The sequence below is a fragment of the Chenopodium album genome, chromosome 1 (assembly GCF_948465745.1).
Source record: "Chenopodium album chromosome 1, dcCheAlbu1.1, whole genome shotgun sequence".
NCBI lineage: Eukaryota > Viridiplantae > Streptophyta > Magnoliopsida > Caryophyllales > Amaranthaceae > Chenopodium > Chenopodium album.
The window spans coordinates 3,147,820-3,219,908 of NC_137834.1; the positions used below are offsets into that span (position 1 = coordinate 3,147,820).

A 72,089-nucleotide genomic window follows, 5' to 3' on the forward strand; every position below is an offset into this window, starting at 1 on the left:
CTCTATGATGATCCCAAATGTGTAAATTTAAAGCCGTGGGGCATTGTTATATCTGTATATGGCTTCCGGATCTTATTTCCGATTTTCTTAAGAAAAATGAGAGAACACGGTTACTGAATTAAAGAATGCAATGAAAGCTAGCACCTAAAATAGTTTGTAACTTAATGAAATGTGTACGCATATTTAAATAAACCGTGTTTTATACTGGGTCATAGCTGTCATTATTGCCGTGATATTAGAGGTGATCTTTGTATGGCCGGTCTGATCCAGGCCAGGCTGCACTGCCCATTTCAGCCTGATGCTTCAGGGTGATAAGGCCTGGTTTTTGGTCTTGGCTCGGGTCATGATCAACTCTAATTTTATTCAAGCTGCACATTCTTCGGTTGCTCTGTAACTTGGATCATGTAATAATCATTGTTGTATTAGCAGAGCTCGTCTGCCTGACATTGTTGGCCTGTCTCTGTGATCACAGTGCACAGCTTATCAGAGGCTTAAATTTAGATCTCTATTGATACGAATAAATACGATACGATTACATTGCTGCAAACAAGGGACAATTATTGTCATGCATGATTCCCATGTCTATGAGAAAATCGGCTTTAACGTCGGTTAACTCAAGGGAGTAAGGAATAACTCGAGGGAGTAAGTTTACTAAATAACCTTTGATAGCTCACTTGAAAGTACATTATTATCCCTATGATAAACTTGTACATTATTTTCTCAATTCCTTATAATTTTTGTACATGGTATAAGAAAGATGACAACCTTGAGACCTTGAAATAACATTGTACATTTGTCCTTCATATAACGAGACTATGAAAAATTCACATCATGGTAATAATCTTGAGAAAAGAATTGAATAACTGACATTAACAATGATCACATACATTGGCAAAACATGTACATCGTATAATTTAAAGCTAATTACTCTTGATAAATACGGAGTATTGTATGTAGTTGTCACGTGCAATAGTGCATGATACATACTTGTATTGATAAATAAGCACACTCAAAACAACCAAACTTACAATTAGAACACCCAAAAAATGTAAATGAATAATACAATAGTAACAAGATATTATAATTAATTAATTAAGCTTAAGGCTTAATAACTAGCCAGTGTAGATATGAACACCAATAGCAATAAGGAAGATAGTAATGAGGCCAAAGTAGATTATGGTATGAATAAGTATGGAAACGCCGCTTGTTTGCAAGTTAGCAAACTCAACCATCCTTCCCTTCCCCGGAATTTGACATAGCAACCCCGGCGAGAGCAACACGAATAGCACCAACGCGATCACAACCGGCCCCCAATCCGCCATTCTGATCACACAATGTACGTACTCTCTCTTAGCTTGCTCTAGTAGGAATGTACGTACTAGAGTTACCAAATTAAACTTCTCTAGTGTTTTTATATTAGTAGTTGCTAGTAACTAGCGTGTTTGGCATGCTTAGCATATGTGGTAGCAAAGAAAGGAATGTGACCAATTAAAGATGTCTTAGTCATCAAGTCTTTAATAGATTCCATATTGTTAATTACAATGTTGCATTATTATTATTATTATGGTATACAGATAATTGTTCAATAATGTAACTTTGTTTTTATGTTTTTTTTGTCTTTTGTTTGTTTGTTAGTAATAACTAATAAGTCTTCAAGACCTTTGAGAGGGAGATATTGAAACTATAGAAAGGCTGGGTACTAAAGTACTCCGTATAATTGTAGAGAAAATATATGTAGAAATTATATATGGATCACAAATTTAAATTTGTCCTCACCTATTTGTAATTTATAATGCTTTGTATATTATTCGAAAGTTATATAAAAAAAAAATAGTGTTAAATTTGTAGCCTCAAAGATAGGAAATACGAGTAATATAGACCCATTAGTCACTTTGTCAAAAAAGTAAATGCACTAGTAAAATATCTATAAGAAAATTGGTTTTTTTTTTTTTTTTTTTTGAACGGGAAGAAAATTGGTTTTAATTTCTTGGTGTTGGCACTAGGTGAAAAAAGGCATTTGGCAGCGGTTCAAACCCGGTCTAAGGCACCGGTTTGAACCGCTGCCTATGTGAGGGGTGCCAAAAAGGGGGCCAAAAAGGCACCGGTTCAAACCGGTGCCAAAAATCGAAATTGGCACCGGTTAACCGGCGCCAAAAAGGCCCACAAAAAAATATTTCAAAGTTTTTGGCACCGGTTAACCGGTGCCAAAAACCCCCCAATAATCAATTTTTTTTTTTTTAAATTAAATAAACTAGAATTAAATGAGAATACCAAATATGAATCGAACATCACAATCAATATAATTCAATCTATTCAATATATATATATGATCAAAAAAATTACAGTATAGATCAATAAAAAAATTACAGTATATAAATAAAAAAAAAAAAAAATTACAACATATAAATAAATAAATAAAATTACAATATAAATCACAAAAAAAAAAAAAATTACAACTTCACAATATACTTGTATCTTGATTCTTCAATTTAAGATCTAAATCCATATACCTGCACCAATTAAAACAACCAAAATGAATCGATTAACATGATTTAGCTGCGAAAAAAATAAAATATAAAAACCCCAGAAAATCGGAAAAAAAAAAAAGAAAAGAAAATCAGTTTAAAACCTAGAAAAAAAACCCAGAACATCAAAATCAAAAAATAAAAATATATAAAAAAAACTCAGAAAAAAAAAACCGATTAAAATAAAAATTAAAATCGAAAATCAGAAGAAAAAAAAACCCAGAGAATAAAAAAATTTCGAGAGATAAAACCCAGAAATTAAAAAAAATCAAATTAAAATAAGTTTAAAAATCGATTAACCAAACCAGAAAATTGAAAATCACTTAAAAAAACAAATTAAAATCGATAAAAATAACAAATAAATCGATTAAAATAAAACAAAATTCGAAAATCAATTAAAAACCCAGAAAATAAAAAATAAATCGAATTAAAATCAAGAAATAATACCCTAACCTTGCTCATGCATGTGTTCGTGGTGGATTAAACCAAAAAAAATTCGAAGAAATCCATAAAAAATTTCGAAGACACTCATAAAATCAATTAAACCCAAAATTAACTTCGAACAAACCCAAATCAACTTGTATTAACCCAAAATAATCAATTTCGAACAAATCCATAAAAAAAAACACCCAAAAACGCATGCATTAACCCAAAATCGATTATTGTAGCCGAAAATTAACCCAGAAATCAAAAACAAAATCAAAAACGAAAAAAAAACAATCGAAATCGAAAAAAAAAAAAACCCAGAAATAGAAAAAAAAAATCAAGATCGAAATAAAAAAAATTAACCCAGAATAACCCACAAATCGAAAACACCCAGAAATCAAAATAGTTGAAATCGAAAGAAAAATTGAAATTGTAAGAAAAATCAAAAGCCCAGAAAAAAATTGAAATCTTAAACAAAAAAAAAAAAAAAAAAACCGAGAAATCGATAAAAAAAAAATGCAATCAAATTTGATGGAAAGAAGGGTATGAAAGAGAACGAGAAAGGGATTGAAAGAAGGGATTGAAAGAGAACGAGAAAGAGATTGAAAGAGGAGATGAAAGAGAAAGGGATGAGAGAGAAAGGATGAGCGGCGAACATAGAGAGTGTTTTGTGAGTGAATTAGCTTTAGGGTTTGAGACTTACCTTATATATAAATGGAATAAAAAAAAGCCGGTTTTTTTTTTAAAAAAGGAATGGCACCGGTTCAAACCGGTGCCTTTTTTATTTTTGGCACCGGTTCAGGCTGAACCGGTGCCTTTTCTCTTTTGGTAAAAACCCGCCCAATTCTAGACCGGTTTTGGGCACCGGTTTAGGCTGAACCGGTGCCATATGGGGGGTGCCTAATGCTTTTTTTCTACTAGTGTGGTTGTATATATATATTTTTTTTTTAAGTAAGGAAAATTTCCTTGTAAGTAAATAAGGGATTCAACTTGTTTGGGGTGAGAATCGAACCCCTCTTGTAGGGGTGGAAGGAGGGCCTCCAACCATTAGACCAACCTTGATTCTCAATGTTGATTGTAATTGCATAATTAATATATATGACTAAGGATGTACGAAGTATTTTGCAAACGAATACAATACCATATGTACTTGGAGTCCTGCATTTTTATCTAAATGGCAATATCCATATAGTTTAGTTTATGTTCAGAAATTATACTGCTAAAACTTAATGATGAGAGTTAAATAATGATTAGACGTTTAAAGACACCTTTTAATAGATTAAGCTGATTGATAATACTTCACGTTATCATTATCATATGGACTCTCAAAATTTGATTGGTAATTATATATGTACATAATCTAACTCAATGAGTTTAAACTAATAGTTGTAGCATTAAAGCATTTAGCATCAAGTTTAATATGCATTTAATTCTTGAGGTTTGATTAATCGCCTTTGTTATCCATTTCATTAAAATATGCATTGGTAGTGGGTCATATCTTCGAGTAATAGTTCAAATTCGTGGGTCTTTTCTACCATTGGGTACTTGGCTAGTTGGCTATGAGAGGGAAATTAAAGCCAACAAGATTATAATGACTATAAATTGACGTAATAAAAAGCCAATAATAAACGTGTACAAATTTAAAATAACTAGAAATCAATGACAAGTAGCCCTTTAATTAACCTGATCAATAACAAAAGAGACACACGCATACAGTGTCGTCTCTAAACCACAACTCTATTACATGCTCTTAAAATCTCGTATATTTTTCCAACATACTATAATAACATGTAAAAAGAGCGGGTTTTTCGATTTAAAATAGAAATCAACACAACAAGATCACTCGACCGACCTCCCAAAACAGAAAACAAAATAAAGATAGGAACAATATGGGTTGAATGGCTTCAATGTTGATCAATTAACCCCAATACATGTGAATTCCAAGGGCAATCAAGAAGATACAAATAAGGCCAAAGTATAGAAGAGCATGGATCAAAATAGCTGCCCCACCAGTACGGAAGCTCCCAAACTCAATGCACCTTTTGCCACCTGGCACTTGGAACAACAACCCTGGTGAAAGAAGAACAAACAATATTGTTGCAATGAACACTGGACCCCAATCATGACCATGTTTGTGCCCCATTTTTTTTTTTTTTTTTTTTTTTTTTTTTTTTTTTTTGGGTGCTAAATTAATACTTTAATTAATTTTTTTGGGTTTAATTTGCTGATAAAATTGGTGTTTGTAAATTGTGGGGTGATTATGAATTGTGGAATGAAGGGGTTTAAGTAATGGTAGAGAACTTTGTTAAGAAGTAAAGAAGATTACAAATTTAGCAATGAGGAGATTTTATGAAGCAAGTTATGTTTGATTCACTGTTGCCGCCCCACTTGCCAAACCTGTCAAATTGCATGCATGAAATTATAACAATTAAGCTACCATTGCAAAGAATGGAAGATCCTAAATTGTCTCAACCTCCAACTTTTTTTTTAAAATGCTATCCACCTATTGTAGGTGGGTGAACTTTATGGTTTATGAAAAGCATTGTCTTTTTTTTTTTTTTTTTTTTTTTTTTGAGGAATGTCTATTTTATTTTTATGCAATATGAGAAAATGAGGAATTGAAGGGAAATCGTGGAAAAAAAAAGGGGCTCATTTTTTAAGGTCACGTGAGAGGTCAACATCGGAGAAAAAAATTAATTATTGTTAGATTTCGATCTCAAGGTCTCTCCAAACAGCAAAATAAACTTTTAAGATCCTTTTAGACCACTTTAAACATATAAGATCCTTCCCGACAAACTAGTGAACATATATATATATATATATATATATATATATATATATATATATATATATATATATATATATATATATATATATATATATATATATATCCCTTTCAGACAAATTTTTCTTACAAAATTTTTTTTAATAAAAGAACTAAATTTTCGTTAATTTGTAACTCTCGATCCTAGGTTGTGTAATCACTAACTAATGCATATATACAGATCAATTACATTATCATAAAGTCAAATAATTAGTCCTTAAACAAATTCACAATAGATATGGAGGGACTTGAATTACATTTGTAAGACATAAATGCAACTCTCTATGACTTGTCAAATTATTACAATATATTCCATATAATTAAATTTCTAAAAACAATAAAGTGTATTAATGACTTTATGAGGGTTTGAACCTAAGACCAAGAGAGCAAAATAACCCTCACAAAACAAGCTCAACCACCAAACCAAACTTATCTTTGAGGTACCAAAGGAGAGGTGATCATTTGCGGGCTTGGGGCGGGTAGCGGGCTGGGTTTATGCTTATTTTTTTGTCCAACGAGCTTCATGTATCAAACTCGAACCCTTTTATGCGGGCTTGATACTTTGTCCTTGCCCGCTTACTAAACGGGTCGGGCTTGCCCGCGGGCTAACGGGCCTTAAATTTTTGTTTTATTTTGGAAATTTTGTGTAGAACTACCCTAAAGATAGGGTCATTTGTGAACAACTACCCTTTTTTTTTATTTGTTTAGAATTACCCACAAGTTTGAAAACGTTTGGGTAGCACTACCCATTAACATTTTCCGTTCAATGAAGACGTCATCGGAGCCCACTTTTTAAACTTTTGCCACCCAATTAGCTCTCCCAATTTGTATAAAGGTTTTAATTTACCTCAATTAACCTAATTAGGGTTTTAATTAGAATTCATTTTAAGGTTCATGAGTTAAGTATTCTTTGGGGATTTTGATTTATAAGGTTTGGGGGTTTAATTGAATTGGGGTTTTTGCTTATTTTAGCATTAATTGGCCATTGTAATTGAAAAAAGTGAAAAATTGGGCCAAAATAACGTTTTAATTGGACGAAAAACGTTAGGGGTAGTACTACGACTACTACCTAAACTTTTTCAAAACTTGCGGGTAGTTCTAAACAAATAAAAAAAAATGGGTAGTTGTTCACAAATGACCCTATCTTTAAAGTAGTTCTACACAAAATTTCCTTTTATTTTTTATAACACTAATTAATCTATTTATTATTTACAGGTGCTAAAATTATTTTGGTAGAGTTGTCTTAAAATTTTTTATTCACAAATAATGATAATAGAAATTAAAAACACACAAAATATGTCATAATATAAAATTAAAATAAATAATTATAACCAATAAAAGCTTATAGTTTATTATAGTCTCTCTGTATTGATTATTTTATTTTCTTAAATACACAAAGTATTATTTTTATTATTAAATATAACACTAACTAAATAAAAATTATTAAAATAGTATTATTGTTATTATAAACGGGTCGGGCGGGCTAGCCCACGACACATATTTTCTTGTCCATACCCGCCCATTTACATTAACGGGTCGGGCGGGACGACACATATTTTCTTATCCATACCCGCCCATTTACATTAACGGGTCGGGCTTAGCCCGCCCAAATATCCAATTTTTTTCAAAAAGGTTGTCCAAGCCCGCCTTTTTTGCGGGCCGGGTTGGGTGGGCTTAGCGGGCCGTCTTGCCCATGAACAGCTCTACTCCACACATTGGTAAGCCAAATTAATAGGTAAGAGAACTCATAATCTCTTCTTTATTTTGACGACTTTAACTAGTCAATTAAGTTTCAATCTTACGACTAGTAATCCTTGATACCTTTCATTGCTAAAATCGTAACTCCGTTGATGAACCCCTCATACCGTCAAATATCATCACCATCACCACTGCTGCGTTAACACATCGTCCCTCTTGAAATTATTCCAAACTCAACAAATTATAATGCCCATTAATGAGTATTGATCATGGAACTCTCGACCCACACAAACTTCTCGCAAGATTTGATAATTCATCTTGTCGCCATTAAACCAAGCATGTTATTATACTTTGTAGAGATTAAATAAAAGGAGGTGGAAAACAAGTGTTATCCTTGTGAATTAAGGGTAGCAGAGTATCATATAGGGTGATAACGTGTTCTTTTAGTTTTCACTACAAGAAAACAAGCAAATTACGACGGACTGGTTCCGACGGACCCGAATTTCCGTCGCAAAAAGTGAAATTTCCGACGGATTTCCGACGAATATAAATTCCGTCAAAAATTTCCGACGAATATAAATTCCGTCGAAAATTTCCGACGAATTCAATATTTCCGTCGTAAATCCGTCGGAAATTGTAAATTCCGACGGATTTTTTCGTCGGAATTTACAATTTTCGACGGAATTATAATCCGTTGGAAAGTTCCGACGGAATTATAGTCCATTGGAATTATCCGTCGAAATTTACAATTTCCGACGGAATTTTCCGTCGGAAAATAATTAAAAAAATTATAATTAAATTCCCAAACCTAAAGCATCCCCTTACCCCTTTGTTATTTCCGCCTCTCTTTCTCTCTCTAAAGTTTTTGCTCTCTCCTTCTCTCTCTGCCCTCCTTCGTTCTCCCTTTCTCAGTCCTCCGTTCTCCTTCGTTCTCCCCTCTTCTCTTCTCCTTCTCTTTCCTTTCTTCTTCTCTTCACCGCCCTTTCTCTCTCCTTCGTTTCTTTTCTCTTTACCTACATCAAACATCGACAACAACAACGATACAACACCGACCGACAACAACAACCGCAACAACACACCACCACCAACATCAATCGCAACAGATTCGCAACACCAACAACCGGGCCGCATCAATATCAAACCCAACAACCACCGTCTTTTTTGGTAGATCTTGTTTTAATTTAGGATAGATTCGTAGATCTAGTTAATTTTATATGTTATTGTAATGATAAATTGTAAATTTAAATAGATAATTGTATATTTATATATTTGATTTAATTTTTGTTGATTAAACATCGTTTTATTTTATGAAATTTTGATTAAATATGTAGATCTACTGGTTTTGTGTGTTATTTCTTGCTTTAGTCGCGTAATTTTTTTTTTTTTGGGTTAATTTACGGTTTTTTGGGCTAATTTTTGGTTGTGGTGGTGTATGGTGGTGGGATAGGGTCGGTGGTGGTGTGTGGTTGTGGTTGGGTCCGGATGGGGGGAAGACTGGTGGTGTGGGGTGGGGGTGTGTGGTTGTGGTTGGGTCTGGATGGGGGGGGGGACTGGTGGTGTGGGGTGGTGGTCTGGGGTGGTGGGTGGCTTTTTTTTTTGTTTTTTTGAAAGATTTTTCCGACGGAATTTCCGTCGAAAAATTCCGGCGAATTATATTCCGTCGAAATTTTCCGATGGATTTTCTCTGGCCTGAAAATCCCTGCCGACAGATTAACTTCCGACGGAATAGTGTTTCCGACGGAAATTCCATCGGAAAAGCTGGTTTTCCTACAACATGTATTCCGACGGCCCGTTACGACGGAAATTCCGTCGGAAACCCCATTTCCGACGGAATTTAGGGTGTTTCCGACGGAAAAATTCCGTCGTTATTTGCATGTTTTCTAGTAGTGTCTGTTTTCTTTAAAGAAGATAATTTCTTTCATATATCTATATGTAGGCAAGTTGGAGGCATGTATAGTATTACTAACTTAGTTTATCATCGGTTTATTTGCAGACGGAGGCTACTAGGTGAACGTTTCGGAGGTTAATTACCTTGAGTTTTACGCACGATCAAGGTAATTTTCAATGTCCATCATCTTTAGAATCCCGTTAGGAAATTGTTTTGAAATATTATGTGCCAAATACGTGCTTATGTAATTATATGTGATCGATAGCTCTATGTCAGGTAGGATGACTATAATCTGATAATATTGAAATTGAAATATTGTTACTTGGGATTAAATTGATTTGTGCAATACTCGTGTGCAATGTGATCGGACAATGTAATCTAATAAAACGTACAGTGAAATTTAAGTTAAGAAGGGAAATGAAACCCGAAAGGGTGAAGAACAGGTTGCCCACTAGTGGTTATGGTTTAAATTATTGTATATTGCTGTTAGTCTTCCTCCTAATCACTAGGTATTAGTGAGGGGTGTGCACACTAGGGACATTCTGTTTATTTTATGGCCATTAGGGTTACGCGTGACCCTCTGTAAAGTAGGTGGTGACAAGGACAAGTCCCGGCATACCGGCGTTCTCTTTCCCTTTCTTAAATAACGTAATAATATGTTAAGTGACAATTTGAACTTGGTTGATTATTATTATGTTTATGAGACTATATAATATGTTTTCGAACTAAAATTATTTATTTTACGGAATGGAGTTGGAATTACTCAGTTTATCTGTTTTTTAGGAGTTTTCTCTCTTTTCTTGTTTCTGATATATTTTGCAGGTTGGTAAGAGGGTACTCGGTTACGTGTGAGGAAACGTTAGAATAATCAAAAGACATTTTTCCGAACTTAATTGTTTTCTTTCAACTATTGGTTTAAAAATAATTGCAGTTTTGATGTAATGACTAATTTATTTTGCCACCAATTAGACCACTTTGTTTATTAATTATTATTTCGTTTTTGCTTTGCATTTATTTTCTAAGGAAAATAACTGTAGCACTAACACTCTCAAAGTTCGATGGTTGGGTTTTGAAAGTTAAAAGGGTTACTCTTATTGTTTTAAAAGACTCGAGTTTTGGGGGTGTTACAAATATAGTGGGTTAATGATGTTAAAAATGTGAGGGTAAATAAGTAAAAGTGTAGTATTAAAGTTGCCAAATAAGGAAACAGGTCAAGTAAAAAGAAACTTCCCAAAAAGGAATACAGGTTAAGTAATAAAGAACAGAGGAAGTATATAGTATTTTTATTATAGGTTTTTTTTTTAAAAAAAAGGAAAATTGCTAAAAATAATCCCAACTTTTACATATTCGCTTTAAATAATCCCAACTTTGGATTATTATTAAATAATATGAACTTTTGGGTGTATTCGCTTTCTATGGTCCCTAACTCGGTAACCAACTTGTTATAATATGTAAAGTGACACGTGTCACCATGTGTGTCACCATGTGATTAGTTAATAAAATTTATATAAAAAAGAAAAACTTACAAAAATTGAAAAAGAAAAACTTAAAAAAAAAATCTCAACCTCCACTCACGAACAACCACCTTCCTCACCACCATCGCGCCGGCCAAAACCCTCTTCCCACCCACGCGCCAGCCATAACTTACTCCCCCCGTCCCCCGCACCAGTTAGCTAATCTTCCCGGCACCGCTTCCCCCAAAACCGCCAATCCCGAAGCCACTTCATCTCTTTCAATTCTCAACATCGTCATCCACCCTTTTTCTCTCTCCTTAACTTTCCGCCTTTTCATATTCGATATTCAGTCTTGTAATGGTCTCTGCCTTTGTTCTTTGGGGGTTCTTGATTTTGTTTGTAATCTGACTTTGAATTAGAAAGTTTGCCTATTGAAGGAATTGAGGAGGGTGATTGTTCGTTTTTGAGGTTTAGTTTAGGGTTTGATCCTACTAGGTTTCCGAAGCAGAAATGCCCTCGCCCGGGAGGCTGCAGCCGCTTCAAAAAAATAGCAAAAAGGAACGCGACCCCCCAACCCCACGAACATTATTATCAGATTGTGGAGAACTCATATTCGATTGATGTGTATTCTTCTGGAAAACGGAAATGGAGAAGGGGTTTGGTTGGGGATGGCAATTCAATCCGAATTTGATCCAAGCCCGATCCGATCCGAAGAAAAAAGTCCGATCCAAATCCGAATTAGTAAAATCCGAATCTGATTTAAAAAGTCTGAATCCGAATGGAGACGGATCAGACTCGGATCTTGCTTGAGGTCCGATGGACTCAACCCAAGTCCGAGTCCGACCCGCTATATATGGAACAATAATACGGGGTAGGTTTTATAGTGCAAGTTTTATGTGGGTCATTTAAAGAGGCAAAAGCCCAAAACCCTTTTTCTAGATTCTTCCGCCACTTTCATTTCTCTGCTACTCTAACTCTCTTCTCGTATGCTATTTCTCTCTCCTCAAAGTTCCTCTTCTCTTAAAAATCCACCATTGTAAACCCTAACATTATTTTTTAATCTCAGCAATCAATCTCTCTCATCTCCTATCATCTTGAAGACCTCAAATTTGGTTCTAATGTGTAGCTAACTAGCTATGCTTGTATTGGTTCAAATCTACAAGATTCCTTCACAAAGTGTTCTTATTAATTTGTAGATCTAGTTTGCAACTTATTCATAAGGATGAAATTTGAGGGAAACGTAAGTATTATGCTAGTTTGAATTAATAATGTTTAACTTAGTTTATATTTCTACATTTTAGTTTGTAGTTTTTACAATTTAAAATTTTAAAAATATCAATTCAATCTATATACTTGTATTTAATTCTGTTGAAATTTTAATTGCAATTATACATGAAGGTAGAGTTTTCAATGATTTGGATGTATAAAAAAAAGTGAAAGCTTTGTTAAAAACAGCAGCTGATATCTTTTGAGAAAAACTTTCAATAGCAAAGGCCAAAGGCAATGTTCATTCCTCCAAGGCTATGCCCAACAGGCCAACAAGAATGACCTTCTCATCGACAGACAACGATGCCATAAAATCTAACAAAGGCTTGTTGTACTCCTCAAAGGTATGAACGTCTTCAATTTGTTTCGTGTTGGCGCCAGAAGCTGCCATATCTAGTGCAGTCGCTTTGTGCCCAGCATTTTCAAGCAGGGGTATGAGCTTGTACCAGCACCATGCTCCCTGACAACACCCATGAACTAAAACGAAGTGTTGTTTCTCCTCATTTTTAGCCTCCATTAATAACAACACCGAAATAAATATATTCTGTAATCTATTTTTACTAATAAATCCTTGATACTAAGTTTAACGTTTGATGGATTGATTAATTACATATTTCGATTTCTGATTTTGCTGTGTCCACATAAAATATTACTGTGTATGAGGAAACACAAGGGTTCCACCAATTTTGGCCTTTACAATCAAGCCTATCGCGGCTGGTGTTAAGACATCATACGGAGTAAACTCGATTGTTCCTAGAATCCAAGGTACACCAACAGGCTTTTCTGGACTGTATGAGCATGTTAAACACCCGACATGTGCAGTTTGATAATCGCTGCTTGTTCTTAATCAAAATCTGCTATTTCATTAAGACTTTTACCCCAAGATTGCATAACAGCTTAAACATGGCTTATATTTCTAATAGATCAACCCACAATTACAATCATTTATAAATAATCACATAAATGTAAATTATAATTGCTTGAAAACCCTATGGGTGCAGGGCTGGGATATAATCGAACTATGTACTTGAAATGTGAAGTTGTTGCTCAATATATCAGCGATCTCTAGCAAACAAAGGCATAGTTCTTGAGGTTTTGACAACATTACCATATGATCAGCTTTCGGTATGAATTTCACTTGATGTGGTGGACTATTTTCAATAATCCAGTTTTGAAAATCCGTCTTCATTAATTCATCCTCTTCAGAAATAACAAATACTCGTTTCACTCTTCCAAATCTTTCTTCCGAAAATAATGAATCCTTCGCTAAGTCCTCACTGAATGTACCATCTAGCTTAACCATTTTTTTGGCCAATTCTATATCCTGCATTCATTTTAACCTTACAATTAGCCATAAACGTCGTACATATTTTAGACATGATGAGGTGAGAATTAAAATGGATCCAGGGTACCATAGTTTGATACTTCAAAATAATAGAAAACACATATAAGTACGATAGTATATGTATGGCACTTGGCTATTACTTCAAGTTTGTGGGATTAATTACCTCAGGCTGGCAATTTTGGTAGAGTTTAGTGCTCAAAATCTTAGGACCAAAAACTAGATGAGTGGCTGCTTTTTCTGGACCATTATCAAACCTGAATGTCGTGTCCAAAAACCCCTCCAAAGGTGTTCTCTTGAACGTCTGTTGAATGATAAAACAGATCAGATTAGTACGAGCACAGTAGAATCGTACATTTGCATCAATTGTTTGACTCCAAATCAAGAGATAGTTTCCTTCAGTAACTTGAACTTTAGGCTGGCAACTATACTGTAGTATAATTGCCATACACCTGCAAATGAGCACCACATTCAGATACATAGTGAAGAATATTGACGGCGTACCTCTTGAACGAGAGTAAGAGGAGGAGAGGAGCAATTAGGCATATAAGCAGACAGAAAAACAGCAACAAGGATCTTCTCTGGGAATTTCTCCATAGCCATAGAGATTGCGATTCCACCAAAGCTATTTCCCACAAGCACAACCTTCTTATCACAGCCACCATCGTCATGTGGATCAATGGACCTCATGACATCCATCAAAGGCTCCACGTAGTCATCAATGGTTTCAATCTCACTTAGCGGCCGAGCATGGACACCACATCCACCAAGGTCAACGGCTGTAACCTGGTGGCCCGCTTGCCTTAATAGAGGGATTAGCTTGTACCAGCACCAGGCTCCATGGCAGGTCCCATGCACTAGTACAAAGTGCTTCATTTTTCTTTATTCCCTTTTTTATTAGCTTGATTGATTTTGTTTTATAACAATATATATGGCTGATTATAAATTACTTAAATAGGTTACTTTTTTGTTTTCTTAATTATAAATACCAATTTATAGTACTAGTACTTTCTCAGATGATGAGGATGGTTATTATTTGAATACGCGTAGAAAGCTACAGAAAATAAACGTGGAGAATAACAGTATTAACTCTACAGAAAAAAGATAAGACGATGATGTGAAAGAGAGCGTGTGTTGACCAATCCTTCTTTGTCTGGCTGGCCATTATCAGTTATTATCACTGTATAAGCAAACTTTAGAATGTAACCACTTCACAATAACTTCCGGTGAGATCGGAATGAAGATAATTTGGTGCGATTCTTACAATGTAACGTACTTCAACATAATCATAGATGTTGTTTGGTTGGAGGTAAAATATAGGAACAATTCTATTTCCTAAGAAATGAAATTTAGTGATTATAGAGTCATAAGAGCAAGGAAAACTTTAACCACTTAAGCTATCCCTATGGACTGTTTTGTGACTCAAAATCATCAAATTGGGGAAAATGAATATTCCAAAAGAAGTTTCAATTCACGTGAAACATACATGAAAAATCACTTGCGGTTACCGAGTCCCCACCTTGGTAAGTCACATTTTCCATGATTATTGTGGGGCCTACTTGCATTTTTCACACTAATAATTTAGTCTCTTTCTCCCCAAATTTATAACAAGTAACTTAAATAAAAATAATGAAGCTAACAAATAAAACAAGGAGAATCAATTCATAGGAATTTTAAGTTCATATATTATCAACCAAACAAACTAAAAATTTATAGGAAATGGGCAAGGGATTACTTCCCATGAAATAAAGTATCCTTATATCCTATGGGAATTCGTTTCCCATGTCAACCAAACAATACCCATGTTAATATGAAACTATCCTACCCTGAAGTCCTAAATTGTCTTATCAAAATCAAATTATTAAAGTACATTGCCAAGATTCGAGCAATGACAAACTTCTCATGAGGTGAAGAAAAGGAGAAAGGAAGATTTTGATACAGGTTTATAAGAAAAATAAATTTTGTTAATAATTTTTTATTTATTTTATTTTTTTTTTGAGGAAAAGATGTAGAGCACTAAAGACATGAATCCAGGTCACCTTTTACGACCCTGTTCCAGATTGACCACATTAAAATCTTTCTGATGAACTGATTTACCATTGAACTGTCAGCTAAGCATGGTTGGATGGCCTGTTTGGAGCATCCTTTTGATCATATCCATCCCAAACGTAGTGTCTGATGAGCTGAATGAAATAGAATTACATTAGTACAGTCTATTAGTCATGATATTGGTGACCTGTGAACATGAATAACAAGAATCGGAAAGAGCTGAATACAGAGATGATGAGATTTACTGTACTGCTCTACGCATACAGTCAACTAGTTAAGAATTATGTTTTTCAGACTTGGTTGATTGTGTCAAACATGGATATGCATGAAAGTGTTAGACTTGAATTCATGTTTTAATTGTATACAAGAATACAACTCATCCAATCAATTGCAATTTTCACACTAGCATCCAAAGACAACTTTGGCAGGGAAAAAAATAAATATGAACACATTTAAGCTCTTCTGGAGAAAACCCGTAATCAGCTTCGAACCATTTACAACGTACTACTTCAAATTATAAAGTTAATGCAGGAACCCCCCAAAAAAAAAGAACATAAAAGGCAAGGAATAGAAAAACAGCTAGGTTAGTGTTGAAACAAATCCTCAAGAGCAGAAAACACCAAGTGGACTCTCATTGAGAAATTGAACATGAAAACATGAGAGTAACCAGAAAGGGTATAGATGCCACACCTTGGGATAGTAATCTCATAGATAGGGAAATGAGATTCCTTCACGACTTGGAATGGGAGGAATATGATCCTTTTTCTCATTTACAAATTTTATTATTTGAAAGAGAACGGAGAACCTCCCGAAGTGACACTTCAATTGCAGCCCTACGAGCACTTCTCTCCTCGGATGCACCCTCTAAAATCATTCATAACAGGTTAAAAACAGGGGATATCTATCTTCTTTTCCAGTTCCACATCTCCACATTGGACCTACAAAAATATAATTATGTGATTCAACTGCTTGAGTAACATTAGTGAACTTTGCAGTAAACACGCTGTATTCATGTGTCCAAAAGATTTCAATGGATGAGTTTGCAGCAACTGTTTAACAAAGGAAGAATTAAACTAAATATAGCAGCATAGTAGTATTGAAGAGTGACTGCCACAGAAGATATGGAATCTACAGCTAAACACATCTACTTTCTATCCATCATATACTAATACTTAATACTTGAAGAGACAACTCACGTATGTAATGTCAAAAAGTTCCAAATCGACATCTTTTGGCCGCACAAGGCCTAGAGCCCTATGGAACATAACTGTATGTAGTATACCTGCATATAATTTCAATGAATGATTAGGTCATAAGTTGGTATGAAAAAGAAATTGACTCACGAGATGGTAAAAGTAAAACACATTCTAAGTTTTCACGATATAAATTAAATTACCTTGAACCAATTACCATTACACTAGTATAAAAGTTCATTGAAAAAAAAAAAAGATGATTGGATAAAATCCACATTTCTGATCATCTTCGAGTAAACTTATTAGCAATATAGCAATATACCAACTAAAATTCAAGATACTCAGACTAGTTGTGTCAAGGTGTACAATGCAATTTAAAAGTGACAATTAACATCGTAACCTTAGTCAATCATTCGAAAATCCATTGCCAGTTTCTTTAATTTTTTTCGAGGTGCTCGAAAATAAAGTCAATTGAAGTGTTGGAATTACAAGAGCAGTCAGGTTCAAATTTTACGACTTTGAGATAACTAGGGCAAATCAAATTTCAACAAGAATAATCCAACAAATAAGGTTTGGAGTATACTACTTCGTATACTTTAACTACAATTCAGCAAAAAAGCTATGAAATTAACAACTGTAGAAATCAAAACCTATCTAATCCAAAATTATTTGACAATTTGCTAATTGATTGCAATTACAGGTTAATATAATCATCTGCAAACCATAAATATCGTAACAAAAGCCAATTACAGAGAAAAAAGGGGTAATCTTACATCGCAAAACTTCTCTAATTTCGAAATGCTCTACTTCCTGCAACAAAATTGTGAAAAATATTAAAAAAAATTCAAATAAAAAAATAAAAAAATTCAAATACTAGTACAATCGACAATTGAAAAGGTAATCAGAAAAAAATTAAGGATGCAAACCAATTCGGCAAACTTCGCAATTCATTTGGACCTAGAAATTGGAATTGAAATCCGATTGAAATGAGGTATACTTGGATGGTAGAGCAATTTAGATTGGTTTGGGAGAGGGAAGAGAGAGAAAGAGGTAAAGAGGGCAAATCAATTGTAATTTCATAATTTGTACTCCATAAAAGATTGTTGACAAAGGAGAACAAGTGATGATTGGAAGTTTAATGATAATTATTAATAACCATTATTAAACTACTTAAAAACTAGAGTGTACCAAATGCACGGGATATATAAGAAAAAATATATTTAAAATATGGAAAGTTGATCTAGATGTTATAACTTATACTTGAGCTGCAATGGTCGGTTTTGGACTGGTCGACTCTGTTGAACCCTGTTTAGCTTTGCTCTAGTGAGTATTAATAATCGTATTAACAATGTGCTGACACTTGTTCTGTCGTGCTGACACCTGCTCTGCATATGATATTCCCTGTTTTGCTTAGAAGCTCAAAAAACAGTGTCTTACTCTTTTATGTCGGTGGCAACGCAATGTAGCTATATATTATGGGGTTTACTTTGTCAAATTTATAGAGGTTACCCGTTTAGTGTTATAGAGGTTACTCGGGTTACTCGGTTAGTGTCATATTGGTTAGTGCATGTCTTGCTCTAAGAGTTATATACTTTAATCTGTTGCAAATAGTTATTCGGCGAGGCCAATTGCGCAATTACGTGTTGTACTTTTTTTTTTTTTTTTATGATAAGAGAAGTGGAAATTGTTTAGAGAGGGTAGTGCCTAAAAAAATGCATATAATTGAAGGGTTGGGGATTTAAAGTACTATAGTGAATTGTTGATAAAGGAACTGTATACTCGTGCTAATGCATGACATATATTATACTATGAACCAAAAAAATACTCGTAAAACAAAGTGAAATGTTAGTACATATTGTTTTAAAAAAAATGAAATGTTGGGGATTTTGAGTGTTATAGTGAATTGTTGATAAAGGAATTGTATACTCGTGCTAATGCATGTCATATATTATACTACGTACCAAAAAAAAAAAAAAAAAAAAAAAAAACATAAAGTTAAATGTTAGTAGTAGTTTCTTGAAAAAACAAAAAGGAAATATTGGACGGATAGTTATTGTTTTTTTTTAAAAAAAAAAAAAGATAAAAAATAAATAAAAATAAAGTTGTTGGATAGGTAGTTATTTTTATTTAAAAAAAAATTTTTTAAAAAAAAAAAAAAACCCCTTAAATACATGAGAGTTGAGCATTTGGGTTTTGGAGGATTTTGGTGAAAAGTGTCTCTACAATTATAATATAGATATAGTTGACAAATTTAGAGCAAAATAAAGGATTTCGAAAGATATGTTAAATATGTTTAAAATGAGTAAAATTATGTTAAGAATATTTTTTTATAGATATAATAATATTCGTGTTAAAGAATATGTCAAATCTTTTTTATTTTAAGTAAATATATTATATAAGCTTAGAGAATTATTTTTGTAAATAAGATTTGTTTCTTTAATTGAATTTTAAATAAAAAAACTAATGACACACCAGAAAATGACACGTGTCATTGCTGGTGTGTCTTTTAGTATATAGTTATTGATGATTGATTGATTATTGATGATTAAGATAATACAATTAATAATGTTGTACGCCCTCTCAAACACTTTACCCGGATATTATGATAATACGGAGTATTTGATTTGTTTATACATCGTATTCTACAAAGCAAATACTCCGTATTATATATCATATTATTTTTAGGAAAGTATTTGATGTGTTTATACATCGTATTCTACAAATAATTTAATCATCTAAATTTTTATGAAATTCTTTAATTAGAGGATTTTTTTGTGTGGTTGGGGTTTGTTTTGTCGAGCCGGGCTTTGGTCTCTGGTTTGACTCGAGTTACTCATAAACGAGTAATTCCTCAAGTAATCCCTGATGAAGTAATATCAGACCGAACCCTTCAAATAACCCCTGACCTAGTTAACTTTAGAGTAACCCCTCAAGTAACCTCTGATCAAATAACCCCTGACCCGACCGAGTTACCCTTTGAGTAATCCCTGATCGAATAACTCCTGACCGAACCCCTCAAATAATTTTTGATCGAGTAACTCGAGTAAGTCTTGCCACACGGTGTGACCGACCACATATAAATTCAGCCACACGGTTTTAGGGGTTATTTTTATTCCTTAAGAATCAAAATTGAGCTTGGAAGGGACAAAAAATTAACGTAATTATATTTTTGAAAAATTAGAAAATAACACCACAAAAAAAAACCGAACTTTTGATTATAACACCACCAAAAAAAAAAGTTTTTATTATAACACCACAAAAAAAACTTAAAAATTTGATTTCACCACCACTTAACTTTTTCTTCCAAATAAACCGTTAAGTGGATCCTATAATTGACACGTGTCAATAATTTGCTGGTTTAAAAAATAAAATAAAAAAAAGAAAAAAAATATTTTAAAAAAATCTATCCCCTTAACCCAGCCAACCCCACCGCCGAAGCCACATGCCCAACCGTCGACACTCTAGCCTAGGCTGTCACCTGTCGATACTCCCAGCCCCCACCCAAAACCGACGAAAATCAGCCCCACCACGACGACGCAAACCACCCCACGACGCAAACCTAAGGCGTCGGAGAACTCTCCTGCCACCGCAACATCACGCCACCACATCGAATTCCCCTCCCTTACCCAGATTCATTACCGACACACTCCAACCCACACCCAAACCCAATTACCGCTTTACATCTCTCACCCTCACTGCCACTATCACTTGAACCCTAACCCGCGCCCAAACCAAATCGAATCAGGGCTAAGGCTGGGTACGATGTGGTGCGTGGTTCAGGTGGTCGGCTGGGTTGGGTTGGCCTGGTTTCGTTGGTCGGTTAAGGGGAGTCGACAGTGTGCGTTAGAGCAACGACGGTGGGCCAGGGAGAACCGACGCCGGTGGTGAAGGTGGTGAGCCGGAGTTTGCGGAGGTTATCGGACTCGAATTCGGAGCTTAGCTATTCGGAGTCGAATGCGGAGGTGGAGCCGGATATTGGGTTCGATTATGTGGTGGATCGGAGTCGGATCCTATATAGTCCGACCTGAGTCCGATCCGTTGTCATTCCTAGGTTTGGTTGATCCTTTTAAGGGTCCGTTTGATGTTGAGTTTGATCATGGAGGTTTTAGGGTGGGCATGTTTGGTGGTTTTTGGGGAAGGGTCTCCGGGAAGGCGATGCCAATGCGGGAGAAGGGATCTGGTGGTGGCCGACGACCTGGCTTGGCCGAGTTGTGGGAGGTGTTGCCGGGAATTGCTGGTAGTTGGGGCTGTGTTATTGGTGGAAGCTGGTTTTTTTAAAAGTTTTTTATTTATTTATTTATTTTATATTTTAACTAATCACGTGGTGACGTGTGTTAGTTAAACCCAAAAAAAAAAATTAACTCTTTGACCAATAACCGATCAATAGGGACCATTTTGAGCGAATACACCCCAACGTTGGAATTATTAAGTAATAATCCAAAGTTGGGATTATGATTATTTAAAGCGAATACGTGAAATTTGGGATCAATTAACCAATCCAAAAAAAAAATCCTTAAATTTTTATTTTTTGAATTGGGGGGACAGCTTTCCCCCCCTTGTTCCTTAGTTGCTCCACCACTAACTATAAGTACCACCATTTTAAACATCTTCGACACCAGCTTTTACCGACAAGGTCGACACCACATTCCGACAACGATGACAACAAAGAAAAACCCTATGAAAACGAGTGAAATTAAGGGTATGGTCGACCCCAAAGGATAGAGGTAACCACGTCCTCCATTGAAAGTTGTATTGAGCTTGATTTTGTTTATTAAATTTCTCCATTGATATTCTTCATTGTTGCCTCTCCGTCAATTCACGCTGTAAGCTTGAGGATATACTATTAAATTTTGTTTACAGTTCGAAATGAATAAAAATAAATAAATAAATTTGTTTGCAGTTGAAATGACATAATTAATAATCCCTACTCAAAGGCATAAAATGACGTTTGTACTCGTAGATAAATGGATTTTGTTTATCATCAACATAAACTTGTATTTTCTCCTTCCCGCCTATTTTATTCCTAATCTCTATTCCTCTGTTTTTCTCTTTATTTCTTTTCTCCATTTCTCAGTTTTTCTCTCATTCTCTCTCTTCCATTTCTTTGTTTCTCTTTTAACTCTTTTTTTCCCCTCTCATTCTCTCTTCTCCAATTTTCTGTTTCTCTTCTTTCATTTCTCTTTTATCTCGTGTTATGAAGAATTCTCAACCTAATCGCGAGCTAGATAACTTGTAGGAAAGAGTTGATTTTTTAAAATTAACTCTACAAGGAGTGAAAAATATCAATTCTAATCTACGATAGCTGGATTTTTTTCCCCGGTCATCATTTTTTATTAACGATTTTTTTTTCTTAATTTCTGCTTCTTTTTGTGAATTTGTAGAAACTAAACATGGAGGAAAACACGTCACATTTGTTTCCTTCATAAACATCGTCAACAAAGAGGTTGTTCGTTACAGTTTGATTCACTATATCAATCACCTGACCAGCTTGAACCAAAGATTAGAAGGTTGATAGAAGACAACTCCGACCTTGTAAAACTTCTTCCTTGTGCTCCTCACTCATACATTGAATTATTTAATATGAAAAAGATAATACAAAAATCACGAGTAATAGTTTAACGTAATTTGTTAATTTTATAAATAATTTCAAAATATTTTTTTAATAGTACCATGTTTGAACCCACATATCATGTCAATCATTTTGTAAATATACTTGTAACTTGGATATTAGAGCCAACATAGTTTTTGTGATATAAATAAACTGGTAAATTATTTATTTCATATAATCTAAAGTACATATAAAAAATTACTTAAATCACTAAATCTCATTCCACATATAAGAAAATTATGATAATGGATTTTAATTTGATTCAAAATAAATTTCTTTTGGTCAAATTGTTTGTCCTTTATGCTTAAAAAATATATTGTTGTCCTTTAAATAATGGCTAAGTCTTCCAAACTTGCGGATAGTTCTAAACAAATAAAAAAAATTGGGTAGTTGTTCACGAATGACCCTATCTTTAGGGTAGTTCTAAACAAAATTTAATTTCGATTATGACAACCTAATAACACAACTTACACAAGTGCGTTCTAATTGACAAACTACTTCAATAAAAAAATGGAAAAATTGTCAGGAATATTACGACCTTTCAGTGGTCTTCCATAAATATAATGACCTATGGGTTATCCCGGAATATTACGACCTTTGACCCTGATCTTCTATAAATAGGACGTAACCGGTTGGTGACCTGTTAAAAGGGTTAAGTGTGACACGTGCCACTTTTATTTATTTATTTATTTATTTTTATGGGAAAATTAAAGATTTCATTTATAAAATAGCCAAATGGCACTTACAATCAATTTTTGAGAAATTTAAAATTCCAACAAAAACATATAAAGTCCTAAAATTAACATCGCAGAATCGATTGATAATAGACTTAACAAAAAACTTCATCCGGAGCAATACAATCTGTGAGTTTGCTCTAATTCGGCATAAGATCTGCAGATGCATAATTTTTTGGATGAATATCCTTCCGTGGTCTTCTAAACTCCGGTAGAAATTGCGAAACCTTCGATCTTCACTCTTCAATGAACAAGTAATTATAATCCCTACCATGAACACCATCTTAAGGATGATGTCTTTTTATTGAAAGCAATTAAAGAGATTTTGGGGCTTTCCACTGGTAAAACCAGCGGAAGCCCCTACAAAATTCACAAATAAAAATCAAGAATGAAGGAGATGAAGAAAAGTAGGGAAGGATTGATGAAAAAACAAAGAAAAAAACCTAGCAAAAGAGGCTAGGAAAAACCCTCCCAAGGGAAAACCCTAGAGGGAACTATCTCTCTCTAAAAACTAGAGAGAGGAAAAAGCACGTGTCACTTTTTAATTGGTCAGATACTTTTTTGTTTAATTTTACAATTTTTTTATTTTAATAAATGATTTTAATATAAAATGTTGATTTGTATAATTAAAAATAATAATTTTAATTTAAAAAAATTCCCTTAGCACCCCCTGCCCCCATACCCCCGTGAAACACCCTACAACCACCACCCCTATGAAACCCACCATGGCCGCGAGCCCCACCCACCCCCGTGAAACCCCCACCGTAATTCTCGCTTCTCCGTCCTCTATCCATTGATGCAAGCAAGTATATATTGTCAGGGTCAAAAATGAAAGGGTTGGGTAGAATTTTAGATGAAGTGGTCGGAAGTCGATTTTAATGGCGGTGGGATTTAGGTGAAGTGGGCAGGTTTCCTGTTTAGGGGTTGGCCGGAATTTCAAAACCGATGAGAATATAAACTCAGGGATTCGAAAATGAAAGGGAAAAGGTGAGGGCTGCCAGAGTTCGAATTTGGGAGGGGAATGGGGTAGGCTGGTCGAAAAGGAGAGGGGAATGGGGTGACGTGGTCGGAAAAGGGAAGTGAAGGGCATGGGGTGGTCGCCGAGGCTAGTCGGAAGGGGAGGGGAAGGTGGCTGTCGGAAAACCCATTGTGCTGCTGGAATGGTTGGGGAAGAACAGGGTGGGTTTTACATTTTTCTTTTTTTTATTTGTATTTTTTCTTAATTAAAAATCAGTTTCTTGAAAAAGAAAAATATAAAATCAAATTAAAATTTCTAACCTAACAATGCAACACGTGTCTTATGTTACCGATTTTTTGTCCTATTTATGGAAGATCAGGGTCAAAGGTCGTAATATTCCGGGATAATCCAAAGGTCGTTATATTTATAGAAGACTGCTGAAAGGTCATAATATTCCCGACAATTTTTCCTAAAAAAATCCTCATGTTGTAGTCATGTTTTTTTTTTTTTTTAAATCACATGATCACTCTCTAATCAGTCGACGAAATTTCTCACGAAGTCTACTCAAGTGCTCACCCAACAACTTTCTTCCTCCCTTCAATCTCTCTCCTACCTAGTTTCCATTTCATTGATTTCTCTTCAACTCACAAAAGATCTGCAATTTTAGTCAACGGGTTGTCAATTTTACTTCGATTTTTTCTGAATGAAAACACAAATTTATACTCAGCTTCTGTATTGAATTTGATCGTTCCGGGTTAATTCATAGTCATGCAGTCTGGTAAGCATTCTGCTATCTTCAATTTATTCACATTTCTCATAATATTTATGTAATTTGTGCGAATTGCATGTTTTTCTATATGTTGTTGCTCTAATTATTGATTGTAATTGTGAATTTGTGGGAATATTATGAAATTAGAGATTTAAAAATTGAATTTTTCGTGTAAAGTTACAATCTCTGGGTGTAATTTTGTTTATTTATGGGTGAAAACATAAAAAATGCCCCAAATTATAGTGTTTTAACTCAAAAATACACTTGTACTTCGTATATTTTAGGAATATACAGAATAACATGCTCAAAAAAGGATTGGGGTTTTGAATTATTCATTATTCCTATTGGAAGCCGTACTTCAATTTAGTGAAATTTGATCTTTAAAAGTAAAGTGTTGTAACTCTTTTGAAGCAAAGGAGATATATTAATGTAAATAGTTAATGGTGACATTTTGGAATTAAAGAAATATTTGATGTGGGTAGATTGATTGTGCACGATGATTGTAATAGTGTTTTGATTTCCGAAGGTCAAACTGGCTGTTAGTTTACAATTCCTAGAGAGAGCATCACTTCCTAAGAAATGAGTAAAATTGCTTGGTTGACCGTAGGAATCTGAAATTCCCATGGGGATTTCTAGTTACTGCACGGGGGAGGGGGGGGGGGGGGGGTGTGCGTGGGGTTTGATAGGGGGAGGGTAAGCAACTTTCTCCGTTTTTTGGCAAGTAAAACTTTCTACTGGACTTTTTATGCTTATGTCTACTAAACAAATCTTGAGGAGTATTATTTCTACTTCCCATATTTTTGGATGTCGACCCAACAATTTTTTATAGTCTAAGTGAAATTGAAAACAATTTGGTCATAACTTGTTGAGATGTTCAAAGCAGTAAAGCACATCTTTTCCTTATTTTAAATTGAATAGTGAAGCCTTTTCTTAAATATTCATAACCTTATGTTCGTTGTTCAAAGAGTCCTGTAATTGTCAATATGGGTCTTATGGGTACTTATTTTTCCAAATAATGTGAAAAGATAATGTTGGTCAAAGATGTGTCTCAAAGGCTTACATGTGTCAATTGGGAGTCATTTAGTTGACATACTGTGACATATAAACTTGTACATCTTTAGAAGTAGAAATTTGAAACTGTTTAGTTGACAGGACAAGGTTTAGCTATTTACCTAGCCCGTTCGAGTAAGTGGAGCTTCATGCTAGTTAACTTACCAGATTTAGGCAGAAGGCTATGAGAATTTCGGCTACTACTGTGTGGGGCTTACAATGTCTAATATTTTTGGGAAGTGACCTGTATGTTTCCACTTTACATGGGACATATAGGTGCAAAGTTCAATTTAAACAAAGATTCTTATATTTTTGGGGCATTTGCTATAGTTTCAGCATAACAGCAAACCCATGGCGAATTTGTCAATGTATTTGCCCATCTTTTTCATCCTAGACAGCATTCACTTATTGCAAGTGGGAAAGAAGTGGATTTTTGAGCAGCGCTTCTCAAAGCCAAGTATCTTTTATAATTTGGGATGCTTAGTAAGGATTTTTCGCTTTGTTTGAAAATAGTAATTTGAAGGAGACCTAGAGTAACAATTAGCTGTACTTTACCCTTGTCTAATGGTCCGGAGTACATCTTTGAAAGCTTTGGCATAGAGAAAATATGAGAGGCAACTGTACCAGATGTTTATTTGTTCAAAAATAAGTAGTGATTTTCTTCCCTTTTCCAAATTAGGCTAACGACTTTCGGATGAATCTCCTGAAACATTTGGCATTAGATATTATTGTTTGGACTATGGAATTTTGTTGGTCATTTAGATATCAAGCAATCAATGTAACTGCAGCTGTTCTGATTGGATGTTGAATGAGCTACTGGTGGACACTAATATGTCTTGTTTGTACTTTCAGGATTTGATATAAAAGAACTACTACAAGCAGCTCAGACACGTTGGCTAAAACCTGCGGAAGTGCTGTTCATTTTACAGAATCATGAAAACTACAAGATAACTGAGGAAGCTCCTCAAAAGCCATCTAGTAAGCTCTACTGTAACTGTATCAGTGCATTTTTTTAATTGTTTGACCTGACTGTACTGATGTTAATTTGGACAGGTGGTTCTTTATTTCTTTTCAACAAGAGGGTTCTTAGGTTTTTTCGGAAAGATGGCCATAATTGGCGAAAGAAGAAGGATGGAAGAACTGTTGGGGAAGCACATGAGCGTCTCAAGGTTTGCTTCGGTTGGTTGTGATTTTTTTTTTTTTTTTTGTTGATGAAACTAGTGGCTGTGACACTCTGTACCTTTTCTTCATCTGGAAATTATGCTCAAAGCCTCAAAGATTTTTGTTGAATCACTGAATTATATGGAGAATGAGCAACCTCCTCATGTAGGTTAAGCAAGAATCAACTGCTACATGCAGAGATCATATGATGGGTTTGAGTCTTTGAGAGGTCATCAGAGAGGCTATGTTCTTCTCCCGATGGCTTTTTTATCGAGCGAATAAAAAAAAGTTGCTTCAATAAAAAATCCTTACACTCTCTGTCCCCAAATTAAAGTCCCTTTTGCCTTTTTCACAGATTTATAAGAAGGTGAATAGAATAATAAGATAGTGGGCTTTGGTTGATTAAAGGTGAATAAAATTAACAAGATTGTGGGATTTGATTGATTAAATAGAGCGTATAAAATATGATAGTGGGGTTTGGTTGATTAAAAGGAGAGTAAACAAAACAAGGGCTAATGATGCTGAGCCTTGGGTTACCACCCCCCTAGACTTTAATTAAGCTGGTTATCATCCACTATTATTGTAGACTGTAGTATATATTTTTGAGCATGTGCTTAGTTTCAAGATGCATGCTGTCTGTGTTCCGGATATTAGAGGCTTAAATGTCATTTATTTGGCCAGGTTGGAAATTCTGAAGCTTTAAATTGCTACTATGCACATGGGGAGGATAATCCGAAATTTCAACGGCGAAGTTATTGGATGTTGGACCGGTGAGTTCACTTGATTCCTCTGCTGTTCTGATCTCTTTTCCATGCATGCACTGCAGTTTTCATTTCAAAAATAGAGCCAACCATCTCGCTTTGGCATCTGTTTGGTTCACCTAGAAATAAATTTACCAATTATTCCGGGGAAGCCCCTCAAGGAATTATGTCCAATTCGGCCATTCCTTGTATAATGGGCACATTAGGTTGAATCACCTAAGTGGACCAATAAATTCGGCAGATATGTTCTGATAATTTGCTGTATCAAATAAGTGACATATATTAACAAATGTTTTTTTTCCCATTGTAAAATAGTTATCCACTGGTGACAGTGATACTGCTAGTTAAGGATAGGATGTACATGCTTAAGTACTTGCATAGTCTAATAGTAAATGCTCTTTTTTGTAGGGAGTATGAGCACATTGTTCTTGTTCATTACAGAGAGATCACAGAGGTAAGTCAAGAAGCATGATGTACTCAATTCAATTTTTTCCTAACTATTGCCAATGTCAGTTCTTGATTCTTTCTAGGCACCAGTCCAACGACCTGCTCATGATGTGTTTAGATTCTCCATAAATTTTAACATTTGAATGTTTTTAACCAATCATAGCCCATTTTCCTGACTGTTTATATTTTTTGTTGTTTGAACTCGAGAAGTTTTATTAAATCTTTGATGAGTCTGACATCTTGGCACAGTGGGATTTTGAAAACTTCCAAGGCCTCATATGCTAAATGGCTTTTCCTTATTTGCTTCTGGTGCTGATGGCTTTCCCAAATTTGTACTATGCTCTGGGTTTGACAGTTGTGTCCAGAATCAAGATGGAACTTTCTTGCATTGAGTTTTTTCATGGCTTTGGTGGATAAATAATATATATCATTAAATCTATTTTAATCAATCAATCAATCAATCAATCAAAGCCTTAATCCCATAATTGGGGTCGGCTACATGAACCAAATTTGATTATTTCGTGTAGTCATCGACAAAAATCTTCCTCCTCCATCCCTTACAATCCAATGCTTCATCCTCACGCAAATCCATATACTTCATATCCTTTCTAACTCCTTCCAACCAAGTCATTTTCGGTCTCCCTCTCCCTCGTTTAACCCGTCCATGGTTCCACTCTTCCACTCTTCGTACTGGTGCACCATCGGGTCTCTGTTTTACATGCCCAAACCAACTCAGGCAATTTTCCCTTAGTTTGTCTGCAATGCCTACTTTCTTGCGAATAACCTCATTTATGATTCTATCTCTAAGAGTGTTCCTGCACATCCACCTTAACATGCGCATTTCCGTAACCTCCATCTTTTTAATGTGCTCCTTAGATTCCCAGCATTCTACTTTAATGCCTTTTTTTTTTTTTTTTTCAAAGTTATCATCAGAACAGCCATTTGACATATACAATGAACATAATTCATAAAAGAAAGTAAATTTAAACTACTAACATAAACATTACATCGACAACATGCTAATAAATGTTCATACTCTAGCACAGCTATATGCCCATGGGTTCTGTCTTCCCATAAAACACTTTGCATAGATACATCCTTTATAAGTAAAAGACCTCACAATACATGCAATGGTTGTTTAAAATGAGATATTTATATCATAGATTAATCATATATCATACCCTTTACAAACCAAATTTCTGGAAAATTTTCATTTCGAAACAATAAGAGGAGCAAAGAAAACTCTAATCACTAGTGAGACCTAACAACACTCAAGAGAAGAGATACCTCTCACAAATGGGGAGACCATCTATATTATTTATATGAACTAAACCTAAATATAGAAAATATTATTGAAACCAAATACAAAAATGGGCTTATCACCCAATAACATCTGAGGGATGCCTGAACATATAACCTATGTTACTTGGACACGGCTACCCATGTCCGACATGGGTACGTGTCCAAGCATCCGACTCGGCAATTTTGTGAAAAAATTCCATGATTTTGAACTAAAAGTGAAGTGTCCGGGTGTCATACCCATGTCCAAGTGTCGAGGGTTTGACACGGGTAAGTGAGGTCAAATGAAGAGTCCGGGTAACATAGATATAACTGTACGTGAGGTAAGACACAGTAAACGAAGGTTCTTTTTCTATCTTTCTTTTGGTACTTCAATATTCCCTCTGTTTCAATTTTGATATTCCTAGCTGGAATCAGGGTAGAAACGAATGCAACCCCCATGTGCTACTCCATTTCTAAGAATCTTATAAGTATTCTCTTTGTTAGAATCTTATAAGAAGTAATTTAAGTTACCTCATGTGCTACTTTCTTTTCTAGAAAAGGATGTAGTGGCTTCATGAGTGGAACATATTGGGATACATTGTGGAATAAATTAAATCTATGAAGAAGAGTTTGAGAATATAAATTTATCATCAATATGAAACGGAGGAAAACTTATTTAAGAACTTGGTTTGATTCAATAAATTTGCATAGGTATTGTATGAAGACATTTGATATTGCATTGATGGTTGAAAAGTAGTATAATTCTACGTAGATATTAATATATTATAGATTACTTGTAACATACTAACATTTAACAATGATATTTTATTGGATAATATGAAATTGGTGTACCTACACTTTGGATTAAAGGGAGGATTCAGATTTCTTTTTTCTTCTTAAGGAGCTGATGCCCCCAAACCCTAGTATTGATAAATCCAGACCCCTCTAATTGTCTGCCGGCTGAAATATCAAACAATAGCTGTAGCCTTTAGGCCATGGCTTGGGCATGGATACATGCTCTCATTTAAAACTTTCTTTTTTTTTTATTTTTTATTTTTGTTGTTGTTGTTGTTGTGAAAAAAGTTAAAGCTACTTTATACAAGTCCTTTTATTTATATGTTGCAGGGGAAGCTTAGTTCTGGATCTGTCGCAGACTTGTCACCGGGAACATCTTCGACATACAGTCAGAGCCCCAGCGCATACACTATGCAAAACCCAGGATCGTCTTGTTTGAGTGACTTTCATGGATCATACCAGAGTCACGCGAGCCCTGGATCCATAGAAGTTAGTTCAGATGCAGCTGCGAGGAAAGGACTTGACTACTTAAACGGGTCAAACATAACTGAAGATATGAGTATGTTGCCTGAGAATGAGGTTAGCCAGGCTCTACGAAGACTAGAGGTGCAACTGAGCTTGGATGATGACATCCTCAAAGATTATACTCCAGCTGATGATCTAGGTGGGGATGCAGACATATATAAAGCGCTGGATGATCAATATGACAGTAAGTATGCTGGAGTGTCGTCTAATTCAAATGGCTTATCACAATACGACTCAGGTACAAACTTCTCTAATGTAAATTCATATTTGATTTCCTTTCAGGCTGTTTTGCGTCATTTAATATGTTTAGACTACTGCAGTAAGGCTTTTTAGGCCTTCTCTTTGATTATAGACGATCCTACTAAATGAGAGTGAGAGTGAGTCATAATATAAACGGCTTTTGCACCAAAAATCAAATGACAAGAGCTTTGGTTGGGCTATTCCGGCCTAGGTTGCACTGATACGGATACGGGGACAAAAACGGGTACGGATACGGGTACGGGATACGGCAAAACAAAATTTCTAAAAACGGGTACGGCTCGGATACGGAAAAAAAAAAAAACAAAATATAAGATCCATAAAAAAGTTTTTTAAAAAATAAATTAATCCATACAGCACAACTTTAAAATTAGAATTTTCCTTTTTATTAGACTTTCAAATTTATTAGACTTTAATTGGAAAGCACTCCATAATAAGCTATCTAACCAAAAAAATAAATAAAAAGTTACACTGTACACTACCATCAGCACATAACTAAAAACTAGGCACTAAATATAAAATAAAAATAAAAAGAAAAGATAAACAACTGTACATAGAGTAAAAACTAGGAGTAATAATAAAAAGAAAAGATAAAAAGGGCGGGTCCACCATTTTGTTTTTAAAATTAAGTTAGCCGTCAATGACCTTCCTTCTACTCACTTCTTTCTTCATTTTCCTCCATTAATGGAATTTTAAGCTTTAATTAAATCTAAAAAACTTAAGAAAATAGAAAATTATTTCGCCTATAAAAACACGATCTAGATCGCGAACCACCACGAACCCAACGCGCCGTCGTCTCGCGTTCCGTGTATCAATGCTCCGGCCGCCTTGAATCAGATCCGACTGTTGGAGAAACAAAATAAGAGTTCGAAAGTTTTAGGGCTTTTAAGATTTGGGGTAAATCGATAGTCAGGTAGGTAGATTATACTGATTTGGTTTTTTTTTTTTTTTTAAAAAATTGGGTGGGTTTCATAGGAAACGTCAGAAATTGGGCTTTTTCGTACCCGATACGTTTCCGATCAAGATGCTAAACGTCCCCAAATTGCCTTGGCGTACCACTTTTGTAAGGGACGGTTTGGGACGTATTCTAGGCATACCCGTACCGTACCCGTCCCCGATACGTTTCGGGTACGGGAAACGGCACTCCATTGGCGTACCCGTGCATCTTGATTCCGGCCCTCCCTTGGGATTGAGTTACTTTCTATAATTTTTAATTTTGGAGTTCCATGACCCTTTTAATCTACCAACTCCAAGGTTGTTAACTAAAGAACTACTGATGTTATCTTCTTTTAAAATAATACACTTTTTACGAGGATTGAGGATCCTGGTGTAGTTGTGAAGCTATTTATGGCACTTTAAAAGTATTCTACTAGAATTTAAATTATTATTTGATCTACCATGCTAAGGCTACAAGATAATCATTGTAATAGGTAATAGGTGTTTGGGGGGGGGGGGGGTAGGGGGGTAGAGGTAGAAAGGGCTCTTTACAAGCATAGTATGCTCAACTTTATTGTTCTCACTGTTGCTCTCTGCCATCTTTCATTGACAAAATAGAAAACCAGACTTTTCTTTTGAGACTTTGGGACTTGACAAGATTACAACTAAAAAATTGTCTTAGGGCTTTTAAGCAAAGAAGCCTTGATTATTACTCATCCGAAAAAACGTAATAGGATTCAACTCATTTTCCATGTAAAAAAGCTCTTTTACCTTTTTCTAATATTCTTTTCATCCACTGTTATGCCCATTGCTTTATCATTCACAGTAGATATGATACATAACTTTTGAGAAGTGTATGATCGATCTTCTTTGGTTTAGAGGTGGAGGAATATAGATCAGTTTGCGATCTCAGAACTTGTCTCAATGCCAATTGAGGAGGTGGGCTTGGTGGTGCACTGGTGCATGACAATAAAACTAAAACTTTGAAGGCGTGATATCGCTGGATGACGCTAGTCTTTATTTGATTATTCCTTATGACCTTATCCAGAAAAAAGATCCTATTCCTCCCTCCACTTATGCCTAGTGTTATATATTCATGCCAATCTAGTTTCATTGTTATCATTTTTTTCCCTCCATCTAAGCCATCTTTGCCTCCTTAGGGCTCTTCTAAAACCCACATGGTCCCAACTCTCCACTTTCCTCACATCCACCAGTCATTGTCTCTCAGGCTCAAACCAACGAAGTCAGTTCTCTGTAATCTTATCCTCAACATTTACTCTTAACATTGTTCTGTGTGTCCTCTTTTCGAATTCTATTCTTTAATAAGGGCTTGATAGTTTTCCGTCAGCTTTGATGATTTTCCTAGTTACCTGATTCAGAATACTTGTGGCCTTATCAACAATTGGTTGCTTTGGATGGTTGAATAAGGGCTAGGTTAGTCATAGTTATTTGTGTTAAGAGGCAATCCACATTTGGAATCCTTCTAGGAACCGGTTTTAATGAGGATTTCAAAGAAATTTGGGAAAAAGGTTATACTTTTTTTATGGTTGCGAGGATAACGCTAATTCAACCATGTTTGTCTAGCTTCCCTCTAATACTTTTTTTTGGATATTCTCTATTCTAACTCTAGTGGTAGTTGCAAGTAAGGTTGTGGTCTAGCCTAATGATATGAGGATCGCTCATTTAGTGAGTTGAAGTTTGGTGTGTTGTTCGAAAGCTAGGGAGATTTAGGATTGGGGAAAATGGTGTAAAATATTATTGCTCCTGTGGTAAAATGGTTATGACATTTTCCTTCTAAATCTTAGTCGCTTTGGCTAAGCTAATAGTTAAGGGATAGATTAAGCGGTTACAACCGCTCAAATGGCCTCCTTAGGTCATTTGGAAATTTTTGCAAATTACCTTGGCCTCTATCATTTCGACACCCGACAGGTTCAAATTTTTTCTGAAATTGAAGAAAACTATATGAAATTTCAGATCATTTCGAGAAATTTCTTTAAAAAAATATAGTGGATGTAATAGATGTGTCTTAGAGTCATAAAAGGTTGTCTCGCTCGGAATGTCAAGTCAACGAAAGGAGACATATCCATATTACGATAAATTGATAGTTAAGAGGAAGAATTTATGGTTCCAACCACTCAAATAGTCTCTTGGGGTCACATAGCCTATGGGAAGCACCTCGACAACTATTATTTCCGATTCTAAAAAAATTAAAATTCTCTAAAATTGAAGTTTATATACGATTTTGGATCAATTATGTGAAATTTTCCGTAACTAATAGTAGATGTAGTAGGTGTCTCTTGGTGTCATAAGAGGTTGTTTTGAACCATATATGCCCACTAATCTATCATGTAAATGCTCTTGATGGCCTTGTGTTATTGATAGGAGACGTGTCTGTAGGAGGCTAAACTGATTGTTTAGAGGAAGAGTAGATGGTTATACCATTGTAGTGGCCTCTTGGATATCATGATTTATGAATTACATGAGTAGCATCTTCGCAATCTGTCCTTTCTGCTTTCAGAATTTTGTTTAGAATCATATGTTTGCCCACATTTTAGTCACATAAACACGAGAAGGCCTTAGTCAATGACGGGAAATGTGATCGTAACAGGCTAAGTTGACATTTTAGAGACATGTTATATAGTTCAAACTACTTAAGTAGCCTCCCAAGTCTCATGGAGTCATTGGTAGACACTGTCCTTTGTAATTCTAATATATATGGAAATAGAAGAATATAGTACACATGTTTTGGATCAATCAGAATTTTTTCTGAAACAATAGTGGATATAGGAGGTGTCACTCATGGTCAAAAAAATGTGTGGTACTTTGGTATCATATATGCCCACTATACAGGAAACTTTTACAGAACTGAAGTGGGTGTAGAAGGTGGATCATAAAAGTTTGTTTGTAATCGTATATGCCCAATGACAGGAGACGTGTCTATAACTATATTTCAACCACTCTAGTAGCCTCCCAGGGTATCACGGAGTTCATGGGAAGCACCTTGTCCTCTATCCTTTCCATTTTTGAAAGGTTTTAAAATAATGTAAAACTGAGGTTATTATACACAGTTTTAGATCAATTTCAGAATTTTTTTCACAACTAAAGTAAATGTAGGAGGTATTTGTAAGGTCACAGGAGGTTTATTGTACCATATGTCCATTATTCTTTTCTTATAGAAGTCCAGGATAGCCTTGTGCTAATAATTAAGTGACAAATTAGATAGTTTTAACCTATGTTACTCAGACTCGGGTACCCATGTCCGACATGGGTACGTGTCTAAGTGTCCGACTCGGCTATTTTGTTAAAAAAATCTATGATTTTGAACTAAAATGAAGTGTCCACGTGTCATACCCATGTCCGAGTGTCGAGGGTCCGACACGGGTACTTGAGATAAAATGAAGAGTCCGAGTAACATAGGTTTCAACTACTTAAGTGGCCTCATTGGGTGGCACTTGGTCCTCTATCATTTCTGTTTTGAAATAGAAGTATTTCTCCTTTTTTTTTACTTGCAACATTTCTGTTTTTTTACGTTTTCCAATGCATAACTTTAACCGTGTATATCTCTAATTTTGCATTTGTGAAAATTATAAAAATTAGATTATTTAAACAAGCTCCCATTTGACTTTTGAATGGCACTTACCATTTATGGAAAAACTCTAAATGGGTGGAACTTTTGAATGTTTCCCATCAAGAAACGTTGAAGAACAAAAAGGATCAAAAGGAGTAGTTAACAAGCAAATTAGCTTGTGCAAACCACTCATGCGGTCTCCCGGGTCCCATAGAGGCCATGGAAAACATCTCGTCCTTTAATCTTTCTAAGAAAATTTTAAAATAATAATTCTTATGCTTTTTTGTAAGTGCAACATTATGAGTTTGACACTATTTACCTAATACCCTTTGGCCATCAATTGTGGTTTCTATACAAGGAAGAGTATAGTCGTGTAGGGTCTTGTTAAAATTGTCTTGATCTATAATTTTAAAATATCAAAAAAAAAAAAAAAATTATTATTTTTGCTGAATGATGCTTAAAAATATTAAAATTTGTATTAGCAAGCATGATAGTCCAAAGGCCTCTTATTAAAAAACAAGGAGAGTATAGACTATATAACACACAACATTGAATCAATTTCGGAAAAATAATAAAAACTAAAGGGGACGTAGGAGGTGTCTCTCAAGGTTATTAAAGATTGTTTGTTCTGCGAACTGTTTAATGATTTATATTGGACGTAGGAGGTGACTCTCGGAGTCATAAAAGGTTGTTTGGAACCATATTCCCTTTATTCAATCTTATAAAAACTGGCTCAATATATTGTTTAAAGGAAGAGTAGATGGTTCTAACCATAAGGGCCTTGTGAAGTATCTTAAAGTCTATGGATAGCACCTCGTCCTCTATCCTTTTTGAAAAGTTCTAAAATAAACGTAAAAGTCTAGTCTATTCACAATTTTGGATCAGGATTTCAAAACTAAAGTGGATGTAAAAGGTGTATGTGGGTCATATGAGGTTGTTTGAAATATGTGTCTACTATCTAGTCATATAAAAGCTCTGGGTAAGTCAAGAAAGGGAATCGGAATCGTGTTTGTAACCGCCTTAATTAATAGTGGAGTGCCAGTTGATGGTACTAGCCACTCAAGTAGCCTCCTTGGTTTCCATGGAGTACATAGGAAAGATGCAATACTCCATCCTTTCCTTCCTAAGAAAATTCTATAATACTCTAAAATTCAAGGTTGTAATAACCACTGAAGTAGGTGTAGGAGGTGTCCATAGTTTAGAGGTAGATGATTCCAACCACTCTTGTGGCCTACCGGGGTATAGGGAGTTCATAAGACCTTGTCTTCTATCCTTTCCTCTTTTTAATAATGTAGGCTATATTACACAAATTTGGATTAATTTCATAAATTTATTCACAACTAAAGACCTAAAGTGGGCGAAGGAGGTATGTCTTGGGATCTTTAAGAATCAAGAGGTTGTTTGGAACCATACATGTCCACTAATATGTTATATAAAAGTCCGTATATAATAAAGTCAATGACGAGAGACATATGTGTTACATGCTAAGTTGTTAGTTAAGAGACAGATGTATGGTTCCAACCACTCAACTGGTCTCTTGTGGGTCTATGGGAAGCACCTCGTCCTCTATCATTTTGACGTTTGAGAAATTGAAATCCTCTTAAATGGAAGGATATTATACACAAATTCTGATTAATTTTATGATTTGTATTCATACAATTGTGGATGTAGAAGGTGTTTCTCGGGCTTACAAAACTACAAAAGATTGTTTGGAAACATACATACCCACTATTCAGTCACATACATAAAATTCATGTCCTTAGTTATTGGAAAGGGATGTCTCCGTAATAGGCTAAATTAATACTCCCTTTGTTTTTTAGCTGTCTCGTTTTGAATTTAGCACTATTCACACACTTCCCTTTGACCGTGTTTTATGCTTTATATGTAGTCATGTAGGGTCTTGTTAGATTCGTCATCACATATATTTTCAAAATATCAACTTTGCATAATTTTTGCTTATCGGTAATTAAAGATATTAATGGTTGAATTTGTGCTTTGGAAAATGTGACTGAAGAAACGTGTCAACTAAAAAGAAACAAAAGAAGTAGTTAAGAAGGAGAGTACATGGTTTCAACCACTCAACTAGCATCTTGTGGTCACATGGAGTCAATAATGCAAGAAGTGTCTCTCAGGATAATAGGAGGTTATTTGGAACCTTTTATGCCACTATCTATCTCAGTCGGCTCATAGCAGTTGCACATTAACTCAGGGCCCCCACTTTGAGGGGCCCCACATCCAAAAAAAAAAGTAATTTATATACTATTGAAAAAAGCAAAGCAAAAATAAAAAAGATATACTTCTTTTTTTTAGATGTCGTTCAAGCTTCCATAAGAAAATAAAAATTAATTAAGTGTAGTTCAAGATTTTTTTCTTAGTCTTTCATCTTATTTACTAATATATATATATACATATATATATACACATATATATATATATATATATATATATATATATATATATATATATATATATACATATATATATATACATACATACATACATATATATATATACATACATACATACATATATATATATATATTTCAAAAAAAATTATGAAATATAAGAGAAAAGATGAGTCGAATTGTGAAAAACATTAAAAAAAACAAGTTAGCAAAAAGGGCGAGTTAACCCAATCTCAAATGACTATCATGTATTTGTAATTTTGGTAAAGTTTTAATATAAAATTTAGGAAATATTATTTATGAAATACAACTCCATCGTTTAAGGGACCCTTTTTAGTTTTTGCTCCGAGCTACAAAAAAAATATCAGAGATGGCATTGATCTATCTTTAAAGGCCCGTAATGGCCTTGTGGTAATGACAAATTGACAAGAGATGTATCAGTAATAGGCGAAGTTAAGGTAGAGTAGATAGTTCCTACCCCTCTAGTGGCCTCATAGGATACCATGGAGTCCATGGGAAGCGAAGCACCTTGTCCCCATTCCTTAATTACTTTGGGCAAATTTGAAAATAATGTAAAATTGTAGGCTTTATTATGCACAATTGGATCAATTTAGGGAAAAATAAAAAAAAATTATGAAAATTTCCTATTTTGAAACTACATCTTGAAAATAATCTAAGAAGATCTTACATGATCATGTTTATAATTATATAATTCCTCTGCTCCCTAAATATTGCAACATTAAGAGGAGGGCCGCCGGGGGTGGGGGTGGGGTGTTATGCATCCCAACACACATTTTCCTTCAATACTTTTTATGTAAGAAAAGTTAATATCATAGAGGTATCTGCGACGGTTATATGAGAAAAGTTTGGAACTATTATAATGGAGGGAGTTGTTTAGTAAAATATATTCGGCCAAATTTCGATCTTTAAGGTGTAAAGTTTAATTCTAAGAGCTTATGATGCAAATCTTATTATTTTGCTGATATTGGTGAACATTTGTATTATAATTTTGCTGTGTCTAAGCTTCTATTCACTAGATTGGTAGATGCAGTAATCAAGAGAAATTAGTCACTGAAATTTATTTGATTTTTAGGTGGCAATGAAGTGCATCACCATGTTACTCCTGGCATGGCACAAAGTATTGAAATTAATGATTCTTTATACTGGAATGATGTCTTTGATACGTCCAAGAATTCCCTTAATCCGAAGGCAGAAGGGAAGAAATCATACATTGTAATTGCTAATGTAAGTTCATAGGTATATAAGATGGTTGTCTTTTCATTTACATGTCTCTTTAAATTATATTTTGGGTACCTTTTTTTTCAAAAAAAAAAAAACTTTCTTAGGTTAGATTTGAGAAGTGTGATTGATGGTTTCTGAGCCATGGCCTGAGTTGTTCAAAGCTGTAGACATGATGCAACCTTAGTAACAACTGCATCAGGTTGTAATTACAGTATGACTAGAAGTAGTTATGCAGGAAAGTACAATGATGTTGGTTACTTACTACTACTCAATCCAGGCATGTTGAAATGGTTTTTCATCAGTTTTGTTGTTCTTTATACTAATTTGAATTGCTATAAAACAGTTGACTTGACCATCTTTCATAAAAATACTATTATCATATAGGCCATGATTTGTTTTCTTTTAACTATTGGATTAACTATGTTATGGCAAGTGGATAGAAAATTCCTTGGTCATAACTCCATCACATTTTAAATTATTTATTATTGAAAGTGATTTAGGGCAGATAACATAAGGTCTAGAACGATTCCTTGTTTTTATTCTTTAGAGGGAGGGGGGTGTTTAAATTTGTTACTTTTATACTCTGCGCAGTGGAGAGAATACAAGTTACTTTATTGCAGTATGTGATCATGTGCAGTCAGTCTTTTTTATTTTAATTTTCTTTCTAAGCCACTAATAAGCTGTAGGATTTCAGCTTAAACATGGATTATATTGTCTGTTTATTTACACATTTCTGGAATAATCACATGCCAGGGAAATGAATCATCTTCCTCTGCGAGGCCAAATGAGCAGGAAAGCCATCAACCTCAAGATTATGAGGCATATATTGCTCACAAATGTAAATTTTCTTTTAACTCTCGAAGTTGTATAGGTCCCTCCCATGGATCTTAATTCATTATAGAGTGTGAATAAGTATTTCTCTTTAACAGTCACTTTTATTTACAACTGATGAAATAGGGACTGAAGCTGCCAAGGATACGGATATCCTAGCTTATTCCTCTTCAATATATTCCTCCACCCCAAAGTTATCCACCATGTTGCTTGATCCAAATCTCGGATTATCTCTTGACTCTGATGTAGGCTTGACATTAGCAAAGGAGCAGAGATTTACCATTCGAGAGATATCTCCAGAATGGGGATTTACTGATGATTCTACTAAGGTACTTTTGAGGCTGTCATGATATCTTCTTCAATGCTAATGACAATTTGACTTGGGGATATCACTTATTTGTGCTTTATAATCATAGTGCTGCACGAAGCTGGAAAACTGAAATGTATTGGTTTCTGGAATGTTTCGTTCTAATTTCTTGTTCCCCTTATCTTCTCTGTTTTCCCTCTTATTTTATAGTAGGTGAGGGAGTGGTGTGTATGACAGTATTTCATATCTTTGCTTGCAGTGATTCTGTTAATTATAGCTGCATTAATTCTCAGATTGATTTGTCAATCATGCAGTTTTTATTTCTGATGCAGGTCATTATTGTTGGGTCTTATCTCTGTGATCCGTCAGAATCTGAATGGCTTTGCATGTTTGGTGATGTTGAAGTTCCACTACAAATTGTCCAGAATGGTGTCCTTAGTTGCCAGGCTCCTCCACATTCATCAGGAAAGGTGACCCTCTGCATCACTTCTGGGAATCGAGAGTCCTGCAGTGAGATTAGAGAATTTGAGTACCGTGATAAGCTTACTACTTGTGTACATTGCAATAAACATGAAGGAGAAACAACTAGAAGTACAGATGAGATGTTGTTACTCGTCCGATTGGTGCAGATGATTCTCTCAAATCCACCTGCCCAACACGGAGAAAACAATGAATTGGGATTTGATAAACAAAAGATTGATGGTGATATGTGGAATCAAATCATCGAAGGTCTCCTGGTCGATGGTGCTTCTTCAAGTGACACCCTTGATTGGGTGTTGCAACAACTTCTGAAGGACAAATTGCAGCAATGGCTTTCCTCCAGGTCCATGGAAGGAAGGGAATGCGGTGACTGTTTCTTGTCAAGAAAGGAACAAGGAGTAATTCATATGATTGCTGGGTTGGGATATGAGTGGGCTTTGAACCCAGTTTTGGGATGTGGAGTTGGCATAAATTTTCGTGATATCAATGGTTGGACTGCCCTACACTGGGCTGCTAGATTTGGAAGGTAAATCTCACTTTCTTGGCCCACTGTAACACTTTCATAAACAGTGTTCTTAAATGCTCCCTTTTCAAAATGTCAAAAGTGGTTTATTCTAAAGATCTGGATTTTGACTACGGAACTTAGGATTGATTGCAATTTATATGTTATCAAACACTTCCATTATAATTTAAGTTTTTCTCTGTAAGGGGTGACATTTGACAAAATATGTATATTTCATTTGTGGCTAACTTCTGGAAATAGCAGTTGGCTGTATATATATTTTGTGGGGGGGGGGGGGGGGGGAGGTGTGGGGTGGGAAGAGGGTTGATAGGGGAATGTTTATAGGTTATGCACTTATGCATATACAATCGTACTAAATTTTGGTGGCATTTATTATGGAAAGTAAACTTCTTATGCCTCAATCCAAAATAATATTAGCGAAGTCTTTTCCTATTTCTCTTTTTTTTTTTTTTTTTTTTTTTTTTTTTTTTTTTTTTTTTTTTTTCGGGGAGTGTATCAGTAACTTAGGATTTGATCAGGCAATTAGAATTCTAGCCACAGGTTTATGTGTTAATATTTGTGCTTCCACTAGGAAATGGTATCTTTTTTTATTTTTTATTTTATTTACGAGAACTAGGAATTGGTACTTTAATAATACAAGGGTCATTCTCAGAATCCTAAGCTGAAAGGCTTGACTACTTAAACTCTTATGAGGTCAGAAGCTTCTTAGACCAAGCTACTTTTAAAGTGCTTGTTGAAAACTTCATACCATTATGAATATCTTTACTAATTTTGTGAGATGACTGATGCAAATTGGTGAACCCTCCTGGGTAAGATTTTCAAGTTATGAAAAGAAATAGTCAAGTCTTCTCTCCTAACCTTTCTTATGATGCTGTAGGTTTAAGGAGAAGTTATGTTGTCACCATATGCTTCAGTACGGTCTGAAATAAAGTCCTTAAATCTACAGATAGCTTTCATATCTTTTTCTGCTTTTTGGTTATAGAATAGGTTAGATTCTCACTGGTGGTCAAGATGTGTATGCCACTTTTAATTTTTCAAGGCCAGGTTGCCATGCTCCCATGCGTCGATCTGGAATTTATTTCTCTAATAATCTCATAAAGGAGCCTCTTGTGAGTAATGTTATTGTGGAACATTATATGAGAATCAAGGATTGGATGCTTTCACTTCTATTTTATATTATTTATGCTTACAATCCCTTACTGTTGGATTATTACTTTCGAATATTGTGCAATGACATTAGACAATTTGTTTCTATGACAGAGAAAAAATGGTTGCAGCTCTTGTTGCTTTAGGAGCATCGGCTGTGGCATTGACTGATCCAAGTACACATGATCCAACTGGTAGAAATGCTGCATACATTGCTGCGGCAAGTGGGCACAAGGGACTTGCTGGTTATTTATCAGAATTGGCGCTAACTAGCCATCTCTCGTCCCTCAATCTGGAAGAAAGTGAACTCTCCAAAGGCTCTGCTGATGTTGAGGCTGAATTAACTATTAATAACCTTTCAGAGGACAACATTAACTCAACTGATCAGGATCAACTTTCACTAAAACACACCTTGGCAGCAGTTAGGAATGCTGCTCAGGCTGCTGCACGCATCCAAGCAGCTTTTCGTGCCCATTCCTTCAAAAAAAGGCAACATAGGCCTAGCTCGGAAGTTGCTTCTGATCTAGATGAGTATGGTTTCACTATAAATGACATTCAAGGTCTTTCAAAATTGGCATTTCACAATTTGCATGACCATCAAAAAGCTGCATTATCTATTCAGAAGAACTATCGGGGTTGGAAAGGCCGGAAAGACTTTCTGACTTTGCGCCAAAAAGTTGTGAAGATACAGGTACACATCTGCTTTCACTTCATGACATGAGATTTCAGCACTTCCTTTCTACACTGTCATCTATATGGAAAACCTACTATATAAATCTGTAGAAATAGTAATGTGTTATGCTGCTATTACCGTCTTTCCTTAACTGTCCCTTCACCATTTCTCCGCATCTCTATTCTTGCTCTCATTCTTTCTCAAATCTTCTCTTTCATACTATCCGACAATATCTTTTGCCTTCTTGGGAGATAAGTCTATATATTCAATATTGTTATGATTTTTTCAGTATGTGATAACCATGTCACGTCCAATATGTTTATAATTTTCTTTTGATTTGGGTTGGGGTCAGAGGGAAGGGAAAAACTTTTTTTTGGGTAAAAAGGATCAGACTGAACAGATACCTCTCATAGGCAACACTTGAGAGTAGGGGGAAGGTAAGGGAAACCCCAGTTTCAAATACAAGTAGATGGTGAAGCTCAACTTGTGACCTCAAAGTCACAAGATGAGTTCTCCACCATTTTCATCAATCTTACTTGGTTAGAGCTGGAACTACATTTACAATTTATTCTAATGTCTGCCTTGAGAATTATTATATCCTGTTATTTTCTGCTATTGGCAGGCACATGTGAGAGGTTATCAGGTTCGAAAGAAGTACAAGGTTATATGTTGGGCAGTTGGTATTCTAGACAAGGTTATACTGCGTTGGCGCCGCAAAGGAGTTGGCTTGCGAGGATTTAGACCTGAGTCAGATTGTGTTGACGAAGACGAAGAAGATGATGACATTATTAAGGTATTCCGGAAAGAAAAGGTCAATGTTGCTATTGATGAGGCTGTCACAAGAGTGCTATCCATGGTTGAATCTCCAGAAGCCCGTCAACAGTATCTTCGCATGCTTGGAAGATCTCAAGAAGCCATGGTAATAATACTGCTGAATATCATATTGATGTCCAATGGATTCTCACATATATAAGCTGTGAAATATAGTTGCTGTCATTATGGCCTCATTTCCGATATAGTTTTTTTATCCATTGCTTCGTTAGCTTAGTAGCCTACCATCAAAATGAAGGCATTTCTTATACTTTTGCCTAGGTTCTTGCGGATGATTTAATTTTATGTGATTGCTCCTGTACTTCCAAATTCCAAATCTCATAATAAGCTATTGATCCTTTCTGAAGTACTATGGGGGAACCAGTGCTAGGCTGGAAAAACTAGTAAAATAACCAATTAGAGGATGAGCATCTGATGAAGTTTAGTGAGACATAACATAGATTAGAAAGCATTTGTCAAAAAAAAAAAAAAAAAAAAAAAAAACAAAGATTAGAAAGGAGGTGAAATTTGAAACGTGGAAGGGGGAGTGGGGAGTCTCAGCTCAGTTTGTTGGATCTGAATTTTGCTGTTCAAAATTGATCATAGCTATTAGGTTGAGGTTGAGCAGTTTAGATGTGGACGTGTAGTTTGAGCTTCAGCTCATTTGGATTACATTAATTTATACTTTGAATTATTCAATTTGAATTTATTTATTTATTTATTTATTATTATTATTATTATTATTATTATTATTATTATTATTATTTTTAATATATTTTATATGCAATATAAGCCTTTTTTTGTTACTTTGAATGTTATACTTTATATGGGAAGGTTGTACTGAAAACAAGCCTTATGGCTTATCGTGAAAACTAAAAACATATCTCAACTGTTGATTAGCTTGATATATGGCTTATATTACCCCTCCACTAAAACTATTACTGGAGAAGTGGAGAACCATTCATGGTTCACAATTTTCCTCACTCTAAAATTCCCCAATTAACATGCATGATTCTCTGACTTCTTTTGAGCAACTATGTTCTAAGGTGTGACCTCACTGTCTGACTAGCTGTTTGTCTGCACACTAAGCTTCTGTCCTGCAAACACTTTTGGTGCTCAAGCAGGTGTTAAGTGAGCTTAAAACTTGTTCTTTTTGGTATCTTGAACAGAAACTGTTCAGAATTATGGATGGAGCAATATTCAATGTAGTTTACCTTGTTATTATTTTCAATTATTCTGTAGTTGCAGTTTTCTATATTTTACGAGGACTCTCTGTCTGAAAAGAACTTCCGAAGGTCCACTGGTTTAACTTGTATATGGCTCTGAATGTCTATTCATTTTATTTCAGGCTGAGGTCCAACTCCTAACAAGCTCAGGGGCTTCAGGTTCCCAAGATGGTGTTTCAAGCATGGACAATGATGATATCCTCACCTTCCTTGAAAGTTCTGGTTGATTCACCTTTGTAGGTACAAGATTGGTCTAACTCAAGCTACTAGATTGGTTTGGATTCGGTATTAGTTTACTTTGGTCTCGTCAAGGTATATATATTGAATAGATAGCCATTGTGTTGTGTTGTGTTGTGCGCTGTTTCTAGTCATCTAGATATCAATTATATATACTAAATTTTACAGCAACCAATTTTTAGTATATGGGTTATTACTGTTCAGGAAGTCGGGATATTCATAAGTTGATGTAAATGTTTGTAAATAATATGATATTGTGGGTCTAATAATATTTAACCAAGTGCATTCTCATTCACCTGACATTAGCTAGTGAACTGAGTTTGCATCACAGTTTGAAAGAGTGCTGTAACATGTGCTCTGGAGCTTTCTGTTCATCTCTATACCTTGTCGAATCTGATCATGTTGATTATCTTACCATAGCACTTGCATTATATAGTACAAAGTCTGTTTTATGACATTACTAGCTTCAACAATCGAATGCCACTTCAAATTATTTGTTTGCCTTTTCCTTGTAAAAAAAAAAAGCTGTTTGCTTAGAATAGATAAAATAAAGGTACACTTCCGTCTCAAAAATGGGTCGAAGTGCAACTCATTCCAGAAATCACGTCACATACTTGGTCCTCTGGCAAACTTGTGTAGTCGTGTGGCTTCATCTCCCCAGTATGGAAGGATCCTAGTACGAGAAAGCCGGGTGAATGGAGAGTTGCTGCTTCATGTGCAGCAGAAATGCAGGGTAGGCCTTCATCCTAAGGCAGGAAGCCGAATTTTTCCAAGACCGTGATGCAGGCATAGAGTGATGATAAATCGGATGAATGAGTTGGCCAATGCAACACAATATGATCCTCAAGACAGGCTGCTTGGAGAGGCTACGAGCCAACAAGAGCAGTATTGAACTGGAAACATACCTAATGGCAGGCGAACCATGTTCAAGACATCAGAAAGTTAGCCAAGCAAATACGGAATAGATTCCTATATACGAGTACTTCCTTCGTTTTCTTTTACTTGATCTGTATTCCTCTTTGGGAATTTCCTATTCCGCAAGCAACTGGAGAAGTCCACACTCTTTTGGTCCGGACAAGGAAAGGGAATATCCTTTAAACTTTTTATTATTCGATTATCGACAGAACTATAAAAAAAACAAACACAAGCATGCAATAAAAACATCATCCCCATTCACTGATGAAAATGATGCCACGCTGATTTTTTTTTTTAACAAAAGCAAAATGATGCCGCGATTGATTTGCAAAAAGCTTTTTTTAAAACATATATTGAATTTAAAACTTTAGAGAATTCAACTTTAAAATACGTGTTCTATCCTAAAAACTAGAGCCGTCAATTCGGGTAAACGAGTCGGGTTTAGGTTGGGTAAGAGTGGGTTGGGTTAACTCGGGTTGGGTCAATTCAGATTAGTTCTATAACCTATACGGGTCGGGTTTGGGTTGGGTCATGCTTGAGTCGGGTCACGTCGAGTCATACTTCTTATCAGGTTTGGGTCGGGTTTAGGTCGGGTTACATTCGGATCGGGTGAACAATAGATCGGGTTTAATTCGGGTTTTCACGGGTTAAAACGGGTTAGGGTAATTCTCGGGTTCGAGTCGGGTTCGGTTCAAGTCAATAATTTGCGGGTTAGAATAAGGTCGGGTCTGAATCGGGTTCGATTCAAGTCAATAATTTGCAGATTATAATCAGGTCTGGTCATTTTCAAGACGGGTCATTCTCGGGATCAAGTCGGGTTCGGTTCAAGTCAATAATTTGCGGGTTATAATTAGGTTGGGTCATTTCCAAATCAGGTCATTCTCAAATTCAAGTCGGGTTATGTTCAAGTCAATAATTTACAGGTTATAATCAGGTCGGGTCATTTCCAAGTCAGGTCATATTCGGGTTCAACTAACTATAAATAGATAATTATCATTTTATCAAGCTAATTATTTCCTTGACTATAAAATCTAAAGGAATATACTAGGGAACTATAGTCTATAATTTAGAAAGATAATTATCTCCTTTGACCATACAACTAGGGATGTCAGTGGGGCGGGTCAAGTAGGAGACTCGCCCCATCCCCGCCCCAGTGGAGTAGGGATGGGTCTCAGTTTGGCGGGTGGTGGGGCGGGGATGGGGATGAAAACCATACCCGCCATGGGTGATGGGGCGGGGTGGATTTTGGTTGTACCCGCCCCACCCCACTTCGTACCCGCCCCATCCCCACCTTATACCCACATCTATATATCTTTTAAAACAAAATTCTATACTTTTGTACTATTTTATAAAATATTTATGTAAAATATAAATTATTAATTATAATACTTCGTAATACACTTATAATATAAAACAAATAAATGTGTAATATTAAGAATGATTTATGTTTTTATAAAAAGTAATCTATATTAATTATGTAGGATTGTGTATTTGAAAGGTGGAGGTTAGGTGGGTCTTGGGTGGGAATTAGGCGGGTCTTTAGCGGGGATTAGGTGAGGGTGGATATCCAAGTGGGGGTGGGGCGGGGATGGTTTTGGAATTGTACTCGCTGGGGCAGGGATGGGGATGGGAATGCCAACATCCGTCCCGCCCCGCCCCATTGACATCCCTAAATACAACAAATATATACTATATTTAACTCTTAAATTTGAGGATGATGCACCTTTCTTTTGCTGGCCTGAACTGACTCTGTCTCCCAAGACAAAATGCTTTGATCAACAATAATAAGGTGCTCTAAATTGCATTTAAGGTGATTTGAAATCGGATCAGGAACAATTAGGGTTGAATTTAGGTCGTGTCAATAACTAGTCGTGTTAATTTCGAGTCGGGTTAGTAACAGATCGGGTTGAGTTTTTGGGTTGGATAAGTAATAGATATGGTCAGGTCAATAACAAGTCGGGTTGAATTTGAGTCAGGTTAATAACAAGTCAAGTTGATTTCGGGTCAGGTTAGTAACAGGTTGGGTTAAATTCAGGTCAGGTTAGTAACAAGTCGGGTTAAATTCGGGTTTTGACAGGTTAAAACGGGTTTGGGTCAATTTCGGTTCAAGTCGGGTTCAGTGCAAGTTAATTAAATTTGTCGTTGTAAAAATCGGTGCAAGTTGTAACCGGTAAATTGGCCGTTTAAAAGCAAATTGAATGGTTCCACATAGGGATGTCAATGGGGCGGGGCGGGGTGGATGTTGGCCTTCCCATCCCCATCCCCACCTAATATTTTCATCCTCGTCCCCATCCCCATCCCCGCGGCGGGTCCAATTTTCATCCTCATCCCCGCCCCACCGGGTATAACTCCAAAACCATCCCCGCCCCACCCTCCACTTGGATATCCATCCCCACCTAATCCCCACCAAAGACCCGCCTAATCCCCACCCAAGATCCACCGAATATCCTTACCTCAAATACACAATCTTACATAATTAATACGAATTATAAAATAAAACATTCTATACACATTTTTGTGTTATAATATAAGTGTCGTACAAAGTATTATAATTAATATTGTATTTCATGTAATTATTTTATAAATAGAATAAAAGTATGTAATTTTGCTTTAAAAGATATATAGATGTGGGTATGAGGTGGGGATGGGGCGGGTATGAAGCGGGGCGGGTGGGGCGGGGATGGGGCGGGTACAACTTAAAATCCACCCCCGCCCCATCACCCATGGCGGGTATTGTTTTTATCCCCATCCTCGCCCCACCACCCGCCAAACCGAGACCCATCTCCGCCCCATTGGGGCGGGGATGTGGCGGGTCTCCTACTTGACCCGCCCCACTGACATCCTTAGTTCCACACACCCAATTAAACTCTCGGGGGGTATTAGGGATCATGGTAAACATTTCGATAATTTTTATTTTCGGGCGAAAAAAGTCAAAAATTCCAAAATTGATGGCTAGTATCAATGTTTTTTGAGAAATTGTGGAGGTTTCGGGGCCCGTTGTCGAAAAGTCTTGAAATTCTATGGGATACATCTCGGGGTCATATAAAGTCGTTTGGAACCATATATGATCATTATTTGTAGTCATAAATGTTCGTGGAAGGCTTGAATTAATGAAATCGGTCCAATTGTAAACCGGTAAATTGGTCGTTTAAAGGCAAATTGGATAGTTTCACTCACCCAATTGGACTCCCGGAGAGTATTAAATACCATGGTAAATATTTTGGCAATTTTTATTTCTGGGCGAAAAAAATCAAAAATTTTAAAATTGAAGGCTAATATCCACGCTTTTTGAGAAATTTTGGAAGTTTCGGGACCCGGTGTAGAAAAGTATTAATATTTTAGGGATACATCTCAGGGTCATATAATGGCGTTTGGAACCATATATGATCATTATATGTTGTCATAAATGTTCGTAATAGCCTTGAGTTAATGAAATCCGTGCAAGTTTTAAACCGGTAATTAAATTAGCCGTTTAAAGGCAAATATTTCCACCAACCCAATTGGACTCCCGGAGGGTATTAGGGACCATGGTAAACATTTTGGCAATTTTTATTCCGAGCGAAAAAAAGTCAAAAAATTCCAAAATTGAAGACTAATATCCACACTTTTTAAGAAATTTTGGAGGTTTCGGGGCCCGGTGTCGAAAAGTCTTGAAATTTTAGGGAATACATCTCGGAGTCATATAATACTGTTTGGAACCATATATGATCATTATTTGTTGTCATAAAGGTTCGTGGTAAGCTTGAATTAATGAAATCTGTGCAAGTTGTAAACCGGTAAATTGGTCGTTTAAAGGCAAATTGGATGGTTCCACCCACCCAATGGGACTTTCGGACGGTATTAGGGACCATGGTTAACATTTTTGCAATTTTTATTTCCGGGCGAAAAAAGGGTCAAAATTTTCCAAAATTGAAGGGTTGAGTTAATCCACGTTTTTTGAGAAATTTTGGAGGATTCGGAGCCCGGTGTCGAAAAGTCTTAAAATTATAATGAATACTTCTCGGGGTCATTTAATGCCATTTGGAACCATATATGATCATTATATGTTGTTATAAATGTTCACCAGTAAATAGGCCAATTAAAGGCAAATTGGATGGTTCCACCCACTGACCCACACAATTAGTTGCCAGGAGGATATTAGGGACCATGGTAAAAATTGCGGCAATTTTTATTTACAAGCGAAAAAAAAGTCAAAAAATTCAAAAATTGAAATCTAATATGCACGCTTTTTGAGAAATTTTGGAGTCTTCGGGGCCCGGTGTCTAAAAGTCTCGTAATTCTAGGGAATACATCTCGGGGTAATATAATATCGTTTGGAACCATATGTGATCATTATTTGTTGTCATAAATGTTCGTTGTAGGATTGAGTTAATTAAATCGGTGCAAGTTGTAAATCGGTAAATTGGTCATTTTAAAGGCAAATTGGATGGTTCCACCCACCCAATTGGACCCCCAAAGGTTATTAGGGAATAGGGACCATGGTATATCGGCAATTTATATTTACATGCGAAAAAAAAAGTTAAAAAATTCCAAAATTTAAGCCTAATATCCACGCTTTTTGAGAAAATTTTGAGGTTTCGAGGCCCGGTATCGAAAATCATTGAGATTTTAGGGGATACATCTCGGGGTCATATAGTGTCGTTTTGAATCATATATGATCATTATATGTTGTCATAAATTATCGTGGTAGGCTTGAGTTAATGAAATCGGTGCAAGTTATAAATCGGTAAATTGGCCGTTTAAAGGCAAATTGGATGGTTCCCGGAGGGTATTAGGGACCGTGGAAAACATTGTGGCAATTTTTATTTCCGAGCGAAAAAAGTCAAAAAATTCCAAAATTGAAGACTAATATCCACGCATTTTACGGTTTTAAAGGCTTCGGGACTCGGTGTCGAAAAATCTTGAAATTCTGGGGAATACATCTCGAGGTCATATAATGCCGCTTGGAACTATATACAACCTCCGGTACAAAATATTCACAACTTTGGGGTATTATTTGTGAGATATAAAATATTCCAAAGTTGCAAGTAATTTGGACCGGAGGTAGTATTATCATTATATGTTGTCATAAATGTTCGTGGTAGGCTTGAATTAATGAAATCGGTGCAAGTTGTAAATTGTTAAATTGGTCGTTTAATGGCAAATTGGATGGTTCCACCTACCCAATTGACTCCGAGACGGTATTATGGACCATGGTAAACATTTTGGTAATTTTTATTTCCGGGCGAAAAAAGTCAAAAAATTCAAAAATTGAAGGCGAATATCCACACTTTTTGAGAATTGTTGGGGTCTTCGGGGCCCGGTGTCGAAAAGTCTTGAAATTCTAGGGAATACATCTCGGGGTCATATAATGTTGTTTGGCGCCATATATGATCATTATTTGTTGTCATAAATGTTCGTGGTAGGCTTGAATTAATGAAATTGGTGTAAGTCGTTGTAAACCAATAAATTGGTCGTTTAAAGGCAAATTGGATGGTTCCACCCACCCAATTGGACTCCTGAAGGGTATTTGGGACCATGGTAAAAATTTCGGCAATTTTTATATCCAGGCGAAAAAAAAAGTCAAAAATTTCCAAAATTGAAGGCTAATTATTGTCCACGCTTTTTGAGAAATTTAGAATGTTTCGGGGCCCGGTGTCGAAAAGCATTGAGATATTAGGAGATACATCCTGGGGTCATATAATGCCGTTTGGATCAATATATGATCATTATATGTTGTCATAAATGTTCGTGAAAGCTTGAGTTAATGAAATCGGTGCAAGTTGTAAACCGGTATATTGGTCGTTTTAAAGCAAATTGGATGGTTCAACCCATCCAATTGGCCATCCAAAGGGTATTACGGACCATGGTAATCATTTCGACAATTTTTATTTCTGGGCGAAATAAAGTCAAAAAATTCAAAAATTAAAGTCTGGATCCATGCATGTTGGGAAATTTTGGTGATTTCGAGGCATGGTGTCAAAAAGCTTTGAAATTTTAGGATTAAATCTCGGGGTCATATAATGCCGTTTGGAACCATATATGATCATTATATGTTGTCATAAATGTTCGTGGTAAGGTTGAGTTAATGAAATCGGTGCAAGTTGTAAACCAGTAAATAGGTCGTTTAAAGGCAAATTGGATGGTTCCACCCACACAATTGGACTCCCGGAGGGTATAAGGGGCCATGGTAAACATTTCGGCAATTTTTATTTACAGGGGAAAAAAAAGTCTAAAAAATCAAAAATTGAAGGCTAATTATCCATGCTTTTTGAGAAATTTTGGAGTTTTCGGGACCTGGTGTCTAAAAGTCTCGAAATTCTAGGGAATACATCTCTAGGTCATATAATGCCATTTGGAACCATATGTGATCGTTATTTGTTGTCATAAATGTTCGTTGTAGGGCTTGAGTTAATGAAATCGGTGCATTTTGTAAACCGGTAAATTAGTCGATTAAAGGCAAATTGGATGGTTGCACCCATCCAATTGGACCTCCAGAGGTTATTAGGGACCATGGTAAACATTTCGGCAATTTTATTTTTGGGCGAAAAAAAGTCAAAAATTCCTAAATTGAAGGCTAATATCCACACTCTTAGAGAAATTTCGAAGATTTCGGGTCCAGGTGTCGAAAAGAAATGAGATTTTATTAGATACATTTCGGGATCATATAATAACGTTTGAAACCATAAATGACCGTTATATGTTGTCTCAAATGTTCGTGGTAGGCTCGAGTTAATGAAATAAGTGCAAGATGTAAAACTGTAAATTGGTCGTTTAAATGCAACTTGGATGGTTCCACCCACCTATTTGGACTACCGGGGGGTATTAGGAACCATGGTAAACATTTCGGCAATTTTTATTTTCGGGCGAAAAAAAAGTAAAAAAATTTCAAAATTGAAGGTTAATATCCGCGCTTTTTAAGAATTTTTTTAGTTTCCGGGTAGAGTTGATAATTCAGGTAAACGGGTCGAATTTGGGTCGGTAAGAGTAGGTCGGGTCAATTCAGATTAATTTCATAACCTATGCGGGTCGGGTTGGGTCATGCTTGAGCGGGTCACGTTGGGTCATATTTCTTATCAGGTTTTGGTCGGGTTACATTCGGGTCGGGTGAATAATAGGTCGGGTTTAATTCGGAATTTCACGGGTTAAAATGGGTTAGCGCAGTTCTCGGGTTCGAGTCGGGTTCGGTTCAAGTCAATAATTTGCGGGTTAGAATCAGTTCGGGTCATTCTCGGGTTTGAGTCAGGGTCGGTTCAAATCAATAATTTGTGGGTTATAATCAGGTCGGGTCATTTTCAAGTCGGGTCATTCTCGGGTTTAAGTCGGGTTCGGTTCAAGTCAATAATTTGCGGTTTATAATCAGGTTGGGTCATTTCCAAGTCGGGTCATTCTCGGAGTCAATTCGGGTTATGTTCAAGTCAATAATTTGCAGGTTACAACCAGGTCGGGTCATTTTCAAGTCAGGTCATATTCGGGTTCAACTAATTATAAATAGATAATTATCATTTTTATCAAGCTAATTATTTCCTTTGACTATAATATATATAACAATATACTAGGGAACTATAGTTTATACTTTAGGAAGATAATTATCTCCTTTGACCGTACAACAAATATATACTATATTTAACTCTTAAATTTGAGGATGATGCTCCTTTCTTTTGCTGGCCTGGACCGACTTGGTCTCCCTAGACAAGATACTTTGATCAACAATAATAAGGTGGTCTAACTTGCATTTAAGGTGATTTGAAATCGGGTCAGGAACAATTTGGGTTGAATTTAGGTCAGGTCAATAATAAGTCGTGTTAATTTCGAGTCGGATAGTAACAGATCGGGTTGAATTTTTGGGTTGGGTAAGTAATAGATATGGTAAAATTTGGGTCGGGTCAATAACAACTCGGGTTGAATTTGGGTCAAGTCAATAACAAGTCGGGTTGATTTCGGGTCGGGTTTGTAACAGGTTGGGTTGAATTCGGGTCGGGTTAGAAACGGGTCAGGTTGAATTCAGGTCAGGTTAGTAACAAGTCGGGTTAAATTCGGGTTTGACGGGTTAAAACGGGTTTGGGTCAATTTATGTTTAAGTCGGGTTCGGTTCAGGCCAATAATTTATGGGTTACATTCGGGTCGGGTCATCTCCGGGTCAGTTCATGTTCGGGTTCGGGTCTCACATACTCGGGTCAACTCAGGTCTAGGATTGGTTTCAGGTCGGGTTTGGGTCACCATTTTTTCGGGTTCAGATGAGTCGTTTAATAATCGGGTTTGAGTCGGTATTTCGGATCGGGTCAACTTTTGACAGCTCTACTAAAAACTAGAAACTTTAGAAATTTGAAGAAAGGAAAAAGGTGGCCATGAAAGCCTTTTTTTAAAAAAATAAATAAATAAATAATCTGACAACTGTCCATTAAATTCAATCTCAGGGTGAAATCTAACTAAATTAGATTATTAAAGTATGGAAGGTATTCAACCTAATACCTATAAAGTATTCATCATTTGTCCTTTGTGACTTTTTAAAAAACCGTTGTATATTGTTACATTTGTGAATTAATATCATTTCTTTATTTCATAACAAAATCTCTCTTTATTTAAAAATAACAACCGCATATAAATATATATTTATTAAATACATTGTTTAAATTATTAATATGACAAACGACCTATTCTCTTCAGCTTAATTTCAGTTCAGTTCACTTCAGCTTCAATTAATTCTTTTCTGTTCAGTTCGATTCAACTCTAATCAGTTCAATTCAGTAAATCAGAATATACCCTTTAAGATCTCCAATCTTATCTTTTTGTATGCAATTATATAATTTTTAATTGAAAAGAGTCACAAGGCATTGAGGCAATACACACTAGTACACATGGCCGGCCATTAGGGTGTGCAGCATGAGCTGCCGCACAGGGCCCAACTTTGGTTGGGGCCTCAGATCATTAAAAATGTATAAGTAATATATGTTGTAAAATTATTCATGTACATTAATAATGGCTTAGTGGTTTCATGAGCTCTACCATCTTCACTTGCAAGAGGTCCTTGGTTCAATTCTCACTAAAGTTTTTTTTTTTACAAAAATGTTTTTTTTTTTTTTCTTGTTTACAAAATGTATTTAATGTCTATGCTTATTTAATGTTTACTATTTCCAAAACCATTAATGCATTTCTTTTTCTACCATATATAATAAATGACTAAACTCTATTTACAAAGTATTTCATTTTTTATAATTACAAACTTTATATATTTCGTATTTGTGAAGAACAACGATTTTTTTTCTTGTATTAAAAAATAGGAAAATGTTATACATAACCCTTAGGGCTACATATAAGCATTAAATTTACACTTGAAAATCGTAAAAAGTTAAGAAATCATCAAAATATAAACACTAATAACACTGATTTACGCGTGTTTTTGTCATAAATTCCTAATTTTGTACAATTTCCAAAAGTATATTTAATTTTTATATATAGCCCTTAGGCTACATATAACATTACCCTAAAAAAATATACCGTGAGTAGAGAAAATTCATAAGCCAAATTTTATATTTTATTTTTGCACAGGGCCTCCAAAAAGGTTGGGACGGCCTTGCTAGTACAACCAAACAGTTGCGAGTATATCTCAACTTGGTAATGATTAATAATCCAAATAAAATACCAAAAATGGAATTGTCTTGTTCTCTTGTCTAATTGAGTAATTGGGTAAGAAAGAAGAAATCAAATTACATCCGAAATGTATGAAATCTGTCAATTTTTAGTCACAAAAAATACTTAGAAATCCTCCCAATATCCTCAAAATTGATAAATCAATCCTTACTAAAAATGGAAAGTTCAGCAATTAGCAGCAAAAATATCGATGAAATTCAGAAAACTATTCACCAATTTATTGAATCCAAACAATCATCAGCTACAGAAACTTCCATGGGAAACGACGGTGATGGCGAACGCCGGATCCTCGTAAAACTGCTTTCTCAGGTACCAACAATTCGGATTATTGTTGATATTTATATAATTTGCTATAATATTGTATTATATTTATGGAGTGTAATTTATATGAATTATAGGTTTTCTGATATAATATGCTATTTTTTATAAATCTGGATTGATAAAGTGTAGTTAGATTAGAATTATGTGTGTGAAATGAGAATGGTATGAGACTATGAACTACTACATCTGCTTTTTATTAGTTAACACGTTTTGACTTTAGCACTATTCAAAGATCTTTTACCATGTTTTGTGATTTATATGTGAAGAAAAATATAGTCGGTGAGATATAATGTATATTTTCAAAATATAATTTTTGCTTATCGGTAATTAAAGATATTAATAATTGAATTTGTGCATTAGCAAATGTGACTATAGAAATGTGTCAACTAATAAGAAACGGAGGAAGTATGAAGTATGGAGTATGTAAAATAGTTTTTACTCGTTTGAAGATCCATTAGTGACATAATACTCCCTTGGTCCGGAATTAATTGTCATATACTCATGTAACATGTTACAAAAAAGTTGTACATTTCCTAAAATAGATTTTAATTATGCTTATTATTATCGAACATACCATTTCAAGTACTCCCTACGTCCCTAAATTACATTCCTACTTCTAGCATTTATTCCTCACATAATAGAGAGAAGTAGGAATGTAATTTAGGAACGGAGGGAGTACCGTGTAATTTGTTTTGTGATAGTGTGATAAATAACCTATGTGTGACTGAGACTAGACTGTTAAGTTTGGACAAAGGAGTATAATTTAGTCAAACGATAGATAACGTTAAAACAAGGTGTTAATTTGTTTTTTTACCTAGCAATACTTTCCATTTTTGTTCTTATGCTTCTATGTTTTGGTTGATTGGTGTTAGTCAAGGACAGTTGAGTCAGCAGCGGACGCTTGGCTGCTACACAGTAGTGAAGTTCTTTACAAAAGCTAGGATTGTGATGTGGTTTGGATGATGTGTGACCGCATAACTATGACTATGTATTTGTACTAGAAAGAAAATTCTCTGAATTCATCAGTTATACAGCTGAAGATAGGAATTATGTGGTAGTCTGACTACTGAACTCTGCATATAATTAACTGTTTTTGCATGATCTGTCTGCTGTAAGCCTGTAAGTGCGCTTAGCAAGCTGGGATATCTAAATGATGGCTTAGAATTGATTGAAATTCAGATCATATAACCTATATATTGCCCTATTTTGTTTTTAATGTACCACATTCCTTATGATGCATCCATTTCATCCATTGTTTTTGTAAGTTGGTGATGTCGCAGGACGACAAATATTTGGGATAGCCGATAAGACACATAATGGAATAGAAAACTGATTTGCTCGAGACTTGAAGTAGGGTGGGACATGAAATAGAATTATACTGTGTATATCTAGTGGACATATGGTATAATTGGTTTCTGTGTATGAATTGTTTAACTTCTGCCATTAAATACGAGCTTATATAATAGTCTGAGGTCCAGGGAGTGAACATAGCTGCACGTCCAATGTAGATTGTCGAGGCTTCTTTTTTGGAAAACCATAGATCAATGCTTCTTGTCTGTCATGAACCTAGTGATAGATGATAGTCTTACTACGTATGCTCAATAAACTGTTAAGCTTGCAAAATCTGGATCGGATGATCCATTTATGGTAAGAGTTAGATAGACTGCCTAAATGTAAGAAATGTGTACGGCTACTATAATTGTGAAAAACTTCAAGTTTATCTATGGGATCAACGGAACCAGTCCAATTCCATGTTTTTGGTGGTGCAGTAAATGTGTGCTAGTGTTTCTAAAATCTTGTGGTCATACATGCTTATATGATGGTACTTTTAGATTGCTGTGGTCCTGTGGTGGTACATTATTGTAAAAGTTAATCAAATAACTCTAGTAGTACTTAAGAGGCTTCGGGTAATTGTAATATGCAAATATTGCTGATTCTCGTGAACACATCAGTCTACATTCTTGTATTTGGAAGATTTTGCATACTACATATAATGATAGCTTCTGTCAAAAAATTCAGAGGCAATTTTAATTATTTGTTTTCTATGAACAGTTGGAAACCATGAAAGAAGATGAAATTACCAACCAAAATGAGCTATCGGATGAGCCAAAGGAGGTACCTTCAGGTAGAGCCAGTGAAGAAGAAACAAAGAGCCGTGATGAAAGTGAGGCGTCCAAGAAAAACACAGCGGTTGAAGCAGAAGATGTAGTTAAAGAACTGAAAAAATTAAATAAACAGAACAGAACTACACATTGGTTGCTTTCAGCTCTTATTGTTCTCACTATTGCTTGGCAAGTCTCTGAGGTCTCCCTGTTACTAAAGCTAAAGTCTGGCTTTTCTAATCCATTTAAATCTCTTGGAAAAATGTTTACCGGAATGGTTAAACGCCGTGCATTTCAAGAGGAAGAAGCAGATGAAAGTTCTGTACTTGCTAAGGTAAATGGGAGAGAGACGTCTGAGAACCCTCTTAAACTTCCCAGCATGGATATTGCAGGATTGATAAATGGGGACGGTGAATGACAGTTTTGCATTTCCTTTTTTTTTTTAACTTGTTCGCATTGATTAAGTGTAAAGTTTTTCACTGTGAATTGAGTTACGAAAACATCAAACTTAGTTTGCTCAAAAGAAACTGTTGTATGCTTTTTAAATTTTGATGATCAATAGTTCACTTCATTATTTTTATAGGGAGTGCCAGTTTTGAGCATTTTTTGAGGTTTGAGGGTTGCTTTGACGCGGGAATAAGGTGATTGTGGAAAGGAAGGATTGTTTGTGCACATTAGATATGGTCCTTACATAATAGTTTCTCCGTTCTTTTTTATATGACTCAATTTGACTTCTACACTATTTACCACCTCTCTTTTGACCGTCGTTTGTGAATAATATATAAGGAAAATTATTCATGTGGGATCTTTTTAAATTTGTCACAATAAGTACTGTTATAATATATAACTTTTATAATTTTCACTTAAGAAGAATTAAAGTTGATCGTTAAAGTTTTACATTAGCAAACGTGATAAAAGAAACAAGTCAAGTTAAAAATTAACAGAGTAGAGTACTTTTTCTTAACCCTTACTTATGTATTAATAAAGTGTGATGATTTTCCATATCAATAATGATTATTCTTCAGTCTGGTCTCAGACAGGAAAAAAAATAATATATATATATATATATATATATATATATATATATATATATATATATATATATATATATATATATATATATATATATATATATATATATATATATATATATTTATATATTTTGGGGTTTTAAGATTAGGTTCTATTCCATTATGAAATTATGTATACTTTTCCATATTTAGATGGAAAGACTTCTCTTCAATTTATTTTGTATTTATCTCATTACGAATTAATAATTGCAAACAATCAAATTAAAGTGAACATTGATTGGTGTTGAGTAACAAACACACCACCAATATAGTATATTACTACCTCTATTTTAGAATAATTGCAATAGTTTGACTTTTATACTAGTCATTTTGGCTATATTATTTACCAGTATTTTGAAAAACAAATGTTGTTACATACACAGTAAAATATTTTTGCACTAATCTTCATTATATATTTAAAATATTAACTTTTTATACTTCGTACTAATATATAAATATGTATATTTATGGTTAATAGTTTATTGACACATGTGTTAGTCAAACTATTGTGATTATTATGAAAAGAAAGGAGTAGGATAAAATAATCATGTTATGTAATGAATTTAGGAATGATCAACGACACAAATTTAGATGAAGGATTGTCGACAAATTAGTAATTTTCCAAGATGCCAAATTTGATCATTGGAAATTTGGAACCATCTCTAGCAACTCGATCTCACTATTATTAGTGGTAACATATTTATTTCTAAAAGTCACATGCCCACATATCTAAACCACACTCATTCTCAAGACTTTATACACCTATTGGTAGGCATGTTATTGTTCCAAACCAACTTATATAACCTTAACCCCTAGGAGAAACCTCACACTTTCACTTTAATTTCGAAAAATTGCCAACATTGGCCCGAAACATGGTTCATCTCAAATTTGAAAACATTTTTCGATTTTTTCAAACCCGAAAAAGAAAAAGGTCACAATGCGTCAATGCTTCCCACAAACCCAACACCCCCTCAAGAAGCTATTTAGATGATTGGCACAATTTATATGACATCCTATTTATGTGACCAAATATTAGACGTATATTATTCCAAACAACATTACAACCTCTTAGAATGCATCCTCTAATATCTCGAAATTTTTTGACATCAGGTCTCGAAACCTCCAAAATGATCCGAATAGTTTGATTATAGCCTTTAATTTTAGATAATTTTTTGCTTTCCAAATAAGGCAAGCCAAAAACACTACCCTCAATTGTCAAAATTAAGTGTTTTTATAAAGGACAAAGTGTTTTCATGTCTTGTCCTAGTGCACAATCCCCGTGCTGTGCTTCTATTTGCTAGCATCATCGGGTTGTGCCAAATTAAGCAAACCTTGAGGGAAATTGTTCAAAACTACATGTTCCTCTCCATTAAAGGGGGTTCAATCCCAATGGGCCATTGTATACACAACTCTATGAACATGAATACAAGGAAAGAACAACACACTTTCTATCATTAGATCCATGGGGCACTCTCTCTCTTTCTCTCTCTCTGTGCGTGTGTGTGTGTGTGTGTGTGAGAGAGAGAGAGAGAGAGAGTGCGCGTACGCAACACACACCACTTTCTTCCACAGATTATATTTAAATATTATGAACAACATTGCTCATCCTGCTACAACCGTATCCACAAAACAATACCAGAATACCAACCCCTCTTGGCTCCTGCCAAAGCACAAGTATGGGCACAAGCACACGAATGTGTTATCAGAGAGACAAACAGAGACTAAAGGAAAACAATTTAAAAAATAACTCTGGTATATGTAATTTTGAAGAATGGAGGTGTTTGTTCAGCGTAACATCCAAAGACTGCCCATACAAATGCCAGAATCCAAATTTTTAAAGACAAATGTAACAAGCAAATTCAGACAATGATTAAACATGACCAGCCAAAAATAATTCCAGTTTCCAAAGAGTTATGGAACTACAACATAGTAATCACCAATCTTGGACAATCAAAGATCACACATTTCTTCGACCCTTGTTGACAAACTGAGCCTTATCACTGTATCTAAGCATAGTTCAACCGGAATATGTCATTCTGCACGTAAAAGCTTCCCTGTGGTGTTGGCATCAAATGGAACATCTAGAAGAAAAAAAACATGAACGATATGAGAACAAACGGGATTTCAATGACCTCAACTGACGGTTATAACCATGAATGATAGTGAGAACAAACAGGGCTTCAATGATCTCAAGTGAAGGTTATACAATCTCCTTGTTACCCATAAAACAACAATTCAAAACACTACTAAGGAAAAAAAATCAGAAGCCAGAGAAAAAGAGTCGGCAGACAAGATTCTCTCGGTGACAGCAATCATATTTGCAGAGATTCCAGAAGGAAAAGAATCCCTTTATGAAAACAGATTTGATTAGCTATTTAAGATTCAACAAATTTTAGTTAATGAAGAACTCAGATAAAATAATCAAGAAACTGGTAAACCATGGACACATTGGAGTTTCAACTCATAAAACAGAAACATTGAAATATTTGAATGGTGTTTCTGATTGATGGATTTTCAATTATCAGATATAAATTCCAAGCCAAAGAAAGCTTAACAATAGCAGGTGAGAACAACACCATTTCTTTTACAGCCAATGAACTCATATATTATTAAATATCTTAGAGCCTTTTCAAAATAAAAAACCCTTAATGATAATTCTAGAAATTGGTTAAGTAAAAAAGGCATGCAGTAGTACAATAGGAAGCCACTGCTTCATGAGATTCTCTGATCGACAACAGAAGAGGATGCGTAGTTTAAATAGTAAACAACATTGAAATTAGGAAATTTTGACAATGAAACGTGATGTCATGTGAGGCCCACTAACTAGCTTCTCACCCACCCTATTTCCCTCCTTTTCTCTCAATTTCTCATTCTCCTATAGGTGTATTCCTCTCAAAATTGGGGGAAAACTTCAAATTAAATTACGTTTCATGTTAATTATTTCACGAATTGAAGTTTTTCCCCAATTTTGAGAGAAGTACAACACAGGGGGAATGAAAAATCGAGTGAGAAAGAAAGAAAAGGAGGGAAAATGGGTGGGAAGGTAATTAGTGGGCTCCACATGACGTCACATTTGAGTTGAGAGCCAAGTAGGCGAGAAGTTTTGATGATTTAAAAAATAGTTGGTGGTAAAATTAAAAAAAAAAAAAAAAAAACACTATAGGTGGTAATTGCTAAATAACACAATTGTAGGTGGTAATTGTCAAAAATTCCTTGAAATTATAGCTGTCCAAATAGATAAAAGACCATCAAAGCGTCCTAGTCATTTGTGCAGATAGACAACAAAATTAAATCATTAATTCTGTACACCTAATTACGCCAATTGTATCCTCCACATTTGATAAGCAGAAACAGTCACGCCATTAATGTTCCAATTTGAAGGTTCAAAAAACCTTAAACCTTAAAATTGCAGGTGACAGTCCTAAATACAATCAATCAATCAATCAATCAATCAATCAAAGCCTTAATCCCAAAAGTGGGGTCGGCTAACATGAACCAAATTTGATTATTCCGTGTAGTCATCAACATAAATCTTTCTCCTCCATCCCTTACGATCCAAAACTTCATCCTCACGTAAATCCATGCACTTCATATCCTTCCTCACTCCTTCCAACCAAGTCATCTTTGGTCTCCCTCTTCCTCGTTTAATCCCTCCATGGTCCCACTCTTCCACTCTTCGCACCGGTGCACCCTCGGGTCTCCGTCTTACATGTCCAAACCAACGCAGACGATTTTCCCTTAATTTATCTACAATGCCCGCCACACCTACTTTCTTGCGAATAACCTCATTTCTGATTCTATCTCTTAAAGTGTTTCCACACATCCACCTTAACATGCGCATTTCCGTAACCTCCATCTTTTTAATATGCTCTTTCTTAGAAGCCCAACATTCTGTACCATAGAGCAACACTGGTCTTATGGCAGTCCTGTAGAATTTTCCCTTCAACTTTAAGGGAATGCTGCGGTCGCATAACACTCCCGTGGCCGCTCTCCATTTAAGCCACCCTGACTTAATCCTGTGGGTCACGTCTTGATCAATGTCACCATTCTTCTGGATGATCGACCCTAGGTACTTAAAACATTCACTCATGGTCAAATCCTTTCCATCCAAACTCACCACTTCATTGCTTGTCCCCCTCTGAGTGCCAAAACGACATACCAAATATTCAGTCTTACTCCGACTTAGCTTAAACCCTCTAGATTCCAACCTTTGCCTCCATTGCTCCAACTTGACATTAACCCCATCCTTAGTCTCATCCACCAAAACGATATCATCTGCGAACAGCATACACCATGGAACCTCATCTTGAATTGGTCTAGTTAATTCATCTAGAACCGTTGCAAAAAGAAAAGGGCTTAATGCAGACCCTTGATGCAATCCGATTGTAATAGGGAAATCTTTTGTCAACCCTCCGCATGTCCTCACATTTGTTGACACATCCCGATACATATCCTTAACTAGGTCTACATACCTTCGTGGGATACCTTTCTTCAACATTGCCCACCAAAGTATCTCTCTTGGCACCTTGTCATATGCCTTCTCTAAATCAATAAAGACCATATGAAGATCTTTCTTCTTTACCCTATAAAACTCCATCATTTGTCTTATCAAATGGATTGCCTCCATAGTAGATCTCCCAGGCATAAAACCAAATTGGTTATCTGAAATGCTTGTGCATGCCCTCAACCTTTGTTCAATCACCCTTTCCCACAACTTCATAGTATGGCTCATAAGCTTAATTCCTCGATAGTTAGAACAATCTTGAGCGTCTCCTTTGTTTTTATAAACCGGGACCAAGGTGCTCTTCCTCCAATCTTGTGGGATCCTTGTAGCCGTCCATATCTTGTTGAAAAGGTTTGTTAACCAATCAATACCAATCTTACCCAAACACCTCCACACCTCTATCGGTACCCCATCAGGGCCAACCGCCTTCTTAGGTTTCATCTTCCTCAGTGCAATCTCCACCTCTACTCTCCTAATCCTTCGCACATACTCCATGTTGATTTCTTCATCACTCATAGAGGTATCTCCTATCACAACTCCATTACTTCCATTAAATAATTCATCGAAGTACCCCTTCCACCTGTCCTTGATGCCCTCCTCTTGCACTAGGACCATTTGGTTCTTATCTTTGACACACTTCACCATGCCAATATCCTTCCTTGCCTCTTGTCTTCTCTTTGCCATCTTATAAATGATCCTTTCTCCCTCCTTGGAATCAAGCTTTTCATAAACCTCCTGATATGCCTTTTCTTTTGCTTGGCGAACAGCTGCCTTTGCCTTACTCTTAGCCTCCTTATACGCTGCAAAGGTTTCATCACTCCTACATTTTCCTAAGGCTTGATAGCATTCCCTTTTTTGCTTAATTACTGCTTTCACCTCTTCATTCCACCACGAAGTATCTCTCTGTACCGAAGTTCTTCCCCTTACTTCCCCTAAGACCTCTTTGGCCACTCTTAGGAAACAGTTCTTCATTCGTAACCAAGTCTTGTCCGGATCCACCTCTCCATCCCAATCCGCTTCTTCAATTACCTTTTCTGTAAAAACCTTAGCTTTTGCATCCCTTAGGGTCCACCATCTTATCCTTGGTTCTTCTTGTCTAACTTTTTTCTTCGCCTTCTCTTTCAGACGAATAGTCATTACCAATAGCCGGTGTTGGGTGACCACACTCTCCCCTGGGATAACCTTACAGTTTATGCAACTTTGTCTATCTATGCTCCTTGTGAGCAGGAAGTCTATTTGAGTTGCATTTGCTCCATTCCGAAAAGTTATCAAGTGTGAATCCCTCTTCTTAAACCAAGTATTAGCCAAAATTAAATCATATGATTGGGCAAAATCCATAATAGCTTCACCACCGGCGTCCCTCTGCCCATACCCAAAGCCTCCATGGACACTCTCATAGCCATCTCGGCTCGCCCCAACGTGCCCATTTAGATCCCCTCCAATATATAACTTCTCTGAGTGGTGGACACCCTGCACCACCTCGTCTAGGTCCTCCCAAAATTGTCGTTTCTCTTCTGCATCTAAACCCACTTGGGGAGCATAAGCACTGATAACATTCACAATCTCCTTGCCACATAGCAACTTCAGCCTTATCAACCTATCGTTCTTCCGATAGACCTCGATCACCTCTTTTGCCAACCTCTCATCGAGAACCACACCAACTCCGTTCCTAGCTCCACCATTCCTTGTTCTGTGGCTCGTTTCTTGCCCAACATACCATACCTTATACCCCAAAACCAAGCCTCGAGCTCCTTCTCCTGTCCATCTTGTCTCTTGGAGGCACATGATGTTCACGCGTCGTCTTTTCATTACTTCTACCAATTCTGCTGATTTTCCCGTAAGAGACCCCACATTCCAAGAACCAATCCGCAAACTAAATTCTTTTCTCCCACGCTCCCTCCTGATAAATACAACAGAACATTAAAACTCTATTCAAGCCAAATGAAAAATAAAACATCATTGAAGTAAATAAGTTGATTCAAAATGTTCAATTCATACATACGCCTCGGCCCTCTCCTTCGTCCTTCCTCTTCAACTTGCCCCTAATGAACCAATTTACACCAATTGTACAGCATATGCTCTATACATCCATAATCTAAAACACTACCGATCGATTCCAGGTACACAATCTTTACTCTATTCAAGCCAAATGAGAAGGAAAATATAAATGAGGTAAACTAGTTTGATTTAAAATTTTCAATTCTAACAAATGCCTCGGCCCTCTCCTTCGTCCTTCATCTTCAACCTTGCTCCTAACGAACCTATTTACACCAACAGTGCAGCACATACTCTATACAACCACAATCCAATACACTACCAATCGATTCCAGGTACACAATAAGGTCAATAACCCTAAGATTGCTCTAAAAACCTCCAAATAAGTCTCGAACAGCTAAAAACCCTAATATTCAAAGCGTAGTCGATTCATAATCCAATTACCGTAACAATAACAGCAAAATCTCAGAAAATCAACATCAAACACACAGATCAAACATAACAAAGCACAAACCATCACAAAATGAGTAAATATAACCAAAAAAATCACGAAAACATGCAGAAAACCCTAATTAATCGAATAATCACAATCAACAACAATCAAACAAACAAAAATAGAGTATCGTAAACAAAATTGATAAAAAAATGGAAGAATTAGAATAACCTGACTGAATTTGAGAACGTGTTGTTCGCCGGCGAGTTGGAGGTTACCAGAGACGAAAACAAGCATGCCGCCGGTGCCGGAAGGCTGACAATCGACGGTAGAGATGGAGTGTTGACACTGCTGAAAAGGAAGGCCAGTGAGCTTAGCAGTAATGGCTTGAGTACCTTGAATCTTCTGGCCTTCGAAGGTCAACATGGATGAATCCTGGTACAAATTCGCTAATCCTGGACGATTAGAATCGAATGTGGAGTAGTAGTGCTCAACGAATGCCTTTGCTACTGCATCTGGATCCATTTTTGTGCCCTAATTTTGGTTCTGGAGTAGTAGAGTTGTTGTTTTTCTCTCTCTTCTCAGACAAAATGAAGATCACGAAGGGTGTGTTTTGGGAGTGAAGGTGCTTTTATTTGCTGTGGGTAGCCTCAGATTTACGCCACTGGGAAAAAGGGGGCAAATCAGGCGCGGATGAGGGGCGAAATAAACAACGCTTTTTTTTTTAAGGGCTTGTTCGGTAAAATTATATTTTAAGCTTTAAAAAATAGAATAAAATTATCTAAAATTTTCCATAATGTTTGTTTTAAAAACAAATGGAAACACTGTCACCTAATTGCTTCACTTGCCACCTTTTCCAGCCACCCCACCACTTGTTGTACCTCCCCCCATCACTCGCCGCACCTCCCCTATCCCTTGACGCCGTTCCCCGCGCCCGGGGTGGGAGAGTCGGCCGACGATTTTACGGGGAGAGGGAATCGTTTTTAGGGTTTTGCGGGACTGGGGGAAGTTTTTTCGAGGGAGGGGAGCATTGTACGGGCGCGGGGAGCGACGTCGAGGGATAGGGAGGTACGACGAAGGGTGGGGGGTGAGCGACGGTGCAGTGGCTAGGTTTTCGTTGGTTTGGGTTGGTAGTAGGATGGTGGTATAGTGTTGTTCGGGTGGCTAGGGAATGGGAATACCTAGGGGTGGGGAATCAACTTGGAAGGATTTGGGGGGAATGAAAAGGGTAAAGGGAGTGGAAAAAATGGCCTAACAAATAACAACAAAGGGAATGAGAGTAGTTGATTCTCAATCCCTTTGATGAATACCCCTAACTAAACGGCCCCTAAGGGTATATGGGTTGTGTTTCGGGGGTTTTTGTCCCTTGGGAGAGTTACAACACTGAAACTGGGTTCAGCAACGGACGCCTGTACCTGCAAAGCAAACGGACCGCCGGATGGTCGGTGGTCCGCCTCCGAAGATTAAGTTAGTAAACGTTCGGTAATAAAACGTGCGGAAGTAAAGTTATCTGCTCGGATTCCAAGCTCAGGTAAAGTGTTGTCTGTTCCTTGAAAACGACAGCTCTGTAATAAATGCGAAAGTGACGTGTTGTCTCGTATTGCGTGTATATTCTCTCTGTCATAAATGTAAGAATGTCCCTATTTATAGGGTCCCTTTGGAAAGTGTGCCCTCCCTAGGATCTGGTGACCTAGGGATTAGGTCACGCCGCAAAACGGCGCCTCAAGGTTTGGGCCCTTGAAGGCCGCCATTCCAAAGGCAATGCCTGAGTGACACGTGTCACTGAGCCCAAAAGGCCTTTAGGCATCTTTTTGGGTGACACACGTCGCTTTCTGATTGGTCCATGCTGGATCATCAGTCTGTTTAGGGCAGAGGAATGTCTGCCCTCCACGTGTCATCATCTCATGCCACCTTTACTGAGGACACGTGCCATTTTCTGATTGGGCCACCTGGCCATGTAAAAATACCCAAATCAGGTTGAATATAACTAGAGTGGTTGACGCGTATGCGTGCCATATCTAGTCATGTTTAGAAAGCCTTTTTAGTTGTTAACAACACTAATAAGAAAAAATATGTAAACAAATATGTTTAGGGGTATAAACATCTGGCACCGTTCTTTAGAGTTCCAACAAATAAGTAAATAAACATTATTATCCAAACACTATTCATAAGAGTTCAATCATTAAATCACAAGGAAAAGTTAAGATGTAATTAACATCATATCAATAAGGGCATATAGGCGAACAAATATTTTAAGGATATAATTGTAGTTACAGTATTCATAAGTATTTTCTCATACATTTAAAAAAGAAGAAGATAGAGATAGAGGTATGTTTTTAACTCATCTTGTAATACAAAGTATTCTAGAGGTATCAATTTGGGTTATTGGGTCGGGTTCAATGGAATCTAGTTAGGGTTTAAGTCATACGAAGTAATAAACTATTGTACCCATGCTAGTAAAATCATGGAACAATTCACTTTCGAGTCAGGTTGAGTTTAGTTGCATCAGGTCGATTTTTTTACTCCTCTAATTATTATGTTGATCAGCTCTGATATGATAATATATTGACATGATTCATCCTTGACTCAATAGAAATTAACATACACCTAAAGCTCGAATCTGAACCAACCCTAATTGAAACCATCACATGATATACATTCTCAAGATCAAATAAGTTAGTCATGAGTAGCCCCATCTAGCCTAAAACTTGTGAGATCATGGCCTTATGTGCAATTCTGGTATACCCATTATCTATATATGGTCAATTGCCCATCCTTGTTATAGGCCCACAATGACTATATAATGCCCCTCCCTAGTTCCGTGGCTAGTCTCTACTCAATAAGACGAAAACAAAACAGAAAAGTTAAGGAGGTTATTTTAGCTAAATATCGTGGGCATTCTTGTGTAGCCTTAAAAAAAACACGCGTAAATGGGTTTTTTTTTTTTGCAATTTTGCATAGGCTTTGCTTTGATTAACCTTGAATGCTCAGACCATAAAATTGCACAAAAAGCTTATAGGAAAACCCATAGAGCATTAATAACTTTGGCAACCCATGATATCTCTGTCATCTCACTAACATACAATACAACTATACAAGTATTAAATGAGTTGCAAAATATTTATGTATCATATTAATACTAATAAACAACTAGTTTTGATGATTAGAGATGAGGCTTTTTTTTTTTTTTTTTGAGGAATTTAAATTTGATTAAAAAGACCTTATAAAAAATAAATAATAATAAAAAAATAAATAATAATAAAGGAAACCATTGATGGGATTAAGACTGTAGCCTAAAGATTTCAAATTTCAACAGACCTCCACAGCAATTTCTTTAACTGCACATATGTTCATCAATTCACGCATGACTCATTGTCATTCAACATTCAAAACAGTTTTCATCGAGACCTTGATCCTTCAACCCTTCAGAATTCGTATCTTTGATTATGTACACTTTAACAGCGAAGAGCTGAGAATCAAACCTCTAGTTCATGCACACAGTTGATACGGATGATACCTCATGAAGAAGATAATCACCAGAGTATACTCACATTATACGAAAAGTCGATTATATACAACTCACAAACTATACTCAGCGTACACGTTCAATAATTTACATTCAAATGGTGATTATAATACTATAATCCCTCCCATCACAACTAGTGAGTGAAGGAAATGTGATGATATATGACAGGATTTCTAAGTCTTATTTTTGGAGTAATCTATACATGGCGCATTCTTTACACGCTGTGTTGATGTGCAAACGCTAATCTATGATACAAACAAATACTGTCCAAATGAGGATTATGGCACCAAACTCGAGTCACGCAAATTCTTTCAAAGCCCATCGTGAGGAGCTATGAACTCTGAAAAAAAGGCTCAGGAAAGGCTCTTCACTTACATGGGGATTTTATCCTACACGTCTGTCTCCTGTCGGAAAGAATCTTACAAATGTGTCAGGAATTTAGCTTCTAAGAGCAACCAAACATCACCGATCAAGTATGGTGTGTATCCCATCCCTCATTTTGAAATCAATCATTTTCTGCAAATTATCAACAGAAGAAAATGTTAGTGAATGCAATAAACACTAATACAATAATGGATGGAATACACATACCATCTGAAGACTGTCACAAGTCACAACCCTACAGAATGGATATAATTCAAAATTTGCTACTTTAAAGATTTCTGAATTTTAAGAATCGGAAATTAAAAACTGAAAACCGCTAAATACAATTTGATGTTAGTTTTCGAACACACCCGTCCCACTCCCAAATAAGTGTCTATTAGGTCATGCACAGAGATTAAGGAGTTGTTAATATTAATATTGCAATGGTGTTTTAATCTTCGCTAGGAATAGTATACTGATATTCTAGGTGACCGTTGACATGAAATATAAAGGTTAAGTGGTCAGATAATGGCAAGAGTAATTCAAAACTAAAAATGAACAAGGATGCTAAACAAGTTCGGGAAACTTACTTATATGCAAATTAGAAGACCACTTATGAAGCCCAAAGCATCCAACAGACAAGAAGCTTGCGCCTATGCCCATCTGAGGAACTTCCTGTGAAGGTAAGAGGCTTACTCATTGCTCCGAACTCTTATTGAAAAAGCGTGACACTTCACGATAAAGTTGTTCTGCTTCAAATGGTTTTGAGACATATCCATCCATGCCACACTCAAGGCTTTTCTCATGCGTTGCTTGAAAAACATCTGCTGTCATGGCCAAGATAGGCACATGCCAGTTTGAAATGTTTTTATAGGCACCAGCAGTTTCTTCACCACGATGGATACGCTCATTAATGTGGTGCTCTTTTTCACGGATTTTCCTGGTAGCTTCAAATCTGCATAAAGGAATTCAGAAAAGACAGACTCAAAGACATCAGACAAACAGTTGCATGTAGTAGATAAAACACCACTTGTAAGAAAATCCGACAGAACAGCTTTCTGGATACATTATGGTACTAGTTACTTGAATATTTCAGATTTGAAAACTGAAAATTTATACAGCAGAGAGTCAAGTTCAAATTGCACCTATAAACTCATCCTTTAGTAAGATGAATAAGGTCCTTTGAAGGCGTTGCTATAATACTTTTATTATTTGTCTTTCTTAATATTCTTCATCTTATCCAAAACATAGATTGCTCTATCGAAATGCACACATGTTAAGTAGTAATGTTATTTACATAAAACTGCATCGATCTTGTAAAGTGGCCTTTAAAATTGTACAAGTATTACATAGTTACAAATAAAATCACATCGGCATTTTAGATTTGTAGAATGACTTTGGATCAAATCAACTAGGTAAAACAAACTACAGTATATCTTAGAACAAAAGGTAGTATGACTTTAGAAGTTTAGAGCAATGGCTTGGTTTTTCAAATACAAAATGGCAAAAAGAAAGACATTCATTTTTTTTAACACAAAAAGAAAGACATCCATAGTTGCAGTAGAAAGATACATACCCATCCATTTCTGGCATCTGGATGTCCATGAAGCAGGCATCGAAATGATGTGGTGGAGAAAGCTTCTCGATGGCTTTTTTCCCACTATCTACACAATCCACCTCAGCTCCATATTTCTTCAACGCACCAGCAGCCACTTTAAGGTTAATAGCATTGTCATCTACTACAAGAATTTTTCTCCCACGAAGAAGATGCTGGAGTGGCAATGTCGGCAACACTCCATTAGGGGAATTACCTTTCTTCCCAACACCCATTACT

General features: G+C 35.9%; 5 protein-coding genes and 1 long non-coding RNA gene across 6 annotated transcripts in view; 3 read left to right on the forward strand and 3 right to left on the reverse strand.

Moving 5' to 3' along the window:
* LOC145631692 (uncharacterized) overlaps nt 1-75 on the forward strand; it is a 3,400-nt gene extending 3,325 nt beyond the window's left edge. Inside the window, exon 2 of the long non-coding RNA XR_014112416.1 lies at nt 1-75. This exon is cut by the window's left edge and continues 356 nt beyond it. This is a non-coding gene — a long non-coding RNA (uncharacterized LOC145631692).
* Nucleotides 76-12,935: 12,860 nt separating this feature from the next.
* On the reverse strand, nt 12,936-17,789 carry LOC145631749 (salicylic acid-binding protein 2-like). The gene is made up of 7 exons (XM_081683952.1): nt 17,592-17,789; nt 17,439-17,475; nt 16,669-16,754; nt 16,163-16,410; nt 13,928-15,606; nt 13,590-13,727; nt 12,936-13,405 (listed from the first exon to the last, which is right to left on the reverse strand). The coding sequence occupies exons 5-7, from the start codon at nt 14,297-14,299 to the stop codon at nt 13,052-13,054; spliced, it is 864 nt and encodes a 287-aa protein (XP_081540078.1). The 5' UTR covers nt 14,300-15,606; nt 16,163-16,410; nt 16,669-16,754; nt 17,439-17,475; nt 17,592-17,789; the 3' UTR covers nt 12,936-13,051.
* A 6,713-nt stretch (nt 17,790-24,502) lies between these two features.
* LOC145640107 (calmodulin-binding transcription activator 4-like) lies at nt 24,503-45,770 on the forward strand. The gene is made up of 13 exons (XM_081691420.1): nt 24,503-24,743; nt 26,637-26,762; nt 26,838-26,953; nt 27,627-27,715; nt 28,115-28,160; nt 30,560-30,992; nt 39,015-39,166; nt 39,917-40,001; nt 40,121-40,323; nt 40,634-41,307; nt 42,565-43,141; nt 43,746-44,042; nt 45,282-45,770. The coding sequence occupies exons 1-13, from the start codon at nt 24,734-24,736 to the stop codon at nt 45,384-45,386; spliced, it is 2,913 nt and encodes a 970-aa protein (XP_081547546.1). The 5' UTR covers nt 24,503-24,733; the 3' UTR covers nt 45,387-45,770.
* A 10,189-nt stretch (nt 45,771-55,959) lies between these two features.
* LOC145631835 (uncharacterized) lies at nt 55,960-58,938 on the forward strand. The gene is made up of 2 exons (XM_081684066.1): nt 55,960-56,250; nt 58,315-58,938. The coding sequence occupies exons 1-2, from the start codon at nt 56,098-56,100 to the stop codon at nt 58,780-58,782; spliced, it is 621 nt and encodes a 206-aa protein (XP_081540192.1). The 5' UTR covers nt 55,960-56,097; the 3' UTR covers nt 58,783-58,938.
* A 2,225-nt stretch (nt 58,939-61,163) lies between these two features.
* On the reverse strand, nt 61,164-67,000 carry LOC145640125 (nuclear transport factor 2B-like). The gene is made up of 2 exons (XM_081691438.1): nt 66,598-67,000; nt 61,164-61,515 (listed from the first exon to the last, which is right to left on the reverse strand). The coding sequence occupies exons 1-2, from the start codon at nt 66,889-66,891 to the stop codon at nt 61,441-61,443; spliced, it is 369 nt and encodes a 122-aa protein (XP_081547564.1). The 5' UTR covers nt 66,892-67,000; the 3' UTR covers nt 61,164-61,440.
* Nucleotides 67,001-69,889: 2,889 nt separating this feature from the next.
* The window catches only part of LOC145640116 (histidine kinase 3-like), an 8,146-nt gene continuing 5,946 nt past the window's right edge, over nt 69,890-72,089 (reverse strand). The window contains exons 9-11 of the mRNA XM_081691429.1: nt 71,832-72,089; nt 70,846-71,210; nt 69,890-70,408 (exon numbers count right to left, since the gene is read on the reverse strand). The exon at nt 71,832-72,089 is cut by the window's right edge and continues 866 nt beyond it. Coding sequence (XP_081547555.1) covers nt 70,952-71,210; nt 71,832-72,089 — 517 coding nt within the window. The 3' untranslated portion in view covers nt 69,890-70,408; nt 70,846-70,951. The remainder of the gene's footprint in view (nt 70,409-70,845; nt 71,211-71,831) is intronic.

Bases quoted from the DNA above. Each gene is read 5' to 3' on its own strand.
- LOC145631749 (XM_081683952.1), bottom strand. From the start codon at position 14,299: ATGAAGCACTTTGTACTAGTGCATGGGACCTGCCATGGAGCCTGGTGC. The intron at 13,728-13,927 runs GTACGCCGTCAA...ATCATTCAACAG, and splicing joins CTCTTACTCTCGTTCAAGAG to ACGTTCAAGAGAACACCTTT. The intron at 13,406-13,589 runs GTAATTAATCCC...AAATGAATGCAG, and splicing joins ACCAAAATTGCCAGCCTGAG to GATATAGAATTGGCCAAAAA.
- LOC145640107 (XM_081691420.1), top strand. The intron at 26,954-27,626 runs GTTTGCTTCGGT...TTATTTGGCCAG, and splicing joins AAGCACATGAGCGTCTCAAG to GTTGGAAATTCTGAAGCTTT. The intron at 40,324-40,633 runs GTACTTTTGAGG...TTTCTGATGCAG, and splicing joins TTACTGATGATTCTACTAAG to GTCATTATTGTTGGGTCTTA.
- LOC145631835 (XM_081684066.1), top strand. From the start codon at position 56,098: ATGGAAAGTTCAGCAATTAGCAGCAAAAATATCGATGAAATTCAGAAA. The intron at 56,251-58,314 runs GTACCAACAATT...TTCTATGAACAG, and splicing joins TCGTAAAACTGCTTTCTCAG to TTGGAAACCATGAAAGAAGA.
- LOC145640125 (XM_081691438.1), bottom strand. From the start codon at position 66,891: ATGGATCCAGATGCAGTAGCAAAGGCATTCGTTGAGCACTACTACTCC. The intron at 61,516-66,597 runs GTTATTCTAATT...TTTTTCTTCTAG, and splicing joins ACGTTCTCAAATTCAGTCAG to ATGTTCCATTTGATGCCAAC.